This window comes from Macaca mulatta, chromosome 9 (assembly GCF_049350105.2).
Source record: "Macaca mulatta isolate MMU2019108-1 chromosome 9, T2T-MMU8v2.0, whole genome shotgun sequence".
Classification (NCBI taxonomy): domain Eukaryota; kingdom Metazoa; phylum Chordata; class Mammalia; order Primates; family Cercopithecidae; genus Macaca; species Macaca mulatta.
In genome coordinates, this window is record NC_133414.1 from 5,450,413 (window position 1) to 5,522,501 (window position 72,089).

General features: G+C 43.9%; 4 long non-coding RNA genes across 5 annotated transcripts; 3 read left to right on the forward strand and 1 right to left on the reverse strand.

The window, feature by feature from the left end:
* The first annotated feature begins 1,273 nt into the window (after positions 1 to 1,273).
* LOC144331060 (uncharacterized) lies at positions 1,274 to 44,541 on the forward strand. Of its 2 annotated transcripts, none has more exons than XR_013397899.1 (3): positions 1,274 to 1,613; positions 40,624 to 40,765; positions 42,660 to 44,541. It is a non-coding gene; the product is annotated as an uncharacterized LOC144331060 (long non-coding RNA). The 2 variants fall into 2 exon arrangements; XR_013397900.1 differs by lacking the exon at positions 42,660 to 44,541 and adding an exon at positions 42,093 to 42,572.
* On the forward strand, positions 28,745 to 32,209 carry LOC114670095 (uncharacterized). Its single transcript, XR_003719574.2, has 2 exons — positions 28,745 to 29,015; positions 29,624 to 32,209. It is a non-coding gene; the product is annotated as an uncharacterized LOC114670095 (long non-coding RNA).
* LOC144331058 (uncharacterized) lies at positions 41,141 to 46,168 on the reverse strand. The gene is made up of 3 exons (XR_013397897.1): positions 45,967 to 46,168; positions 45,756 to 45,855; positions 41,141 to 42,396 (listed from the first exon to the last, which is right to left on the reverse strand). It is a non-coding gene; the product is annotated as an uncharacterized LOC144331058 (long non-coding RNA).
* Positions 46,169 to 46,424: 256 nt separating this feature from the next.
* LOC144331059 (uncharacterized) lies at positions 46,425 to 50,854 on the forward strand. Its single transcript, XR_013397898.1, has 3 exons — positions 46,425 to 46,668; positions 47,978 to 48,092; positions 50,161 to 50,854. It is a non-coding gene; the product is annotated as an uncharacterized LOC144331059 (long non-coding RNA).
* Positions 50,855 to 72,089: the final 21,235 nt, after the last annotated feature.

Sequence of the window (72,089 nt, forward strand, 5' to 3'; positions counted from 1 at the left end):
CTGATAATTTCATCACGAGAACCGAATGTAATTAGTGCAGCATTTTAAAAGAAAGATTTCTTAGCATCTAGCTGCTCTCAACGTTAGTGTGGCCTAATTTTATTATCTTTATCAAACTAACATTTGTTTGCAATCTTTCTTAATTATTTCGCATTTAGCTTTTTAGGGGTAACCCTTTTTTCCCCCATGCAGACACAGAGCGGCATTTGAGTGACGTTGATGTTTGTAGTTCTAGTAAAGGAGGCTCCCAGGCCTGCAGGCAGGTTCCGACAGCCTCATCAGCGCGGCTACTCTATTCCCTGGAAGGTCCTTGAGCTGGATAATCTATAGTCAGAAATAAGTCACTTTTATGGGATTCGAATGCAGCTTGAAGTAATCCTGACTCCAAAATGCTTCCCTCTTTGCTTGTCTGTGACCAGCATTACATGGATGAGAAACGGGACTTACCGGCAAGGAGACTGCGTAGATGCTGGAGTTATTCCTCCCTACTTCTCCTCACTGAACTCATATCCACCCAGCAAAGCACTCTCCCTCAGACGCACAGTCAAAGCGGCAGCAAGCCCCATTTCCTAGACACTCAAGAGCTGTTCTCTGTGCTGCAGCCGGGGCTGGCTTCAGACCCCTTGGGCGGGCTCCCAGGTAACCTACAGTGCAATGAGAGCGTCCATCTCCCCCTCCCCGTCCCGTGCAGAAGGCCACGTTGCCATCTTGACCGTTTTTCGCATCATCAATGCTAACCTCCTTACCAACCTTTCTAGCCCATAGACCAAAGCTGCACCCCTTCGTTAAAACACAGTTAAACTCCGACTAACCTAAAAAGAGGATTCTATTTGTTTAACATCAGGGAGCACTAATATAGCAAATATTTCTGGTAGCCATACACCCAAGGTCTGGGGGCTCCTGGGATTTTCACCCCCACTGAACAAGAACAGAGCCTGATCTTTTCCAGGGGCTGATATTAAGCATTACTCCTTCATTATTATTATTATTATTATTATTATTATTATTATTATTATTATTGTAAAGGAGGTTGTGGGAGCTCCACTTCAGCTGCTCAGGAAGAAGGACGCGATGCTGACTTGATCTTCTGCAGCCGTGGAGGGGGGATGGATGCTGTCCTCGTGCTGGAGGGTGCCTGGAAGCCCCATCCCATGGATCTGAAGAGCCCTCCTCCCCTCCCCTCCCCTCCCCTCCCCTCCCCTCCCCTCCTCTCCCCTCCCCTCCCCTCCTCTCCCCTCCCCTCCCCTCCCCTCCGGAGCTGTTTACGCAGCTTCTGGGAGAGATAGAGAAGTAATCGGTTTCATTATCTTCTGCATATCAACTTTTTTATTTTCTGAAATGCTTACGAATTTTTTCCTTTAATATTTATCACCTTATACTTTGGTAGCAGTATTTTGGAAAACTGTTAACGCCTGTCATCGTTTGGAAATTTCAAATAACTCTGACGTTGCCTTCTTGTATTGGTAACAGCAGTGCGGCCCCAAGCTGCCTGGCTTTGGGAGACCGAGGAGCCACGCTTGGAAATGCTTTGAAAGTGAGAAACTTCCAGAAACCTAGAAAAAGGATTTCTGGCCTCAGTATCTGAACGGGTCCTGGAGTTCTTTGCAGATGAGGTAATGTTTTGGTTAACTCACAGGTCAGACCTGCTGTCCTTAGGTAACTTGCCTGAGAGGTTTTTAACTGAAGGCCTGTGTTAGCACAAATAATATTTCCTGATGACAAGCGAGACCTTGATCTGGTCTTAAAGAACGCATTTTCTAACTTTCCCTGGGACTTTTTTGAATTGGCCGGCCACATATACCAGGGTTCTCAGAGGATCTTTTTCCCCTTTCTCTCTGTCTCTTTCTGGGTTTTTCCTATTACTAATTATACAGGCAAGAACGTAATGATTTCTGGTGTTCTTTCCTTTAAACCTCTACTTGGAGATCAGCAGCCCAGAAGCATAGATAAATAGGTCAGTTATTACTGACGTCACAGGGAACTCCTGGCTCAGATTAACCACCCGGAGATGGAAGCCTGAGCATATGCAACGGGGTTATTAAACGTAAAGTGCGGTCAGTTCATTTAACAACAAATTCCAGCAACAGATGATAGATAAAAATAGATCCTGAAGGATCTATATAGATCTAAATAGATGATCCATGAATCACGTAGTTAGGGAATAAAAGGACTCCAGTGTTTACCAGCGAATATAATTGGGTAGGCAGATTCAGACCCTGCACTTATCGGTGGATCCCAGCCCTAATTCCAGGAGGCCTCACCTCACCATGGGGCCTTCTGTTTCCGTAACCTAACTGGTTAAGCCAGGAAAGCTGTGAAATACCTTAGTTACTTGGTGAAAAGCCATGATTACCAGATTATTATCACATTCTCAAAAAGCCTTGCTGTGGGCTGGGCAGGTGCAGTGGCTCACGCTTGTAATCCCAGCACTTTGGGAAGCCAACGTGGGCTTGGGGCCAGGAGTTCAAGACCAGCCCAGCCAACATGTGGAAACCCCATCTCTACTAAAAATACAAAAAATTAGCAGAGCATGGTGGTGCATGCTTTGTAGTCCCAGCTACTTGGGAGGCTGAAGCACAAGAATGGCTTGAACCTGGGAGATGGAGGCTGCAGTGAGGGGAGATGGGGCCACCGCACCCCAGCCTGGGCGACAGAGCGAGACTCTGTCTCAAAACAAAGGACAAAAAAAAAAGAAAAAACTTTGCTGTGTTTCATGTTTTAAAAATTTTATTTTCCATAGTCTCCAATTCCCAGACATTTCCTGAGACTCCTCTTCATTCAAGAAATGTGGCGAAAGTCATAAATGAGAACAAACCCGTCCTTCTCACTCAGGGAAATTTCCTGGCAAAATGGAGCCTGGCACGTCAGTGCCTGGGGTTAGTTACTATCACTGCTGTTCGGGGACTGAGTCACAGCTTCCTCCAAGGCTTAGGGTGCCCCAGACACAAGCTAGTTTTCTAAAACTTTTCAAGGCATTCCAGCCCTCCTTCACTCCAGCCCCTGGTGTTATTCACTCACCTAATTCATCACATGCGTATTGTGTACAAAGGCACTCCCAGGACTCACAGAGGATACACATTGTTGTTAACCTCAAGGGACATTCCTCAAGGAATTAACCAAATTAGGAGATAGTTACCTGCGGGGGTCAGACAGGGAGCTGAGGACAGCGCCCGCCCGCCCAGAGGACAAGGTCCTGAAGTCCTGGTGTGTAGCTTCTGTGCTGTGCTTATCATTGTGCCTGGCACGTTAATCTCTCCATAAACTCGCGTCACTTAAATGAATGATTGAGTCAGAGCACAGGGCAGAGAGCTGTTTTGGAGGCCACTTATCTTCATGGCATAGTTACCCAGACATGAGACCAAAGGTGTTACCCAGACATGAGACCAAAGGTGGGTCCCAAAGACCCAGACATGAGACCAAAGGTCTCATATATGCATATATTTATTGTATTTTTCCCCAAAATTATTCCTTTATATTATTTTTACAATTATAAACGTATATTTGCAATCTGAAATGCTGAGTTTCTTTTTCACAGCAGGAGTAAATATCCAAATTTTCTTTTCTTTGTTTCTTTGTTTTTTTGTTTTTTTTTTTTCTGAGACAGGGTCCTCACTCTGTCACCCTACTGAGGTGCAGTGGTGAGATCACGGCTCACTGTAGCCTTGAACTCCCCAGGCTCGAGTGATCCTCCTACCTCAGCCTACCAAGTAGCTGGGACCACAGACACCCACCACCATGTGTGGCTAATATTTATTTTATTTATTTGTTTTTGAGATGGAGTCTTGCTCTGCCACCCAGGCTGGAGTACAGTGGCAAGATCTCGGTTCACCACAACCTCTACCTCCTGGGTTCAAGCGATTCTCCTGCCTCAGTCTGCTGAGTAGCTGGGACTATAGGTGCACACCACCATGCCTGGCTAATTTTTTGTATTTTTAGTAGAGATGGGGCTTCACTATGTTGGCCAGGCTGGTCTCGAACTTCTGAATGCCTGATCCACCCACCACAGCCTACCAGAGTGCTGGGATTACAGGGGTGAGCCACCACACCCGGCCAACTAGCTTTATTTCTTTCTTTTTCTTGTAGAGATAGTGTTTCGCTATGTTGCCCAGGTTGGAACTCCTGGGCTCAATTGGTTCTCCCACTTTGGCTTCCCAAAGCCTCACAAAGTCCTGGGATTATAGGTGTGAGCCACTGTGCCCAGAAAAAATTTCCTTTTTACTTCTGTACCCAGAGCTGACCTTACTTAAGCTGTAGAAGATAAAAAAACAAAATCACTACAGTATTAGTGGCCTCAATTGGAGCAGTTATTTCGAACTAATTGAAATCAGAAAAAAATTTTCTTTTTAATTCTGTACCCAGAGATGGCCTTACTGGGGCTGTGGAAGATTAAAGAAAATCACTAAAGTATTAGTAGTCTCCATTGAAGTAGTTATTTTGAACTAATTGATATGTATGTATTTTATTTGTAATTTAGAAAAATACTAATAATTCTGTCTCTTAATATACATTGGGAGTAGTAACTCTTAATGAATTGTTAGTAACACCCTTCACCCCCATCCCCTACACCCCTGTCTTACGTACAAGTTAAATTAAAGGGGTTGATAAATTCACTTTTCTGTCATTTTATTCAGCTCTAAATGCTCTGGTTATTTCAGAGCTCCCGGCTTAAGGAATTAGGATTCTCATCAAATACATAAACAAATGAGTATTTCTTTCCAAGATCAAAGCCAACCTTTGTTTTGACGATTGCTTTATATAAAAAAAAATGGTGGTGTTGATTTTTGTACACATTGTCCCTTTTGTTTATTGTCTAACATCATAAAAATATTGCTGCAAAAACAGCAGACATGGGTGGAGCTCTGTTGTCTTCACATTTCTCCAGGAAGTTTTTTTCTGAATGTGCTGTGCACTGTCCCAGGCTCAGCTGATACAATTAGAAAGAACTGCCCCCACCCACTCTCCCTGCACCCATCCATCCCCCACCCACTCTCCCTGCACCCACCCATCCCCCACCCACTCTCCCTGCACCCACCCATCCCTCACCCACTCTCCCTGCACCCACCCATCCCCCACCCACTCTCCCTGCACCCATCCATCCCTCACCCACTCTCCTTGCACCCACCCATCCCCCACCCACTCTCCCTGCACCCATCCATCCCTCACCCACTCTCCCTGCACCCATCCATCCCCCACCCACTCTCCCTGCACCCATCCATCCCCCACCCACTCTCCCTGCACCCATCCATCCCTCACCCACTCTCCCTGCACCCATCCATCCCCCACCCACTCTCCCTGCACCCATCCATCCCCCACCCACTCTCCCTGCACCCATCCATTCCTCAATCCCTTTTTATCACAGACTCTGGCCAGCGAGGAATGTTTTGCTTTCATCCTGATGCACGCTGTCCTCAGGAATGTTTAGCAAGAGGAGGGGGAAAAAAAAGTTTCATTCAAGGCCAGATGATCTCAGAGGTCATTTCCTACAAATGACCAGACCTTGACTTTAGCTTTCTCTTTCCTTATGCTGGTCTTCTTTGATAGCCTCTGAATGTCCTCACGAGCTAATGAACCATTTTAGTGAATTTTGACATCAATAAGACAACCTCTCAACTTCTAAGCCTTCCTCTCTTAGCCTGTTGTCCTCTTGCCTCAGGAGGAGGCTACTGACAAATGGAACTGATTGCACCTGTGTTTTCTGGACACAGTATCAATCTACATGGTGCTTTTTATGGGGGGTTGGCTGGGGTTCATAATATGAGTCAAGGTTCAAAAACAGAGGATTTTACATACACGTCTAGATTTCTATATTTTCTTGAAAACCCTGGAAATCTAGGAAGACTAGATCAAAATTTACTTGATTGGAGCAACTGGCCAGAGTTGAGTTCTCACTACACTTTGCCACAGTCTCCAGCACTCCCTACAGCCCTGCACTGAGGCAGATTACCACTTGCCAGCCACTGGGACGCTTCTGCACCTGTGTTTATCACTCCCAAGCATCACTTCTCAGAACATAACCTTCTTGGCCCATGTCAGCATTTGAGTTTGCAACCTCAACTCAACATCATATTTTCTTCATAAAACGGTAGCTTTGTCAGAGACATTTGAACTGGAGCAACTCCATCTTAAACAGGGGCTGGATAAAATAAGGCTGAGACCTACTGGGTTGCATTCCAGCAGGTTATGCATTCTAAGTCACAGGATGAGATAGGAGGTCAGCACAAGATACAGGTCACAATAAACCTGATAAAATCTGATAAAACAGGTTGCAGTAAAGAAGCTGGCCCAAACCCACCAAAACCATAATGGCGGTGAGCGTGACCTCTGGTCATCCTCACGGCTCATTGTATGCTAATTATAATGTATTAGCATACTAAAAGACACTCCCATCAGCACCATGACAGTTTACAAATGCCATGGCAATGTCAGAAAGTTACTGTGCATGGTCTAAAAAGGGGAGGAGCCCTCAGTTCGGGAATTGCCCACCCCTTCCCTGGAAAATGCATGAATAATCCACCTCTCGTTTAGCATATGAGCAAGTAATAGCAAGTATCCTTAGACAGGCACCCCATGCTGCTGCTCCGCCTTTTATTCCTTGATTTTCTTAATAAACTTGCTTTCACTTTACTCTGTAGACTTGTCCTGAATTCTTTCTTGTGCAAGATCCAAGAACCTTCTCTTGGGGTCTGGATCACGACCCCTTTCATGTAACAGCTTTGAGGGTTTTTGTAGAGATAATCCAACTAAATTGCATTACCGTTTCTTAACCTGTGCCACAGTAAGATAAGATTCTTTGCCCTGTCTTTTACCAGTAGCCACCTGGTATCACTGGCGTCACCTTTAACACCTAACAGGGGACCTTACCCATAAACATCATTCCGTCTACATTTTATAAAGCATTCTTCAAATGCATGAACTTATTTAGATCTCAGAACTTATTTAGACAATTCAGAAAGGCAAGTTTCATCATCTCTAGTTTATAGATGGGAAACTCAAGTTTAACGACAGTAAGTTGCCCGAAGTCACACAGTGAGCGAGAGATTTGAGAGGAGGAGATCTGAACCCAGAAGACCTGGGACTGAGCGCCCCAAACTCGATCCCAGGTCTTCTGGCTTCAAACCTCACCCTCTTTCTACAATAAGATGTTGACTCTTTGATACATTCTGGTCCAACAGTTTAAAATCTGTATGTATTACTGTCAAGAAAAATAGGCACTGGCCGGGTTTTATGGCTCAAGCCTGTAATCCAGCACATTGGGAGGCCAAGGTAGGTGGATCACATGAGGCCAAGAGTTCAAGAGCAGCCTGGCCAACATGGTGAAACCCTGTCTCTACTAAAAATATAAAATGTAGCCGGACACGGTGGTGCATGTCTGTAATCCCAGCTACTTGGGAGGCTGAGGCATGAAAATTGCTTGAACCCGTGAGACAGAGGTAGGTTGCAGTGAGCTGAGATTGAGATTGCACCAGTGCTCTTCAGCCTAGGCAACAGAGCGAGACCTTGTCTCAAAAAAAAAAAAAAAAAAAAGAAAAAAAGAAAAAGAAAAAGAAAAGAAGACTAGGTACCTAACCAGCCTTCTAGAAGTATCCAGCTAGATGTTTTTAAAGACAAAGATTATGAGTATTTAATAATAAGGCGAAAAGAAAAATGACTATAGAGAGTGGCTTCTGGGTTTAGAGGATCTTTGCAATCATTCATCAGAGAACCGACAGCATTCATTCCACTGTTACCATATATACTTCTGACTTTGTGCATATTTTCATGGTAACAGAGTTGTATGAATGCTGTCACTTCCTTGATAAATCATCACATGGCAAGTCATGATTTGATGGTGAGAGATAAGGAGTGTGCTGACTTTTTGATGTTCATGTTGGTATTACAATAGAAATTTTCCTTTCCATATAGATTTCTGGATAGCTCTATATTTGGTTGCTAACTGGTGGTGAAAGCAAACTGATGATGGTGTTACTACCTTTCTTTAGCCAGTTTAAAATGATGACAAAAAGCTAGACTTGGGAGGGCTTAACCTGCATGTGTATTCAGCTGAGACCTGTTTTGGTTACCCGCATCTTTATATCTGTGTGAAGGTGTGAGGTTTCCAAGCAAAAGGTGGCTGCAGTTAATTTGCTCTCAACTGCCCGTCACCTTCTGTGCCTCCGTGGCCTGTCAGGGTCCTAAGGAGAAGGAGGGCTGCTTTTCCCGAGTGGAGGGCTCTGATTTCCAGCCCTCCAGCAGCCTGCCCTCCACCACTCCCCGCATGGGAGCAGATATGATGTGCGTCCACCCCGCCGTCTCGGGCATGGCTTCAGCTGTTTCTGTGTCAACGATTTCCTCCCAGGACCTCTGCTGCGCGGCATTACTTCTCAATTACATGTGGCCGAGACATTTTCCCTTCTTTTTGACATTTCTGAAATGCCATTTGATACGTTAACTGACGCTGTTCTTTTGGCTGGAGCAATTTATAAAAGGTGTGTTTCTTTCCACCTCTGCTTTCTCCCAGGACTACCGCTTACACACTGGAGAGCTTTCTCTGGTCATGTGAGACTGCTGTCTGTGACACCGTGAAAAAGCAATGGTGATATTCTCAAGGCTGTTCTGTAGAATAGGATATATAAATATATTGATGAGTTTCAAATATTTTAAAAAAACATATTTTGTAAAATCATGTACCATAAAGGAGAAAAAAGCAATTCATGTGATGTCCCGAAACCACCAAATGCATGATCTAATTCATTTCTGGACAATGGTTTTGAATAGAATCATGAGGAAGGAATAGCTTGATCAATGCTTTCATATGTCCTCCAGAAACTGAATTTATATCAACCCATTCTCTTGCAGGAGAGAGCAAGTCGTCTTTGAACTTTCTTTTTGATTTCCAGCTCAATACGAAAAAAAAAAAACTTTTTGCAAGAATCCTTTCTTGACTTGAAGACACTTGGGTGTATTCAATCGGATCATGAGCCTCTGTCCACAGGGAAACGTGTTCTTATGACCCATATTCCAGCCCTTACCCCCCTGTTTTCTATGGGAACATCACAGCCCCTAAAAAAGTCAAATTGTGTAAGGAACCGCAGTAAGAAATTTGAAAATGAAGGGAAGAGTTAGTTGAAAGCCACGTCCACAAGTATTTGCATCGAGGTTCAATGTTAAGAAATTCCCTCACTGGGACTTTTTATAATTGCAGTGAATTAGACGAAAATAGATTTCAGTTTAAAAAATGGACGGTTGACTTTCTTTATCAGTGAAACTACATTTAACATGATGGACTAGAAGAGAAAATCCTAAAGGGGGAAATATAAATTGGCTGATTTGTGGTTGTAACCTGACATTCTAAAGACAGAGGAAAATGAAGTCAACTTGCCTGTAAACAGCTGGGCGTGTGGTTTTCAGCTGTTGTTTAACCTTCTCAAGGTTTATCACTGTATGTGGACTGTTTACCCTTTCCTCTCTTTCTGCTTTTCTCTTAGGCATTTATCTGATTTCTTACTTTCCTATCAGCCCCTCCCTGCCTTTTCTCTCACTTAGCCCTTCCCCTCAAAGCCCTCAGTATTGATGTTGGATTGAGGAGACGGGATCAGAGATAGTATCAGAGAAGGGTGGAATCTGTTTCTGGTGGAGGGAAGGTTGCATCAGCCACTCCCCTCTGCTCCCGTAGGCCATTCCTAGCGAAGCGTGTCTGTCTCACTGTGAATCCAAAACAGAGGTGTCCAGAGGAGATTTACTCCTTCAGTAATATATCCACTAAAAGATTCAGCCATATACCAGGTAGAGCAAGTTAAAAAAAAAAAATGTTGACTGGCCTAGCCTCTGCAGTTGTGATATGTACAGATATTATTGACGGATTCATATATAAACCTCTGAGTTCCCCTGTAGAAAAAGCTACTTTGGGCTGGGTGCAGTGGCTCATGCCTGTAGTCCCAGCACTTTGGGAGGCCGAGGCAGGTGGATCACTTGAGGCCAGGAGTTTGAAGTCAGCCTGACCAACATGGTGAAACCCCGTCACTACTGAAAAAATAAAAATTAGCCGGGCATGGTGGCATGTACCTATAGTCCCAGCTATGTGGGAGGCTGAGGCAGGAGAATTGCTGGAACCCAGGAGGTGGAGGTTGCAGTGAGTCGAGATCACGCCATTGCACTCCAGCCTGGGCAACAAGAGTGAAACTCCGTCTCAAAAAAAAAAAAAAAAAAGAAAAAGAAAAAAAATGTTGGCGTGTGCGGTCTAGGAAGGAACGTGCTATTCCACCTCCTGTTTGCCTCACTCCTTGCTTATCTCAGCTCTACTACTACTTTTCTGTCATTATTATTGTTACCGTTAATTTTGGGAGGTAGTAAGATAGCTCTCCAGCCAACCTGTCTTGCTCCTATCCTGGCTGCATCCTTTCCTGGCATGTGATGTTGGGTGAATCACCTGGTAAATCTGTTATTTCATAAATGCTGATTGTTAGCACTGGTTCCTCCTCTAAGTTCTCTATTAGTCTCCCTTTCCTGCCCCTGCTTATCATTCTTGTGCTACATTGTCTTATCTTCCTGCTGGTGGCTAAGGCATCTTATCCTTTGACTAACTGTCCTGGGGTGGGCCCCCCCACAAGCTGACTGCGTGGCCAGAGCTTTGCTTATTTCCTTAAGGGCACTGACGTCCACGCGCTGCTGTCCTCTTCTGAGTTTCCTGTCACCCTGGCTGGAGCGTGACTCCTCAGGGGATAGAGCATCTCCCACGTTTGTCTCCATTGCCAGTATCTAGGGCCTAATGCAGAGTATTACAAAGAAGGGAAAAACTGGATGAATCAGTGAATGAGTAAATTATACATTTGCTTTAAGCCACAAATAATACACATTTAGAAAGTGTTTGAGGCAAAATGTTTCTGAAGCTGCTTATGTGTCTCATAAATTATCTTTTTCCGATGACTAATATGGCAGTTTACTTGACTGGCCATAGATATTACTTTATTTTATTTTACTATTTTTTTTTTCCTTTTTTTTCTTTATTGAGACGGAGTCTCGTTCTGTCGCCCAGGTTGCAGTGCAGTGGCGCGATCTCAGCTCACTGCAACCTCCACCTCCTGGGTTTGAGCAATTCTCCTGCCTCAGCCTCCTGAGTAGCTGGGACTACAGGCACCTGCCACCTTGCCCAGCTAAGTTTTTGTATTTTTAGTAGAGATGGAGTTTTGCCATGTTGGCCTGGCTGGTGTCGAACTACTGACCACAGGTGATCCACCTGCCTCAATCTCTCAAAGTGCTGGGATTACAGAGGTGAGCCACCATGCCTGGCTGACTGGCCATAGATTTTTAAAAAGAAGTTGCAGAGGTCTAGAGTCCCAATGGGAAGATTGGTGGCATTTTTCTAACCTTCTTCATCTCGAGATAGCAGAATCTGATAATTGCAATTTATATGTTCCTGTGTTTTGTGGAAGGCAACCTACGCATTTAATCAGAAGTGGATTTTCCATGGAACTAAAGCAGCTGTGGGGCCTCCCTCAAGAGTTCACATGGTCATACGTTGTATGTATTTCTCAAAAGTGATGTAACCACACTGGTTAAGGTCGCCGTTTCTTTTCGCTTTGACTTATCCACACTGCAGCTGGTGGTGGAAGCTACAGGGAACTTTTGGGGCCTCAGAGGAAGTTAAGTTGGGATTATGCCATTTTAGTAGCAATTGAGAAAGTCATTTGGGAATGTTTCAGTAAAGTGAGAAATTCCAGACTTCTAAATTTGTGACTTTAGATGATACCATTTTTAGGCATCCTTAAAGTTACATGCAGGCCAGGTGTGGAGGCTTATGCCTATAATATCAGAACTTCGATGGGAGGCCAAGGTGGGAGGATTACTTTAGCCCAGGAGTTCGAGACCACCCTGGGCAATGTAGGGAGACTCTATCTCTACAAATTAATTAAAAAATTAGCTGGGTGTGGTGGCATACGCCTGTGGTCCCAGCTACTACGGAGACAGACAGGAGGATCGCCTGAGTGCAGGAGGCTGAGGCTGCAATGAGCTGTGATCATGCCACTGCATTCCAGCCTGGGCAACAGAGTAAGACTCAGTCTCAAAAATAAAATAAAATAAAATAAAATAAAATAAAATAAAATAAAATGAAATAAAATAAAATAAAATAAAAGTTATTTACAAAAGAACTGAGAGAAAAATCAGATAAAAATCAATAAAACATGAAACAGAAGCAATAGGAATAATGACATCTGTAGAAGTTATTCTCAGGCTGAGAAGTAAATTGTACAAGAATGTTTAGGATCATACTGAAAGTAGCAATTTACTGAAAAAAAAGATAAGTTTCAAATAGGAAGATTAAACAGTAATTTACAACTAGTTATTCCACACAAATAATGAGATGTCCTGACATTTTTAAAGTTAATGTGTGAAAGAAGTTGATGGCGGTTTTCCCAAATTCGACCAGGAACCTCAAAAATTTATCTGATATTATCAACAAGGAGTTGCAAAACTGAAAGTCACTTCTCTAAGCTATGAAAAACTAGTTTTGGATGACAGCTACTGTGGGAAAAACGGAATAATCTCTCTGCTATCTCTACAAAAGGATGTTACAAAATCATTGACACAAAGAAGCACTCAAAGAACAGGTCACTAAAAAATATAGGAAAGTTGTGTTTGAAATATGCCAGGCAGTGACTCAATCAAGTATTATGTAATTCTTCTGGAATGTGTGATGCTTATGGTAGTTGTCATCTTTATAAGATTCATATTTATTGTGATTTCTCTTTCCCCAAAAATGAGGACTTTAATATTTGTATTTTGGATTCTTGTTAATAAAATGAGATCCTTAAGGTATGTGAGCATCAGACTCCACAAACCCTAGATCTCCTCCTGGAATCAGTTTACATGCTCTCTCGTTCAGAATTTTTTTTTTTTTTTTTGTTTTTTTGATGGAGTCTTTCTCAGTCACCTGGGCTGGAGTGCAGTGGCACCATTTTGGCTCACTGTCACCTCTGCCCCCAGAGTTCAAGTGATTCTCCTGCCTCAGTGTCCTGAGTAGCTGGGGCTACAGGAGCACACCACCGTGCCCAGCTAATTTTTTGTACTTTTAGTAGAGATGGGGTTTTGTCATGTTGGCCAGGCTGGTCTCAAGCTTCTCACCTCATGATCTGCCCACCTTGGCCTCCCAAAGTGCTGGGATTACAGGCATGAGCCTCCGCACCCAGCTTCTATTTCAGATTTCTGATGGCTGTACTCTCATTGCACTAATATCCATGAACTGAGAGACTTTATATCACTCCTCCACAGTCTCTAGTTAGTCAGCTGTTGATTAGTTTTGTAAGCCTGTGTGAAAAACTTCCATTTCTTTTTTAAAGAAGATTTCCATTTGTATTAATGTTGACTAAACTTCTTTTGGAAGACTGCAGTGATCAAGGCGAGAAACGCTGAGGTAACATATGAAAATTGGGTTGGCACATATTTAAAACAATGCATCTAAATTATGGGAACTCGAATATTGACTCATCTGGGTAGCAAATAACACTGTCAAAGAATTCAAGTCACAGAATAGGCTACCATTCCAACTATCTGCCTACTTTGCAGAAAGGAGTCCTAGATTAGAAGGACTTCGAAGATTTTTGTAAACAGCAATTTGCATTGGCAAGGGATATAAATTTGGGTGGAAGTGTCCAGCTTTAAAATTATTTTATAGGCAATTATCTCTCCTGGTAGGGTTAGAGTACAGACTCCTAAAGAATGTGGTGGCAGTTGTTATGAAAGTTTAGTTCTAATTTTTGAAGGAAACAAACCAATACCCTCTGTATGACCAATACTGCTTTAGCAGTGAAAGTAGTTTGTTTCCAAAGAGGAGAATGTTTGCTCAGGCATTTGCTTAATGCATAGTTAAGTAATATATATATTGTTTCTATTCAGAAGGACAACTTGAGCTAGACTCGCCTACAACTTTTTTCCCCATCATTCCCAAATTTCTGTGGTGTGCCCCGTATTGTTCTTTCCTGTTCTTGAATTACTTTCTTTACTTGTCATCCAGAAAAAACTCTGTCTTCTGATTTTCCTTCTACCTACCTTTCTTTGCATTTTCAACATCTAAACATTAAACATTAGCACACTTGGGGCCTTTTGACTCTTCAGAGTTCTAAATACCATATAATAATAATCTCTCACTTTTTGTCTCTATCCAAGTCTTACACAGTGAACTCCAGATTTGTACGTACAGTTACCGTCTCATCGTTTCCACCATATGGATGTTTTAACTTCACACATCAAAAGCCAAACTCCTGACTTAATCTTTTCTGACCTGCTCCTCTGGCAGGTGTATCCGCCTGTGTCAGTCATCTCCATCACCCCAGTGGCTCAGGCAAACATCTTGGATGCATTCTTGACTCTCCAACTTCTTTAGATTCCATATCTTATTTAAGTGTAAACCCAACTGATTTCACTCTCAACATCCCATCATTTTCCCTGCTACTACTACCCTGGTCTAAGATGTGACCATCTTTGCCTGCATAATTGCAACAGCCTCTTGCCCTTCAGCTTTCAACCATTGCGTTGTGAATTAGCTACCTGTTACCATGTAACAAATTGCTCCAACCTTAGTGATTTCCAGAGTAATATAAATGCTGAGAACAACAAACATTTATTATCTCACAGTTTCTGTGGGTCAGGAGTCTTAAGTTCACATTAGCTGAGTACCTGTAGCTCAGGGTCCCCCAGGAGGTCACAGCGAGGTTGTCCTCCAGGGCCGCAGTCTCATCTGAAGGTGCGACTGGGAGAATTTGCTTCAAAGCCCACTCACATGGTTGTTGCTGGACTCTGGGCCTCACAGGTTGACGGACTGAGGGTCTCTGTTTCTCACTGGCTGTTGGTCAGAGGCCACCCTAGTTCCACGACAGCTGTCTGCCCTCAGAATGAATAAGCAAGAGAGTGGGAAACTGCACCCAAGTTGGAAGCCACAGTCTTCATGTACCCTAATCCCAGAAGTGACCTTCCAGCACTTCTGCAGTATTATATGTATTAAGAACAAGTCCATAAGTCTAGTGCACACTTAAGGAAAGGGTATTACACCTGGGCATGAGCACCAAGACATGGGGGCTCTGGGGGTCGTCTTGGAGGCTAAGGTGTGTTCTCCACAGTTCAGCCATTACATCACAGTAAAGTGGGAAGGTTGCTTCTAGCTCCAAATCCTTCAAGGATGTCCCATTTTGCTCAGAGCTTGTATTGCCTAGGACCCCTGCACAATCTGTCCCCACCCTATGCACCCTCATTACTTCTCTGATTTGATCTCCTATTACACACCCCTTTTTAAATATTTTATATATATATACACACACATATATATGTATATGTATGCTTATTCTATAACCTTTTTCTTTTTTTTTTGAAACGGTCTCCTTCTGTCGCCCAGGCTGGAGTGTAGTGGTGTGATCTTCTTGGCTTACTGCAACCTCCACCTCCTGGGTTCAAGTGATTCTTCTGCCTCAGCCTCCCAAGTAGCTGGGATTATGGGTGCTCACCACCATGCATGGCTAATTTTTGCATTTTTAGTAGAGATGGGGTTTCAGCATGTTGGCTGGGCTGATCTTGAACTCCTGACCTCAAGTAATCCACCCACCTCAGCCTCCCAAAGTGCTGGGATAACAGGCTTGAGCCATCCGCCCGGCCCTCTTTAAATATTTCTTCCTCAGGGTCTTTGCCTCTACCTGGAATGTTCTCCCCTTGAAGACCCCTCCAGGTCTTTGTAGGCATCCCCTTCCCCTGTCTGGCCCTGCTATCCAGCTCTGTGCTTTATCTAGAGCCATGGCATAGGAGGCGGCCTGAGACATGACACGGCTGCATCATGCCCAGCTTGTTGAGCACCATGTGACCTCCCTGCAGGTGAGGACATTTGTCTGCATTGTTTTCTGCTTGCTCAGGACCTGGCATGAAAGAGGCACTCGACACATCTTTGCTCTTCTTGCATTTTTTCATGATTAGGCATATTCTGTTTTGGCTCCTTGTAGAGATCTTCAATTAGGTTCAATTTGCTAAATATGTAAACCTATAAATTTTAGGATGCTTTTATCCAGAGCTGTTTCATTTCATCATCTTTCCAACCCTGGGAAGTAATGGTTTTTATTATTATTATGATTATTATTATTCCTTCTTTACCTTTGAGGAAGCTCAGGCCCAGACAGCTTCACAGTCAGGACCCAGCAAAGCCAAGCTGATGCTTGGATCTTTGATTGAAACAGTGCTCATTCACCTTTTTATACTGCCCTTTAGAAAGGGTCAGTGATGGCCGGGCCTGGCAGCTTATGCCTGCAATATAAGCACTTTGGGAGGCCGAGGCGGGAGGATTGCTTGAGCCCAGGAGTTTGAGACCAGTCTGGGCAAGATGGCGAAACCCTGTCTTTATAAAACAATACAAAAAGCAGCCAGTCATCATGGTGCACATGCCTGTGGTCCCAGCTACTCTGGAGGCTGAGGCAGGAGGATTGCTTGAGCCTGGGAGATTGAGACTGCAGTGAGCCGTGACCACACTCTGCACTCCAGCCTGGGCAACGGTGAGATACCTTGTGAAAGAAAAGAAAAGAGGAGAAGAGAAGAGAAGAGAAGAGAAGAGAAGAGAAGAGAAGAGAAGAGAAGAGAAGAGAAGAGAAGAGAAGAGAAGGGAAGGGAAGGGAAGAGAAAAGAAAGAAGAAAAAAAGAGAGGATCAATGAGATGGTAGCACTTTGACACACTTTTTCCATGCACTGTTTTAACTGAAGATAATTATCTAGGAAACTAGGAAGAAACAGCAAAATTAGATAAAATGATTGCAAAATTGAATGAGAGTTAGCTTATGAAGAATCAAAAGCACTAACCAAGACACAGCGTAAAGATGACTGAAGTAGGCCCGGCACGGTGGCTCATGCCTGTTATCCCAGCATTTTGGAAGGCTGAGGTGGGTGTATCATTTGAGGTCAGGAGTTCAAGACCAGCCTGTCCGACATGATGAAACCCCGTCCCTACTAAAAATATAAAAATTAGCTGGGTGTGGTGGTGGGCGCCTGTAGTCCCAGGTACTGAGGAGGCTGCGGCAGGAGAATCCCTGGAACCTGAGAAGGGGAGGCTGCAGTTAGCTGAGATCACACCACTGAACTCCAGCCTCGGTGACAGAGTGAGACTCCATCTCAAACAAATAAACTAAAAAACCCACTGAACTAAAAGTCAGGATACGTGGTTTAAGGGCTAACTGTTCTTATATAAAATATACAACTTTGGAAATTATATTCACACTTGCTGAGCTTTGGGTTTCTTATCTATAAAATGGGGCTAAAAATATCTACTTCAATGGCAGGGCATGGTGGCTCACGCCTGTAATCTCAGCACTTTGGGAGGTCCAGGTGGGATGACCGATTGAAGCTAGGTGTTTGAAATCAGCCTGGGCAACATTGCAAGACCTCATCTCTACTGAAAGTAAAAACATGAGCTGAGTGTGGAGGCCCATGTCTGTAGTCAGCTATTCTAGAGGCTGAGGCAGGAGGATTGCTTGGGCCCAGGATTTGGAGGCTGTAGTGAGCTATGATAGCAGCACTGCATTCCAGCCTGGGCCACAGATTGAGACCCTGACTCAAAAAAAAAACAAACAAACAAAACCACACACACAAAATGTGTTCTATGCTCGTTCCGTGGGTGATGGGATTTTTTGTGCCCCAAACCTCAGTATTGTGTAATATAACCGTGTAACAAATCGGCACATGTTCCCCTGTATCTAAAATAAAAGTTGACGAAAAAACAAAAAAAATCTACTTTATAAAAGTGATTATGTGAGAACATACTGTGGAAAAAAACATTTCAAATTATATCCCTATATGAGGGTAAGGCATCACTGCCATAACTTTGAAAAATAGTGTGTTTTAACTAGAAATGCTGAGCCTCCAAACAATCTAAACATTTAAATGAATGTATTTTAAATTCATCTATGTGAAATGTATAAAATTTATAATAGTCATGTAATGACCAAGTTATATAGAGACTTATTAGATCAACCAGTACGTATTGAGTTCTCATAACATTCTTAACAATATGTCAGTTTCTATGTTGAGAATCAAAGGAATATACACTCCCAGTCTGGGTGTAGTGGCTCACAGGTGTAACCCCAGCACTTTGGGAGGCCAACATGGGTGGATCACCTGAGCCCAGGAGTTTGGGACCAGTCTGGGCAACACAGTGAGACCCATTTCTACAAAAACTACAAAAAATTAGCCAGGCATGGCGGCACAGGCCTGTGGTATACAGGTGTACCTATGTAGCTGGGGCTACATAGGAAGCTGAGGTGGGAAGATCTCTTGAATCTGGGAAGTTGAGGCTGCAGGGGGCCACGATTATGCCACTGCACTCCAGCCTGAGTGTGACAGATCAAGATCCTGTCTCAAAACAAAACAAAACAAAAGGTACCCTACCAGATTCTTTCCATAAGAAAATTAACAAATGACTACACATGTACTTATACATTCAAAATAATTTAAGTAATGAAACATGATATGAGAAAGTATACATTTTCCCCTTGATTTATTAATGCTGTCAACATTGAATGCATGTGTGTTATAATTAGTCTCAATTTCTAAAATGGGATCATTAGCTCTTGGGTGTGCTCTTACATTTGTGAGCCCAGCACCACACTTTCAGTTCGATGTACTGCTGGGACACAGGATTCAGGTGCATTGCTACCAAGCGGGATCTTGATTTAGACGTCATGACTTAGCAGTCAACTCCCTTTATCCCTTTAACAGGACAGAGTAAAAGTTCAGTCTGTTTCAACTCTATTAGATTTCCTCTTAATTAGTTTATTTTTACACACAAAAAATAGTTATGAAGGATAGTGCACAGTTTGGATAACTTTAAAAGTTATGTATCAGGTTTGGTGCAAAGGTACCAAAAATTGTGGTTGGTTTTAACCTCAATTACTTTTGCACCAACCCAATGAAATGTTTGCTCCCATGACCCAATGAAGAGTTAGGGCATCATCTTATTAGGACATCACTCAGAAGGCTGGCCACTCTCTGGGCATCATAATCCTGAAAGAAATGGTCATGCAACATCTATTGTTTTGGAATTAATTGACAGCAATGCATAAAGGTGTGTGGTTGATTTGTTCTATTGTTTTTCATTTGAGAATGTATTAAGCCATCCGAGGAATATGTTGAACAGACTGGACTTTTTGTTTGTTTGTTTGGCAACCTATATTGTCAATCATTATAAGCACAAGTACATTCAAGATACCATCAATACCTTCTGTGGGGTTCTCCACACACTTTCCAGGGGATGTTGGCTCAGGGATGGGCCGTTTGGGGTCCTTCATCGAGAACAAGGGTGATCTCACAGAACCTTTTCTAAAAATTCTCTCATGGAAAGTCCCTTTTCTGTTTACGCCTCTTGATTCCTCTTTAACCTTTTTTTGTTTCACAGCAAAACAGAAGTAGAAAGAAGTGCTCTCACGACGGCAGTGCCACGTCGCTTCACAGGCCTTTTGTGATGACAGCTCCCTGGCCACTAGTTAGCTTCTAAGTATTTAGGTTGGTGCAAAAGTCATTGAAAGTAATTGTGGTTTTTGCCATTTAAAGTAATTGTTGCCATTTAAAGTAATGGCAAAAACCACAATTACTTTTGCACCAACTTAATATTTAAAAGGCAGAACACAAGTTTCTGGTAGTGTTAAATAATTAATAACACTTCACAGTAAATATTTTTTTCCTGTATTTCCTAGCACTGGATGAGTGTCCAGTCTCTGAGTCAGCTTTTACTGACAGTTCAAGCTTAGTAGAAAATAACTTGTAAAGAACATGGAAACCAAATAGCATATGATTCCTAAGCAGAAATGAAGGGATTTTAATACAGAGTAGTTGATGTTCAGAGATCATTGGGGCACAGTGTGATCCAGAATGGAAGAGGAGTTGGAGTCGTGTATGTAAGGATGGGAGAGAAAGCGAGGATCTAGAGAGAAGGGGAGACAGTGAAGGATGGCAGAACAAGTGCATGCCAGGGAGGGTGAGCATCCTGAGATACTCAGGGCAAGGGGGCTTTAGGGGTGCAGTAGCTGCCAGGCTAGTACGGGGACTTGATGGGAAGCAGGAACACCAGTTGGGGGTCCCTACTGCAGTGTGCCACATAAGAGGTGATGAAGGCTTGTTCTCAGGTGGCACAGATGGGGCCATGAGAAGCTGTTAGATTGAAGATATATTGATATATTCTATATCTCTTTCTATTGATGTGTATATATATACACACATATCAATATCAATATATGTATCTTATTCTGTTGATATAGATACAGAACAATATCTCTATATATCTCATTCTATTGATATATATCAATAGAATATATCTATAATATCTAATATAGAATATATCTCATTCTATTGATATATATTGATATATTAATATACTGATATATATAGATATACTCTGATGACTGTTTGTATTGTTGTTGTTGTTTGTTTGTTTGAGGCATGGTATCACTCTGTGGCTTAGGCTGGAGTGCAGTGGCACAATCTTGGCTCACTGCAACCTCTGCCTCCCAGGCTCAAGGGATTCTCCCACCTCAGCCTCCAGAGTAGCTGGGGTTACAGGCGCCCGCCACGGTGCCTGGCTAATTTTTGTAATTTTAGTAGAGATGGGGTTTTACCATGTTGGTTGGGCTGGTTTCGAATTCTTAGCCTCAGGTGATCTGCCTGCCTTGGCCTCCCAAAGTGTTGGGATTACAGGCGTGAACCACCACACCCTGCCTGTGATGACTGTTGGTAGGACATGCTAATGAAGGTAAGTGAAGGAGAAGAAAAATAGATGACTTTATTTTCTGACCTGAGTAATGAGGTAAAAGGCTTAGCTATTTCCTGAGATGGGAAAGGCTGAAGATGTGGCAGCATTTGGGCAGGATGTCAAAAGTTAAATGAGGACCAGGTGACGCTTTAACTCTATTAGATATCCAAGAAAAGGTGACTTGAGGGCATTTGGATATAAGTAGGTAAGACATGTGGAGTGTTGGCTGAAATAAGGCTTCATGTGACAATGGACCCAAACTCAGACCAAATATTGGGGTTAGGAGTAATATATTCAGTCCTCAGATTATGTACAAGAATTATTAATCTCTTGCCATGTCCGAAACACTGTCTTAAGCACCATGGGAGTAAATTAGGCAGCCCTAGAAATCAGCCTGGAGGAAGACACAGATAGAAACAATTCTGATACCAGGTATGCTAAGATATGTCTATAACAATAAACCAGCTCTATTGGTTTCGGGGGACAGAGAGAGTGAGGTCTTTTGATTTGAAAACACCCCTTGAGGTAAGATTAGGAATAAACCTAAAGGATTGCATAGGCTAAAGGATAAGGCTTTTTAAACAAACAAATTCCTTTAGCAACAGTGCACTTGAGGAGGTGCTTGTGGAACGACAGGCAGGCTGATCGGGCAAGGATGTCGGGTGCAGAAGGTTTGCAGTGGCAGAGAGGGCGGGAGAGGCAGACCAGAGGTCTGATAAGGACTTTGGCTTTAATTCTGAAATAATGAGGAACCCACGAAGCCTTATCACTGGGGGATTTCCATGCTCAGGTTGTTGTTTTAGGAAACTGAAGAGAAAAGATGGACCACCATGAGGAAGACGCTAGAAATACTGGCCTCTTCTTTCCACCTGGATAGTTACTAGCAAACAGTGTGGTTCAGAAACTGATTCTAAATTTGTATGTGATTCTTGATGGCCCAGAAAGAGGAAAAATAGAAAATAGTAGAGGAGTTTCTGACTGAGTTATTATACAACAAAGCCTAGGAGGTTGAGGGGATTGAAAGGAAGAAGTGGCCGACTCTGCCATGTTGGGGTTAGGGAGATAGGGAAGAAATCTCCCCAAAGAGGAGACTGCAGTTATCTGAGTCAGGTAGTCTGGAGGGAGGATATTTTCAAGAGTCCAGGAGAACACAAGTCAAAGTTGTAATCATCCATCTCTCCTATATTGGGTTCATACCAGTAGATAAAGTATGATAATATCATAACAATTTAGGTCAGAGGTTCTCTGAAATGAACCATTCCCCAGAGGACTTAAAAAAAAAGGAATGGCCGGGCGTGGTTTCTCACGCCTGTAATCCCAGCACTTTGGGAGGCTGAGGTGGGTGGATCATGAGGTCAAGAGATCAAGACCATCCTGGCCAACATGGTGAAACCCCGTCTCTACTAAAACTACAAAAATTAGCTGGGTGTGGTGGCGGGCGCCTGTAATCCTGGCTACTCAGGAGGCTGAGGCAGAAGAATTCCTTGAACCTGGGAGGCAGAGGTTGCAGTGAGTCGAGACCACGCCACTGCACTCCAGCCTGGAGACAGACTGAGACTCCATCTCACCAAAAAAAAAAAAAAAAAAAAAAAGGAATAGAATAAAAGAAACATAATTTTCTCAATTTTTTAAGTTTATTGACAAAAATGTATTAGCCCTGACACTCACTTATCTTTGCAATGACTTTGTAGTTTTCTGCTCTCTTTTCTTTTTCTTTCTTTTATTATTTGAGCCCAAGCATTGAATACACAGTTACTTTTAGACACAAATAGATTCAGCTTTGTAGTGACAGCTGTGTTTCTAAATTGCCAGTCTTCGTTTCTCTTCAGATTCTTTATCTGTAAAATTAGCAAAGTGGCAATCTTCTGTTATGGACCCTGTGGGGATTGAAGTGATTAGGTGACCACATACCTTTAAAATAGAAATTGTTTTGAGAACATTAGAGCCTCGGAGCCTTATAGCTTTGGCCAAAATGGCCACAATAGGGTAATTTCCTTATTACTATTCTTTAATGAACCTAATTCTCTTAGGCAAGATTAGGAGGGAAAAAAAGGGGGAGAAAAGTGAGAACAGGCAACAGGCTGCAGTGATTTCTTCTCTGACTTAGTATTTACAAAAAGCCCATGAAGAAAACACCACTAGAATTTAGAGAAGGAACAGATGCTCACAGAGTGGTCAGGAATGCCTGCAAGTCACACAGCTAATTAGTGATGCGGGGACGGGGCGGGAGGGAGAGGGGGAGGCGGTGGAAGGCGGAGGAGGAAGGGGGACTCTGAAATCAATTCAAATCACGGTTAAAAACACCATCTCTACATAGGTTTTCTAGAACCAAGCCAGTCCTATCATCAACATGAGGCATCCCTTAGATCCTTTTACAAAAATCGGTATTAGTTTAAATATCTCTCTCATATCTGAAGATAAATATGATTTACCTTGAAATTCAGATATCTAACAAGATTTCACCTATTGGGAGTTCCACAACGACTTCTGAACATGCGAGTCGCAGGTAAATTATTCTTCTGGGTTCAGGCTGACTTTCTCGCTATCTCTTAAAATCTGTGTTGTTACGAACAAACAATCATCTAAGGAATTTATGAGTCGTGAGCTATGATGTCGTTAAAACTGAATCACAGAGAAAGCATGGAAGAATCAGGCCCTGTGAGCAGTAGATGGAGTCTTAGGTACCCAAAGGGGGCTCGCCTGCCAAGGCATAGTGTTTGTATACGAATACATTCCTATGGTAAGGGATGGAGTAAACATGAGAAAACAATCCAGCCGCATGTTATCCTTGAAGCTCTTCACTTCCAGAGGGAGGGTTTAGACTATCTATTTCTCCACCACTTTTGATCACCAAAATGTGTATTCAGCTTTCTCAATTTTGCTTGGAAAGAAATGAATGAACCACAGCGGAAGCAACATTGGAGGAAATACTTGCCAGTGTACCGAGCAATTCCTTTGGCTTGTTTTTAACCAAATACAGCAGAGGGGCAGAAACACCATGACCTCTACACACTCAACCTCTTCAGGAAATCTTGGAGCCAGTGACGCAGCATCAGCCTCACTGCACATCTTCATTCTTTTTGGTGTTTTCTAAACTATGAGTTCCTTAAAAACAAAACAAAAACAAACAAAAAAACACAACGTTTTCAAATTCTATGCATTGTTTTTATCAATGAGGGTTCCTGAAGGAAGCAAAATTCATGCAGGGTGACTCAAATGAGAAGCTCTTGGTGGAGACAACTCAGAGTTAACTCTCAGCAGAGTGAGGCCTCAGCAACTTGAAAACATAGTTGCCATGTGCTGTCTGGGTCTAAAAGACGCTTCATAATTGTACATTTTAAGTATTTTTAAAGTTTTTTCTACAGATAGTTTATAGGCATGAGAATAAAGGCATAATGAAAAGTAAACTTTTCATTAGAGAAAAGGTTCCTGGTGGTCCTCAGAGATATATTTGTGGTGGGCAGACTTCTAAACAGCTGCCGATAACACCCGTCCCCTGATATTCACACCACCCTTGGGTGCCCTGGCTTCTGGAGAGGGGGTTGGACTTAGTGGCTTGGTTCTCCCTGGCAGAACTCAGAAGAAGTGAGGGGGTCTCATTTCAATGATTAGGTTACAAAACGTGACTGCTGAGGTAGCAGGCTCCACCGCCCTCCAGAGTTTTGGTGCTTCATGAAGCAAGCTGCCATGGTGGAGAAAGCCCCTGTGGAGAGGCAGGGACCTGAGGGCGGCCTCCAACCGACAGCCTGTGAGCAGCTATGTCTGGCCAACAACCCTGTGGCTTGGAAGTGACCCCTTCCTGGCTGAGCTATGTGGTGACCACAGCCCAGCTGCTGCTGGCTGCAGCCTGTGGAAGGTTCTGGCCGAGCTGTGCCAGATCCCAGACCCAAAGAAGCTGAGATCGTAAATGTATGCTGTTCTAAGCCACTATGTTCTGGGGTAGTTTGTTATACAGTGATGGATAATCAATAATTTCAGTCTTACTGAGGCATGCTTCACATACAACAAAGTTCAAACATTCCATGTATATAATTTTTTTCAAAGGTATAGGTAGAATAAAAAATGTTAAGAATCAACTCATAAAACACTTCCATCACCCTCCAAAATTTCCTCCTACTTCTTTTCTTGGCCCCTGGTAACTATCACTCAACGATTCTTGGGCTGAAGAAAATTAATCTAGAGTATCATCTCCTGAAAGTGCACTATCTGTGATTTCACTTACACTTCCATTCTGACTTCACTGGAGTCTAGAGAACTCATCTCCATCTCTTTGCTTCCATCTTCTGATTAGTATGTGTGGATGGTTTTCCTCTGTCAGTTTTCTGATTTGTCATTAATAAAAAATAGAAAATAAAAAGTTCTGATTTCTCAACGCTGGTCAGTGAGAACTACAACATTTCACAAAGATGCTGCTGCCAGTCTTTTTCCGAACCTTCTCGGAAGATTGTGCAATCCTTTGGAAACTGGAAGAAGAAAACTGGAAACTATTACTCGTTTGGCATTTGCATCGCCTCCTAGGCCTTCCATATCGCATCCATCTCTTATTATTTTAATATTTTTTAGCATTATTAGGAATAATCACTGAGTAAGGGTGAGTAATAATGATATAATCCCTCAGATTAAAAAATAATGAAACATTTTAAGACGGGAAAAGTAAGACCTCAAAGATTCCGTAATGTATCTTGATTTTATAACAGAATTCAATGGACTTATATGACCATTAGAAGATTAAATAAGTTTTAAAAATTGGTTATAAAAATGGTGATTTTTAATAACAGAATCCAATGGACTTATATGACAATGAAAAGATTAAATGTTTTATTGTGCTACAAAAACGGCAATTTTTTTTTTTTTTGAAACACGGTCTCACCCTGTTGCCCAGGTTGGAGTGCAATGGCACGATCATGGCTCACTGCAGTCCTGACCACTGGGTTTAAGTGATCCTTTCACCTCCACTTCTTGAGTAGCTGGGACCACTGGTGAGTGCCACCAGGCCTGGTTCGTGTTTAAAGTATTTATAGAGACAGGGTTTCACTCTGTGGCCCAAGTGGGTCTTGAACTCCTGGGCTCAAACGATGTGCTTGTCTTGGCCTCCCAAAGTGCTAGGATTATAGGCATGAGCCACTGCACCTGGCCAAAATAAAAAAAAGTGTATTCTTTTTCTTTGCCTTTTGGAAGACCTCTAAGAACAAATAAAAATCATGAGATATCATTCAAACTACTTAAAAACAGTCTCAACACGCTGGACCTGGCTCCAGTGTCTCCTGCTGGTGGATGTGATAAGGACACAATCAGACCCCAGAGACCAGGAAGTGGGGAGCCACAGCACCCCAGGACTGAGGGCAACATAAAGACACGCGTTAGTGAAGGAGCCCAGCCAGAGGCAGCACCCTGAAAAAGGCCACCGGGATCAAGGAACCCAGGAAAAACCCCGTTATCGCCGTGAGGTGGTGCCCAAGTAGGGAGGGCACAGGGGAGGAAAACCTGAAGTCGCTCCTCCCTCCCAGACATGTCTGCTGTCTTCACTCAGCCAAACTCAATCAGCCGCCACCTTCCAGGGCTAAGCAGGCAGAGAAAGGGGCTGCAAGGTGATGGTGGAGAATAACCTGCACGTGCTTCTGCCCATTTCCTTTCAATGTCATGTAGCTCAAGCGTTTCCATTTTAGCACATGTGGACACACGTCATTCTTTTAAGCTGCTCTAAACAATGAACCATGGATGTCCCACATCGGGGAAGAGCTCATGCAGCAGCTGATATTCCCTCTGTGCCTGGAAGGATTTTAGCACGTGTTGCTGCCTGTGAAGCAGAAATCGCACCCGAAAATGTAATGGACCAAATAAGGGTAGAAGTTGAGACAAGGTGGGCTGTGTGGGCAGAGGCAGGCTGCCTAACCGGGCAGAGGACGCGAGGCTTAAAGAGTGATGTGGGCTCAGTCTCTCCGGCTCACGCCTGCAATCCCAGCATGTTGGGAGGCCAGGGCAGATGGATCATTTGAAGTCAGGAGTTCAAGACCAGCCTGGACAACATGGTGAAACCCCGTCTCTATAAAAAATACAAATATCAGCCAGGCATGGTGGCACACGCCTGTAGTCCCAGCTACTTGGGAGGCTGGCACGGCAGAATCGCTTGTAGTCCCAGCTACTCGGGAGGGAGGTGGAGGCTCAGTGAGCAGAGATTGCTCCATTGCACTCCAGCCGGGGCGACAGAGTGAGATTCCATCTCAAAAAAAAAAGAGAAGGCCGGGCGCGGTGGCTCACGCCTGTAATCCCAGCACTTTGGGAGGCCGAGACGGGCGGATCACGAGGTCAGGAGATCGAGACCATCCTGGCTAACACGGTGAAACCCCGTCTCTACTAAAAATACAAAAACTAGCCGGGCGAGGTGGCGGGCGCCTGTGGTCCCAGCTACTCGGGAGGCTGAGGCAGGAGAATGACGTAAACCCGGGGGGCGGAGCTTGCAGTGAGCTGAGATCCGGCCACTGCACTCCAGCCTGGGCGACAGAGCGAGACTCCCTCTCAAAAAAAATTAAAAAAAATAAAATAAAAAATGAAAAATTGTGACGTGATGTGGCCCAGGCTGCAGAAAACATGGTCTGCCTCTTCCGAAATCTTAATGTTTTTAATCAGGAGAAAGGCTCATTACCACAAGCTTCCTTTTAGCACAAAATAGGTGTTTAATAAATGACCTTGTTGATGAAGAGGATTAGTGAACCAAATCTGCATTTGTTTTGCTTAATTAGGTATATTTATTTAGGCATGTATTAATAGCAAAGCATGTTGGAGATCTGAGGCACTGATCTGGACAATTTTAAGACAGAAAGCCTGATATTTAACAAGCAGTTATTTTAGGTGTAAATAATCAATGATGTTAAGTAGATTCAATTAAATAATTGTTCAAATCTATTTTGCCTCCTTAGACAAAGGGTAGACATAAACTATACCACGTGGCATATTCTTTTTGTTCAAAATGGTAATCAGTCTGTCTTTGAAAGATCGACTTGACCTAAAATTGTAATTCAATGTGTCTTCATATAAAATTATTAATTTTTTAATCCACAGAATTATTTTCAACAGCATTGATTGCAATAGTTTTGCAATTATGCTTTTCTTTAGATAATAACCCAATGACTTCTTCTGTCTTTGACTTTATGCATAATGGGAGAATTGTTATAGGAGAATTAAACCTGAGAGTACTTCCATTATTGGAAGAATTTTTCTCCTGTCAGTTTTTTGTCAACTACTTATAAAACTGTAGAAGAAAAATTATTCTTCAATCTACAGTTTTCATTATGCATTAGATGCCTTTAATATTCCTTACTAAGTGCCATAATTTCACATATGCCATGTGTCACCTGGTATATATAAACATGAAATTACTTGGAGATTATTGCATAGTTATATCAAAATGCCGAGCAGAAAAAAAAATGACATCCAATATTCACCCAGGGTTTAGACAAGACATTTTTGTTTGATGTGAAAGCATTCATAATTTCATCACAGAAGAGCATTTTCCAGTGGTGCTCACAGATTGCCTGTAAAAAATAATTCCTCCCTTGTAGACAGGCTTCTATCTCATGCCCTCGGCTTGCCGCTGGTTTATCTGTGCAGGGAGAGACACCCAAAGGTGACCGTGAGCCCACTGTGTCTTTCAGAACCCAGAGTGAGTTACTGCAAACCTCAGGCCATTGAAGTGACTATTGGCTAGCTCAAAAGGCTGTGAAGATGACCACCGTATCTATCCGAATAAGTTTTTTCTTCTTTCTCAGTCTTGAAATCAGGCATGGTTATTTTTATTTTTGGTGTATGCAGACTTAACCTATGTGCCTATATTCACAATGAACTCTTGAATCGGGTCCTCCGTGTTTTGCTGGGGGGGGCATTGATTCCCCACTTGACCTGCTTTGTTGCTCAAAACTTTGTCGCTCATCATTGCTTTCCTGTCTGTTTATTCTTGGTGTGGGGTTGTCAGGGAGAAATGTTGGAAGGGAGAGAAGGGAGCAGGCATCATAGATGGTATTACGGGCTGCTGGTCTCTCCTCTCTCAGCCAACTATGAGATCTATTTGGGATTGAAGGAGATAAGCCACAGCAAGTCGTTACTCGTCCTGAATGCACAACCTTCTTTCTTTGAGCAAGAGGACAAACCTGGGTAGGGATCTCTGTGATCTTTTCTGCGTTGCCTGAGGACGTTCATCTTTCTGATTTGTTAGCTGAAGATGAGGATCTGGAGCAGGAGTTCGGAGTGCCATTGTTCCACGGGCAGAAGTTCGGCAGAGACTGTGAGTGGGGTCTGTCGGGGCGGGCAGAGGGCCCTCCTGGGCTGGCCTCTCCTGCCTGGGGCTTCACGGTGCTTGCCCTGAGTCCAGCGTTTTCACTGGACAGAGCTACAGCTGGGAAGTGCTGTTTTTTTTCTAGGTGCTCTCAGCTGCTATTACCTCATCTATCTCTTTCCCTCTGGAAAATATTATTTGGGGACTTTTTGTCTTAATAGAAGAAGTAGATTCATTCACTCATATATATATATATTTTGTTTTGTTTTGTTTTGTTTTGTTTTGTTTTTTGAGACAGTCTCGCTCTGTTGCCCAGGCTGGAGTGCAGTGGCACAATCTTGGCTCACCACAACCTCCACCTCCTTCCCGGGGTTCAAGTGATTTTCCTGCTTCAGACTCCTGAGTAGCTGGGATTACAGGCTGCACCATCACGTGTGGCAAATTTTTGTATTTTTAGTAGAGATGGATTTCACCATGTTGGCCAGGCTGGTCTCCAACTCCTGACCTCAGGTGACTCACCAGCCTCGGTCTCCCAAAGTGCTGGGATTACAGGCGTGGGCCGCCGCACCTGGCCAATATTCATTCATTCTTTCTCACCTCTTCCTCCGCTCTTTAAGGTTAAGCTTGCCTGGCCCAAGCCACAGAGTCCTGGGAAGGATGGAAGAGAGAGGAAGGGAGAGCACCGACGTCATGGACCACCTTTCACATCAGTGGCAGCAGCAGTAAAATCCCCAGAAAGCCTGGAGTGGGCATGAGGGTCTCTTTAGATCAGCCCTGGAGGCAGCCGCCCATGTCCCTCCTGGACATTTGTTCACCTTCACAGAACCCACTTCTTTCCCGTGGTCTGTTCGGATGTCTGTTTCCTGCACCAGGCAGGTAGCACAGCACACTCAGGGGTTTCTCTGACTCACCTTGGTAGCCCCAGCCCTCAGCACACTGCCTACCACTTAGTATTTAGAGGACGTATGCTCTTTGAAAAAAGTAGGTAAATGGTAAAATATTATTTTTACCATTGGAACAAACACAAATATATGCTTGATGACATTCAAACAGTACAAATGCAAGAAAAAAAGGCTTGTTAGGTGCAAATATTGGAAGAAAAGAGCTTGGGGTCAGAAGTGACCCCAGACAGATGCGCTGGGAAAGAAGGGCTTTGCAGGGACCTCAGTGGCACATAGGACCTAGACCCAGAGATGGGGCCTTCTTGACAGGACGCCTCTGTCCGAGGGCATTGGTTTTGCTCATGTCTCTGTAACATATTTTAAAAAGGATGCAAAGAAACCCCAACTTTTCTGGAAAAAGTGGAAAAATAATGAAGAGTGGTTGACCAGAAGGCTTAGGGCACTGGGCTGTGTTGCTGGAGAGTAAGAACCACTTGCCCTGCTACAAACCAAACTGGCTTTGATCGTCTGCCCTTCTCTGTAGAGGACTGAGGAAGAGGAAATAAGAATTACATGAAGAGCTTCCTAGCGAGCTTCCGGAAGAAAATCTTAGTCCCCTACCCTGGGGAATTTCGCCAAACAAGGGCAGAAAGTGGATAAACAACAGGACGGTAGAGTATCCCTTATTCATGGTGCTCGGGACCAGAAGAGTTTTGGATTATGGATTTTTGGGAACATTTCAGATTTTCACAGCTTCAGGTACAGGGACGGGTTGATGACAACCCCGCTCTGTCCCGTGATTTGTGACAGACATCTGTTTTCTTCCTTATTCCAATTGTATCATCTTGGATTTTGGAATATTTGGATTATACTTATCAGTTGAGCATCACAAATTCGAAAATCCAAAATCTGAAATGCTCCAAATAAGGATTTCCTTTCAGCATCATGCTGGTGTTCAACAAGTTTGAAATTTTGGAGCATTTCAGATGTCAGATTTTCAGACTTGGGGTGCTCAACCTGTACAGGTTATTCAGGCTCCTGAATTCTGTGATTGCTTTTTTTTTTTCTAGAGCAAAGTTCCATAAAGAGCAGATGGAGAAGTGTTGATTAGCGATCAATTTCTTAGTTGATATTTATCAGACACTTAACTCTGTGTCAGGTATTGTTCTAAGGGCTTGTAAAAGCATCAACTCAATTTATCCAGGCCTCATACTGCCTACTCCAGCACGCACTGTTATATTATTAGCTCATTTTATAGATGAGGAGCCTGAGGAATAGCAGTGTTGAATCACTTGCCTGACATTGTGTTTCTTGGGTACAATTGTAGGTATTAGACAGGGTTCTGAAACAGGGCAAGGATGCAGTTGAAATAAAGAAAGAAACAGATGCCCGTCACAAGTCACTGGATAGAGCTGAGCTTCTGTCAACACAACTTAAGTGTGTGCATCTGGTACCTGTCAAGTTAGAGAGATTGGTTGTTGTGCAACACGACCCTATAATCAAAATATTGTATCAGAGTCCCTACTGGTAGCAGATATACAAACTTCTCTTGTCTCTTGTTCAAGATGAATTGTCTCCTAGCTTATTCGATTCAGTTTAGAGATCATGTGGTTCCATGGACAGTCTCTGTTGGTGTTTCTTCTGGGGAAGTGCCTGCCTTGGTCCTGGACTTGATACCACTAAAGCTGATAATGAGAACTGAGTAGGGTTCTATTAGGTGAGAGCAAGGGTTCAGATGGGAGCATGCTAGGAAGCCCCCATCTCTTCCAACACTTGCCTCATCCAGCCTCAGCTGGAGTTGCAGATGCACCTGCTGATGCCACTCAAGCACCACCAGGTGTGGCCTGCAAGGCCCTGTCAGGGTTGGCTCTCGTTCCTGTCTTGCCATCATCGTCACACAACCATGCCCTGTGTTCATCTGGCAGTGGCAGGCTGGCTGCATTTCCAGGCTCAGCTATGTCTCCTTTTGCCTCATAGCCTCTGCGTGCATGTGCTCCTGCCTGGAATTTTCTTGCCCTGGTTATTCCTGTGGCTGGCTCCCTGCCATCCTCCGCTCTATTCAGGTGTCACCTTCCTAGAGGTGCCTTTCCTTACAGCCCCTGAGTGATGGCCTCTCCTCCCCAAGTCACACTCTGCATTTGCTTTATTTTCTTCTTACCTTTTATTGCAATTTGAAATTGTCAAGTTCACTGATTTACTTGTTTATGGTTTGTCACCTTTCACTAAAATGTAGGCTTCATGAAGGCAGAGCCTTACCTCTCCTATTTACTGGTCTATCTTCAAGCCCAGGAATGGTATTTTATCAATAAATATTTAATGAATTGACAGATGAATTGGTGATGAAGGTTCTAGTTAAAAAACAAAAAAGGAAAGTGGTATTTTGGTTAAAAAAAAAAAAAAACCTCTGATTTGTAGCGTTGGCCAATTTCCATGGTGTAAATATTCTTATCATAGCCATTAGTAGTTTCAAATTTACACCACAGAAATCAGACAACCCTAGAGTATGCATTATTTTCTCTTTGTATTAACAGTTGGGGCCTATTAAACTAGCAGATTTAGGCAAAATGGTGATGTGAGTTTATCCAGGCTGGTGAGGAGTTAGAAGTTAAAGATCAATAGCCAGATATGATGGAACATGCTTGTCATCCCAGCTACTTGGGAGGCTGAGGCACGAGAATCGCTTGAGCCTGGGGGTAGAGGTTGCAGTGAGCTGAGATGGTGCCACTGCACTCCAGCCTGGGTGACAGAGCAAGACTCCTTTCCAAAAAATAAATGAAATGAAATAAATAAATAGAATAAAAAATAAGTTAAAGATCAAGAATCGTCAAGAAAAACCAGTGTAAAGCATTTCCTGTCAGGCTTTCTGTAAGCATTTCATGTAGATGATGTCTTCCAATCTTCCCAAGACTCTAGGAGTGAGATATTATCATGCTCATCTTACAGGTGAGTTACTGAGATTCACAGAGGCTAGTAACATGCATATCTTCACATGGTTGGTTAGGAATGATACTGGGATCTCTTTGGAAGCCTTGATACTGGTCCAGTTGATGAAATACTCCCGGGTCTACCCATATTTATAACATTTTTATGAGACCTAGAGGCTACAGGAGGCCTTCCTCCAACCTCCCTGGTAAAGCTATGTGATTTCATTCCATGCTCCAATTCCAGGGTCCATGAAATTTCAGGTGGGAGGCAAAGTTCATCCTGTTAGGCCACAGAGCGTGGTGGGATGGTGGGTAGGTTTGGAAATGCTGGGGTTGTGCTGTCTAGGTTTTAAGGTGATTTCCCATTTACAAGCTGGGTGGTGTTAGGTGAGATTCTCAATGGCTTGGCAGCCTCAGTTTTCTCATTAGTTATATTAAGATCATATTGGCTTCTCCCTCCTAGGATTGGTGTGAGGATGACAGATGTGATTGCGTATAAAGTGAATAGCAGTGCCTGTCCTAGACTAACTGCTCAATACATCTAAGCTATTATTTTTTTTAGAGAACATGCTTTATAGCTTTATTGTGTTTTGGGGCTTTCATCCTAACTGTATTCTTTCTTCAAAACAAAAAAGTTGCCAAATAATTTTTTTTTTCATTTTTTTGTTTTGCATCAATAAACCTCAAGTGAACCTCTTTTCTTTTCATATAAACCAAGACCAATCTCAGAGACAAACACCACTGTGGGATACGCGTCACCATCCAAAAGGATTTAGATCATTTGGAAACTCTTTGGAAAGCTCTGTTGGAAATACTGAGATGTTGTGGGGCTGTCACTTTAACCCCTGATTCTCAAGAGAATCCGTGTGGGGAGTGTCCCTTCTATGGATTTGCAGTGGGTAGGGCCATTACGTGGTCAGCATATCCGTTCTTCCTACATTGCAAAACACAAGATGCTCCTGTTATCTCCGTCCTACCAGTGAAGAAGCAGAGGCTTGGTGAAGCAATTTGCTCAAGATTTCATGACTGCACAGTAAAGGAAGAGCTGTGATGTGAGATCACGTGAAGCCCATGCTTAGACCCAAGGCCCACGGTACAGAGCCTCTCTGTGAGATAAATGCTTGCTAGGTGCTTAAAAAGCTGAGGGATTCATGTGTTTGCCATATCTCTCTTTAGGTCCCATGTCCAATCCCAGAAATATGCATTACTCTCTAGTGATACCTTTTGTTGTTTGTTTTTAGTGGGTAAAGGATTTTTTTTTAAATAAACTTTAGGCCAGCCACAGTGGCTTGCACGTATAATCCCAGCACTTTGGGAGGCCGAGGCAGGCGGATCACCTGAGGTCAGGAGTTCGAGACCAGCCTGGCCAATATGGTGAAATCCTGTCTCTACTAAAAATACAAAAATTAGCTGGGTGTGGTAGCAGGCACCTGTAATCCCAGCTACTCAGGAGGCCGAGGCAAGAGAATTGCTTGAACCTGGGAGGTAGAGGTTTCAGTGAGCCAAGATTGTGCCATTACACTCCAGCCTGGGGGACAAGAGTGAGACTTTGTGTAAAAGCAACAACAACAACAACAAAACTTTATCGTGTATATCTGAGGTTTACAACATGATATTATGGGATACATACAGGTAGTAAAATGATTACCATAGTGAAGCAGATTAACACATCTATCATCTTACATAGTCACTTTTTCTGTGTGATGAGAACAGCTAAAATCTACTTACTTAACAAAAACTAATACGATCCAATCTTATTAGCTTTGGTCTTCATGTTGTACATTAGATATCTAGACTCATTTTTCATCCTACATACTTGCTTGCTATTTTGTATTCTTTGACCTACATTTCACCACTTCCTCTCCCAACCCCACCCAGTCCATGGTCATCTCAGTTTTACTCTCTATCCTTCTGTGCTTTTTATCCTTGTATTCCATATATAAGTGAGATTATGCAGCATTTGTCTTTCCGTGTTTGACTTACTTCACTTAGCATAATGTCCTTCAGGTTCATTCATGTTGTGGCAAATGACAAGATATCCTTATTTTTTAAGAGTGAATAATATTCTTGTACATATATACTTACACCATGTTTTCTTTATCCATTTGTCCATTGATGGATACTTGGGTGGATTTCATATATTGGCCATTGTGAATAATGCTGTAATGAACAAGAGAGTGTAGATGTCTTTATGAAGTGATGAGTTCAACTGCTTTGGCTGTATTCCCAGAAGAGGAGCTGATGTTCGTTTGTTAATTCTATTCTTAAGTTTTTCAGGTAACTCCATACTGTTTACCACAGTGGTTGTACCAATCTGCATTCCCACCAAAAGTGTAATAGGGTTCTCTTTTCTCCACACCCTTGCCAACATTTATTATCACTTGTCTTTTCATAATAGCCATCTCATAGTCATTTTAATTTGCATTTCCTTGATGATTAGTGATGTTTTGCACCCTTTCACATACCTTTTGGCCATTCTTAAGTCTTTTTTGAAGAAATGTTGATTCAGCTCCCTTGTCTGTTTCTGAATTGAGTTATTCATTTTTCTGCTATTGAATTATAAGAATTCTTTATAAATTTTGGATATTAGTCCTTTATCAAATATATAATTTGCAATTTTTTTCAGTGTGAATGTTGTCCTTTCATTTTGATGAATGCTTTCTTTGCTGTGCAGAAGCTTTTCAGTTTAATGTAGTCCCACTTATTTATTTTTGCTTTTTCTTGTAGCCTGAGCTTTTATGGGATATTTAAAAATCATTTCCAGGATCAACATTGAGAAGTTTTCCCTATGTTCTTTTCTGGAAGTTTTATGATTTCCAGTCATATATTTAGCTACTTTATTATTTTGAATTTATTTTCTGTATGGTGTAAGATAAGGGTCCAATTTCATTCTTTTGCATTTAGAGATTCAGTTTTTCCAGGACTATTTATTAAAGACACCATCCTTTCCCCACTGTGTGTTTTTGGCGCCCTTGTCAAAAATTAGTTGACCACATATATTTGGATTTATTTCTGGGTTCTCTCCTTTGTTTCACTCAGCTATGTGTCTGTTTTTATGTCAGTGTCATACTGTTTTGATTACTATTGCCTTGTAATGTATTTATTTATTTATTTATTTATTTTTGAGATAGCATCTTACTCTCTTGCCCAGGTTGGAGTGCAGCAGTGCACTGCAACCTCTACTTCCTGGGCTCAAGCACTCAAGCAGTCTTCCACCTTAGCCTCCTAAGTAACTGGGACCACCGGCACATACCTCATTCAGCTAATTTTTGTATTTTGTTTTTGGTAGAGATGGCATTTCACCATGTTGCCCAGGCTGGTCTTGAACTCCTGGACTCAAGCAATCTGTCTGCCTTGGCCTCCTAAAGTGCTGGGATTACAGGCATTAGCCACAGCGCCCAGCCTTGTCACAGAATTTTAAATCAGGAATTGTGATGCCTCCAGCTTTGTTGTTTAGTGATACTTTGTTAAGAAGATATATTGCTTTGTTTTCTTTGACAAGTTTTAAACACCAAAATTAAATTAAACTGCAATAACACATTTTCAAGAATTTGAGGAAAACTTGTTTTATTTTCATACATGATGGTCTTTGGAAAAGGACCAAGTCAATGCCTAGCTTCAAATTTGAAGACGATAAGCAGGATGTTTGGTGAGCTATAAAAAAGGGCTTGGAACCAGCTGAGTTACAAGCATGTTTGTCTTCTAAGTAGCTTTGGTTAGCTCACAGAGGTGTAAACTCAGTCCTTACAATGGCTGTTGGTTGCCCCTTTGAAATAGTACCATTTCTCCTGACCTCTGCACATTTGGCTTCATCTTCAAGGAGAGAAAATCCTGGAAATCCCAGCATTGTCTGGCTTCCTTTCTCACTAACCTATCCAGGCTTTTCAGAAATCCCTCTGCCTCGTTCTAAACAGGAAGTTTTGGCAGCCAGTTGTACAAATGGCCCTGTATTATGCAGGATGTCACCTATTGTTATTGGAACAAAGATATTCTGAAATACGGACAAAGGCTTCCAATCCGCCAGGGTCCTGGACCCTTCAGTAGCCTCTCATTGTATCTGGGAAGTGATTGAGTGAATTGGGTCACTCCAAGAATATACCTAAGCTTCAGAAACTCTGCTATTATTAGGATGCCAGAGTGGAGCTACACACAGCACATGCAGTTCACATTTATAGTATCCCTGTTTCCCAGTTTCTCTGTCTAAATGCAACACAGCCACTTTCCAAATAAATGGGGTTACCTACATCTGTATACATAAATGAAAAAAAATGACTGGGGATGATCCATATCTCTGTTCTACTGTTAAAGTGTTAGGGAAAAACAAAGCATTTATGAATCAAAAGTGCTATTAAAGTTTCTCTTTTGAAAGACTATGCATAAATCATGCACTTCTCAAACTTTTAGGACCTACATCTGCAAGAGCATATATATATATAATATTATGTTAAAAAGAAATACTGTCTTATAATAGACTAACTGGCATAGTCAGAAGCTGATTGAGGGCTTTAATTTAGCTGCAAGCAAATTTCACTGATGGCTTCTCATTACCAAGTGCAGGAATTTCAGAGTGCAGAATATAGAACAATACACTCTGTTTATAAAGTAAAGCTTACACCCACCGAAACAGAATTGCATTTAGCAGTAGTTTACTTTATCTTAAAAGTAAAATTACTAAAATTGTTTTTCAAATGTTATTTGAGATTATGGGTAAAAGAAAATGTTGTCATCGTAAGTTCTCTTCCTCTTCTTTCTCAATGTTGCAGTCCACTGTACACATCAACTATTTTACACAGAAACATTTTTCTCCCTCAATCCACCTTTCCCATTTGACATTTGGATCATAGCTATAGTATGTGTGCTAAATTATTTGTTGGGGTGATTGGATTATGCCTTGATGGACAAAATGATTCAAGTAAATTCATAGAGGAAATCTACTTTAAATATTTATTTATTTATTTATTTAGGGACAGAGTCTTTCTCTGTCTCCTAGGCTGGAGTGCAGTGGTACAATCTCAACTCACTGCAACCTCCGCCTCCCGGGTTCAAGCGATTGTCCTGCCTCAGCCTCCTGAGTAGCTGGGACCATAGGCACCCACCACCACGCTTGGTTAATTTTTGTATTTTTAGTAGAGACGGGGTTTCGCTATGTTGGTCAGTCTGGTCTCGAAGTCCTGACCTCAGGTGATCCACCTGCCTTGGCCTCCCAAAGTGCTGGGATTACTGGGGTGAGCCACCGATTCTGGCCTCTTTTTAATTTTATTTTTAAATAGCAGTGAAAAATATTTACTCCCTCTTTCTTTTCCTCTCACCTAGATAAGAGCTTCTTTGTCTCCGTCACGTAACACATGCCCTGTGCTTCGGCGCCTGCACATCTCCATTTCTTTGGCTGCCTTAGGAGACAAGTTCCATCCTCGTCCATTAACCCCTCCCTGCTGAAAGGATGTTTCCCAGCAGCCTCCACTTTGATATGATCTTCTGGTGCTGCTGTAGACAAGGATACACTTGGAATAGGTTAGAAATGTTCCTTTCTGGCTGGGCTCGGTGACTCATGCCTGTAATCCCAGCACTTTGGGAGGCCGAGGTGGGTGGATCACCTGCGGTCAGAAGCTTGAGACATGGTGAAACTCTGTGTCTACTGAAAATACAAAAATTAGTTAGGCATGGTGGCGTGTGCTTGTTGTCCCGGCTACTTGGGAGGCGGAGGCTGAGGCTGAGACTGAGGCTGGGGCACTTGTACCTGGGAGGTGGAGATTGCAGTGAGCCAAGATCGTGCCAATGCACTCCAACTTGGGTAACCAGAGTGAAACTCCATTTCAAAAAAAAAGACAAAAAGAAAAAGAAAAGAAAAAAGGAAAAGAAATGTTTCTTTCTCTGAACAACCTTCTCCCTCTCTGTATGTAGATGAAACCCCCCCTTGAACTAGGCACCTCATATTCTCTAAGTCATTGTGTCTGTGTGGATTGACGCCAGCTAGAACTGATGGCCAATACGGCAATTTCATCTTGTTAGTACAGAGATCTCACCTGCTATTTTTGCTTAAAGAGAAAACTACCCAGCGTATCAGCCTGAGTAAAAAAAAAAATTAATGTGCTATAAAAATGCACATTGACTACTTGTCAAATCAATGTGTTTCTGGTATTTCAATTAAATTGCATAAGGATTTAATTAGAAGACCCTTACAAGAACTAAAAGTTATTTCAAAAATAAGGTATTAATTTTCTGTGTCATGAAATTAAGAAGTGATAAACGGATGAGGCAGTTTGCATGATTGATACTGACCCTTTATGAATATAGCCTGCAGTTTCTGTTTTTATATGATCCCTTCAATATGCTGTTTCAAAAAATCGTTGAGGAGTAGTCAGGAATCTTACAAAGATAAGTAGCAAAAATGTGCCTTTTTTTTTTTTTTTTTTTTTCAGATGGAGTCTATTGCTCAGGCTGGAGTGCAGTGGCACAATCTTGGCTCACTGCAACCTCCACCTCCTGGGTTCAAGTGATTCTCCTGCTCAGCCTTTTGAGTAGCTGAGACTACAGGTGCTCACAACCATGCCTGGTTAATTTTTTTTTTTTTTTTAATAGAAATGGGGTTTTGTCACATTGACCAGACTGGTCTCAAACTCCTGACCTCAAGTGTTCCACCCACCTTGTCCTTGCAAAGTGCTGGGATTACAGGCGTGAGCCACCACACCCGGTCATCATGTTAGAATAATCCAAAGGGGCTCAGGTAAGGTAGAAGCTCCAGGAGTGGGCTGTCCTTAGGTACTGCCAAACCCAGGAGCTCGACAATATTACTGGAATTCTGTTTTTCAGTGTGTGTCTTGCAATTCTGCTTCACGTAATGCTGGCTTCATCTTCAGACATGCTTTCTCCGTGTGGTAGAAAAGGTGGCCCCTGCAAAATTCCTGGATCTCAAGAAGAGATGATTTCCTGCTTTCTTTTCCCCGCCCGTTTTAGGGCATATATCTGTCCACAGTGGGTCACTGGCTGACCTGTAGGTATGGAAGTGCACCTGCCAAGGTGAAGCACTAGTGCTTGGCTGCTGGAATAACAGGCTGATGTCTAAGGCTGAGGAATTCTGCCCCTTGCATCGTAGGGAAGAGGGAAGCCGCCATGCCCCACAGCTGGTTGTTGCTTGTAACAACCGTGGAAACTCAGTATTCATCTTAGTTCTGCTGTGTGTTTGTGGGACAGTCTTGGAATGGTTATTCTGAACTATTCCACGGCATAGACTTGGGATGTCCAGACCTTGGCTGCCCTGCCCTGTACACTTCTATGTATTTATTAAGAATTTTCCAAGGAGTACTGCCACGTTGTGATCTTTTAGTCTCATCTAAGGCAGAAAGCAAGAAGCTGAGAGGGCGGGCTTGGATGCAGAACCCCCAACTTGATCATGTGCTGTGGGTTCTTGAGGGATGCATGCAGAGAGGCCACTCCAGAAATGGTGTCTTTTTGTTTCTTTCTTTGTTTTTTTTTGTTTGTTTGTTTGTTTTTTTGAGACACAGTCTCACTCTGTCACCCAGGGTGGAGTGCAGTGGCACGATCTCAGGTCACTGCAATCTCTGCCTCCCAGGTTTAAGTGATTCTCCTGCTTCAGTCTCCTGAGTAGTTGGGATTACAGGTGTGCGCCATCACGCTCAGCTAATTTTTTTTTGTATTTTTAGTAGAGATGGGATTTCACCACGTTGGCCAGGCTGGTCTCAAACCCCTGACCTCTGACAACCTGCCCACCTCAACCTCTCAAAGTGTTGGAATTACAGGTTTGAGCCACCGTGCCCAGCTGATTTCTTTCTTTCTTTTTTTCTTTATTTTCAGATGGAGTCTTGCTCTCGTCACCCAAGCTGGATTGCAGCAGTGCCATCTCGGCTTACTGCAACCTCTGCCTCCTGGGTTCAAGCTATTCTCCTGTCTCAGCCTCCTGAGTAGCTGGGATTACAGGTGCCCGCCACTACGCCAGGTTAATTTTTGTACTTTTAGTAGAGATGGGGTTTCTTCTGTTAAGAGCTTTGGGCTCAAACCCACATGTGCTCCCTTGATAAGCTGGGTGGGGCTCGCGTCAACATTTCCAACCCTTTTTTCCTACCTGCTTGGCACCTCCTCCTAGACCCCTATTCTATTCTTGGTCTTGCAGGTATTAACGACCTCACATTGATAAGAATTCCTCAAGGAAGGAAAGGGAAGGGCCCTGCTCAAATGGCTTGTTCCTCCCCCCGGCCCAAGCTTCTGTCTCTAATATCATGGAATCACCAAATACGGTCTCCACATAGTTATTCTTGACTATCCCATGTCACAATAGAGCAGGATGACTCAATTTGGTCTAGAGTTTGGACTGAGCCACTAATAGAATCCAACACAGGCAAGGCAAAGGTTGTGGTAATTAACGTGGAGTGTGGTGACCACAGAAAGAATTGATGGAAGCATGTGAGGAAATGTGTCATCCGGAAACGCAACAGCTCAGCTCCTGGGGCCCAGTGTGGACTTGCCTTCAGGAGGTGATGATGCTGCTTGTGACCTGTGGGTCAAAGTAAAAATTGCGTAAAATCAGTTCCCAGTGTACAAACTGATGGATGTTAAAGGTTAATTTGTAAATACCTTTATGTTTCTATGGGGAAAAAGCTTCCCAAGTTCCATGTAGGTTCTTGGGCCACTGTTTATGATAGAATTATAATACTACATATTCAAAATGTCAAATGTCAGACAAAAATATTATGAATATACAGTATTTTCTTCTTCTTCTTCTTCTTCTTCTTCTTCTTCTTCTTCTTCTTCTTCTTCTTCTTCTTCCTCTTCCTCTTCCTCTTCTTCCTCTTCTTTTTTGGATATGGAGTCTTGCTCTGTCACCCAGGCTGGAGTGCAGTGGTATGATCTTGGTTCACTGCACCTCCACCTCTCAGGTTTAAGTGATCCTCCCACCTCAGGCTCCTGAGTAGCTGGGATTACAAATGTGTGCCACCACACCTGGATAGTTTTGTATTTTTATTAGAGACAGGGCTTCACCATGTTGACCAGGCTGGTCTCGAACTCCTGACCTCAAGAGATCCACCCGCCTCGGTCTCCCAAGGTGCTGGGATTACAGACGTGAGCCACTGCACCCAGCATGTAAAGTATTTTCTCTAAGGTATAATTTAAATACCAAATAAAGGCATGCTATGTGTTTCATTTAATGTCCAATTAAATGGAGTCAAATGTCACCCTCATGTCAAACTATCCTTCAGCCTATATACTGGGACAAAGGTTTTCATGACTGTAATCACCACAAGAGCTTTCCTGTGTTGTACTTGCAGATGGCCACAGCCTCTTGGTCTGGTAGAAAAGTCTACCCGAAGCCTCTGAGAGGCCCAACATAATCAGGGACCACAGGAAACAGTACAGCAGTAACAATGAGAAGGGGATGGGGTGCTGTGGGACTCAGCAAGTGAAAGTGAAGAAACGTCAGGTCCTGGAATGTGGAATCCAGGTGGGCCGCAGGCTTGAAGTCAGAGTTCCAGAGCTAGGCCGACTGAGAACTGGAGAGGCTGGGATTCACCGGGACGCATGGGATGGAAGGGGTCGTCGCCACGCAGGAGCCAGCGACCCGGAAACAGGCAGCTGCAATGCAGAAAGAGGAAAAGAGATCTTTGAGGAAGCAAGGGAAAAATAATTCTGAATTAGTTTATACTGGTCCAGAGGTTTGTTTTAGTGTCAGCAATGGAGATATCAGTAAAAACCGAATCCTAGTTGTAATAGTATTTTTAATGGAATAAATGCATTTTATCGACTTGAATTAATTACTTATCTCCTTATTTTATCTTATTATATATTACAAATATATTACATGATTTTTATATATCTTTTTTTTTTTTTAATTTTAGATGGAGTCTTGCTCTGTCACCCAGGCTGGAGTGCACTGGTGTGGTCTCAGCTCACTGAAACCTCTGCCTGCTGAGTTCAAGTGATTCTCCTGCCTGAGTCTCCCGAGTAGCTGTGACTACAGGTGCATGCCACCATGCCTGGCTAATTTTTTTTTTTTTTTGTATTTTTAGTGGAGACAGGGTTTCACCATGTTAGCCAGGATGGTCTCGATCTCCTGACCTCGTGATCTGCCTGCCTTGGCTATATATATCTTATTATATATGTATATATGCTCTTCAGGCCGAGTTCTTCTCCTTCCTTTATAATTCTTTTTTTTTTTTTTTTTTTTTTTTTGAGACAGAGGCTCGCTCTGTCGCCCAGGCTGGAGTGTAGTGGTGCAATCTTGGCTCACTGCAAGCTCTGCCTCCCAGGTTCATGCCATTCTCCTGCCTCAGCCTCCTGTGTAGCTGGGACTACAAGCGCCCACCACCGCACCAGGCCAATTTTTTGTATTTTTAGTGGAGACGGGGTTTCACCGTGTTAGCCAGGATGGTCTCGATCTCCTGACCTCGTGATCCGCCCGTCTCAGCCTCCCAAAGTGCTGGGATTACAGGCATGAGCCACCGCGCCCGGCCCTTTATAATTCTTATATACGTGGGGTACATTCCAGAGACCTTCATGAATGAAAACCATCTGAAATGTGTCACGGAATAATTATAAATGTGGATACATGGAGAAGAATGTGGTAGAGCAAGACACTTTGAATCGTCCACAGTTCTCTCCACAACTGTCTTTTTTCCCAAGCTCTTTCAAATCTCAGATTATACCACTAAGAGATTGTTACTGTCAGTGTTGTTCTTTGTTGTAGACAAAGAGCTGTTGGCCACCCGCAGTTCTGTGCACTTTGCATGAATTCTTTGATTTTAATGCCATCATCACGAGGAGGTGGATATGACCCCTACTGTGAGGAGAGGAGACATTGGGGCTGTATTACATCACTCCTTTTATCCCAAAACTTTGCGGTTTTGGAAATGAGATAGGATGGCTTACCTTCCTTTTAACAAAGAAGGAGATCTCCAGAATTAATATGTCTGAGGCACCACTGGCAAATTTAGGTTGAAAGAGATTTGAAATAGTAATACATTGCCAGAATTGCCTGAAACATCACATCATCTTTTCCAAAGAAATAACAGGTTTCCAAAACCGTTACCCTCCCAACCTCGCCCCACTCCCACTGCATTATATTCTAAATTATTCCCACGGTGGGCCTTCATTTTGAGAATGGACGTGATGCAATATGCTACATTCTAGGAACTGGCAGCAGAAGAAAACTCTCAGAGTTTTCAGTGCTGGGATCATAGATAAGGTGGCCAGTAGACACGGGTTTCCCAACACGATTCATTCCTCATGAAAACCCTGAGTGCATGTCAACAAGTTCTTTTTCTAGATGTAGGCGTCTCTGTCTTTGCTTTTTAAAATTCTTATGGGTGAGAAGAAAATCCACCCAGCAAAGCTGCAGCTGGGCCCTCGGACGGCAGTCAGCAACGATGCTTCCGTGACCGGGCGGTGCGTCTGAACTCGTGTTTTCCTTCACGCATCTGTAAAGTGGTAGGTGACTGTAAAAATGATTACAAGCTTCGAAGCAGTGAGCACACTAACTGTAAAATTCCTGGGTGATGAAGATGCCAGCAACCAAAGCAGGTGATTTTTGTCTCCTGGGATTCCCTTCAGCAGCAGGGCTGGCTCAATTATGCTGGGCGCTTAGAGCACTTGGTGGCCTGCCCACTGCCTCCACCTGGTGAAGAATCTAGAGCATCTGGCACCAGCATACAAGATCTGCAAAGAAACTCTCTACTTCATGCTACAGAATATTCAGCAAGTCAGTGGAAATAGCGATACCAACCTACAAAGTACAGGAAAGGTGTTAAAAGAATGTGTAAGATTTAAGTAAATTCTCTACATTCATATTTTATCTATTAATCAAAGTCCCAAATAGGTCATAACTTACTTACTTTAAAACAACTTGTTTTTAGGGCCTGGTGTGGTGGCTCACTCCTGAAATCCCAGCACTTTGGGAGAACAAGGCAAAAGGATCACTTGAGGTTAGGAGTTCGAGATCAGCCTGGCCAACATGGCAAAACCCCATCTCTACTAAAAATACAAAAATTAGCCAAGTGTAGTGGTGCTCGCTTGTAGTCCCAGCTACTCAGGAGGCTGAGGGAGGAGAATCATTTGAACCCAGGAGGTAGAAGCTGCAATGAGCCAAGATCGTGCCACTGCACTCCAGCCTGGGAGACAGAGCAAGACTCTGTCTCAAAACAACCCCCCCCCCCCCGCCACAAAACACCATTGATTTTAGTTGATTTTAAAATACAGAGGCATATAAAAAAATGTGATTTTGATTGCACCAAGATAACTTGTACTGATTTTTTTCATGGTTAACAAGTTACCTTCACATAGAGCATTTAAGTAGACTAGACAGCTATAAAATAAACTTTTCCCTTCATTACATTCTTCCCCCCAAATTGCTACTTTTTCTTATTTTTCCAGAAAAAATAAACACATACCTCAGCATGTATGTGCACATTTAAACACACACACACACACACACACACACAAAATACTACTTTAAATCCAGCAATATCTGGTGATAACCGCCCATCTTCATAAAGCTGGCCCAGTACCTGGCAGTTCTACGTCCTGTGCAAGCATCATTAACTGTGCACATAACAGCATGTAAAGTGCATTTTGGTCTGGATTTACATTTTCTACTTATTTGCATTTCAAAAGAAAAAGTTTTGTCTTGCTTTTGCCCTGATTCCTTTCTGTCTTCACTCAGTTTACAAGGAAAATAATAAAAATATATAAATAAATATGTAACACTCATGCTCAGAGACTAAAGCAGTTATTAAGATAATTCTAAGAGAAACTACCGAAATACACAGCAGCAAAATAAAGGACTAGTAAATATATATTTATAACTTTTAATACTTAAATTGTCCCCATGAGAGACTGTCAACTTGACTGTAACTAGATTCCATATGTATTTTATATATGATTACACATATTGAAAAGATATATCACAATGACATTTAAAATTGATGAATGCAATTTACCCGTCCATTGACTTCGCAGTCACTCCACGTGGTGCTCTGGACGACACAAAGATAACACACTGGAGTTCTGAAGGATGCTACTCTACATGGAGAATAGTACCTGCAGAAAAATGGCAATCAGGCGTTATAAACACAGCAAATGCCTTGCTAGCCGTCAAAATAAAGGGCTTTTTATAGTCTGTAGATTCCCAAGTAACTATAGAAATCTTGCCTCCTTTCAAGTGACAGATTGTTTGATAGAAAGTCAACTCGTTGGGTGGAATGAGCTGGGACCAGGAGAAGGAGAAAGGGAGGAGTGAGAAACAGGCAAAGGCTCATTTTAAAAACTATGTCTGCATGTATTCCCTCCAGACCATTTGCCTTTCCTTAGGTTGCAGCACACTGGTGTCAACTGTGCCCTGCTACGTTAAAAGAAATGAGACTTTGATTTGATTTGATCTATCTGGGAAGAGCTACATAAACCATGAATCATGATTGATTAATTCATGTTGAAATAGTTTTGCAAACATGTTTCTTTCTTGGGGTAGGAAAGACATATGTGCTTAGTCCTGAAGAGAATGAACTCTTCCCCTATTTCATGTCATATTTTCTCAACTAACTTTTATTGAACTCAGTTATGCACTAAATATCATCCAAGGTGCCATAAGGAACCAAATGAGGCCTGTTTTTGTGCACAGGAGATTTACAAGCCGGCAGAAGGAAATGTGTAAACATGACCTATAGCCACAGTGCAGGAGGAAGCTGTTGTAGAAGGAAATTCCATGACTGAAATGAAGTCTTTGAGTACTTGGGATGGGAAGAGCCTTTGGCAGCTTGGGGATGGCATCCATGAGCGCTAGGCTTGGCATCAAGCCTCGCTTTTCCTGACACCATGTGCTAGGAAGGCCTGCACAATCAGGGTGACTGAGGAACGGTGAGAATCATTTGAGGGCCAGAATCCAAGGGCAGCAACACCCTTGGGGGCTAAAGGGAGGCTAATGTCTCCATTCCAGGGGAGGCTCAGGAAAGACGTCCTTGCCCCTGTGACATTTGGCAAGAGCTCTGGAGGCTGAGCAGGAAGGGGGTGGCATCAGAGCTCAGAAGAAACAGCCTGAAGAAACTGAGCCGTGAGTTATGAGCCTGATACACCTGCCAAGGAATGGCTGGTGGGAGAAGAAGCAGGAAGGTGCTGTAACTTGAATATTTGTCCCTTCCAAAACTCATGCTCACATTCAATCCCCAGGGCCGCAATATTTAGAAGTGGGGCCTTTGAGGGATGAGGTCAAGAGGGCTCTGTTCTCATGAGTGGATTAACACTCTTCCTTCCTTCCTTCCTTCCTTCCTTCCTTCCTTCCTTCCTTCCTTCCTTCCTTCCTTCCTTTTTCCCTTCCTTTTCCCTCCTTCCTTCCTTCGTTCCTTCCTTCCTTTTCTTCCTTCCTTCCTTTCTCTCTCTCTTTTCTTTCTTTCTTTCTTTCTTTCTTTCTTTCTTTCTTTCTTTCTTTCTTTCTTTCTTTCTTTCCTTCCTTCCTTCTTTCTTTCTTTCTTTCTTTCTTTCTTTCTTTCTTTCTTTCTTTCTTTCTTTCTTTCTTCCTTCCTTCCTTCCTTCCTTTTCCCTTCCTTTTCCCTCCTTCCTTCCTTCTTTCCTTCTTTCCTTCCTTCCTTCCTTTTCTTCCTTCCTTCCCTTCCTTCCTTCCTTCCTTCCTTCCTTCCTTCCTTCCTTCCTTCCTTCCTTCCTTCCTTCCTTCCTTTCTTTCTTTCTTTCTTTTCTTTCTTTCTTTCTTTCTTTCTTTCTTTCTTTCTTTCTTTCTTTCTTTCTTTCTCTCTCTCTCTCTCTCTCTCTTTTCTTTTTGATGGGGTCTTGCTCTATCACCCAGGTTGGAGTACAGTGATGTGATTTTTGGCTCACTGTAATCTCCACCTTCCAGTTTCAAGCAGTTATCCTGCCTCAGCCTCCAGAATAGCCGGGACTACAGGCATGAACCACCACATTTAGCTAATGTTTGTGCTTTTAGTAGACAAGGGGTTTCACCATGTTGGCCAGACTGGTCTCGAACTCCTGATCTCAGGCAATCTGCCCACCTTGGCCTCCCAAAGTGCTGGGATTACAGGCATGAGCCACTGCACCTGTCCAGTGGATTAACACTTTCATGGGCTAATGGATTAATGGGCTTTCATGAGTGGGGAACTGGTGGCTGTGTAAGAAGAGGGAGAGAGACCAGAGCTAACACATTAACACTCTCAAGCCCCTCCCCATGTGATGTACCGTGCCATCCTGGGACTCTGCAGAGAGGCCCCACCAAGAAGAAGGCCCTCAACAGATGTGGCCCTGCAACCTTGGACTTCTCAGCCTCCATAACCGTAAGAAATACATTTTATTTCTTCTCAATTCTAAGCAACACAAAAGAGATGAGGAGAGTAGGTTTTCGGTTCACTTGTGGAGACCCCCAGCGGCATGCCTGGCCCTTTTCTCCAAGCACTCAGAGTCATGCCCCTCCACTTACTCACTCCTGCTGGGCTGCCTGGCTCAGATGAGAGGGAAGATGAACGTCTGTCTTAGCTTTGCCAGGTGGCGATCCTTGGGCTCTTCTTGTGAGTATTAACTCACACAAAATCTTATCATGCATCCCAGAGGGCCGTGACTGGCTTCTCCAGGAAACGTGGTGTTTACAGGTGTCCTGAGGCACCGTGCCAGACCTGTGGGGACAGGACTGTCGTGTGGGAGATGCCTGCTACCAGGGGCTGCATGACTGTTGTGTGGGAGATGCCTGCTCCCCGGGGCTGCATGGACAATGGACTTTAATCAGACACCATTGCTTTCTGATGCTGTGATCTGGGACTTGGTGAGCCCCAGTTTCCTTACCTGTAAAATAGGGAAAACAGTAGTGATGCAGGGCAGGGAAGCCATTTCCACACTGCTGATAAAGACGTAATCGAGACTGAGTAATTTATACAGAAAAAGAGGTTTAATAGACTCACAGTTTCACAGTTTAATAGACTCATAGTTTCCCAGTGGCTGGGGAGGCCTCACAATCATGGTGGAAAGCAAAAGGTACATTTTACATGGTGGCAGGCAAGAGAGAATGAGAGCCATGAGAAAGGCGGAACCCCTTATAAAACCATCAGATCTCATGAGAGTTATTACTAAGACAAAAATATTATGGGGGAAACTGGCCCCATGATTTAATTATCTCCCGACAGGTCCTTCTCACAACATTATGGGAGCTACAATTCAAGATGACATTTGGGTGAAGACATGGCCAAACTGTATCAAGTCCCCAGTTGAGGGTTAGCCCGGGAAGGTTGTTGGTTTTGCTCTGAGGAGAATACCAGGTGAGCTGGTGGCGGAAGAAAGCAGCTTTACTGAGGGGCCACTGCTGCGTCTCCACAATGCCCCCACAGAGCAGGCTACCCACTAGGTAGAGCACTGAGAGGAGCAGCTCAGGACAGTTCTGCAGTCATAGTTTTACCCAGTCTCACTCTGTCTCTCAGTCTGGAGTGCAGTGGCGCGATCTCAGCTCACTGTAACCTCCGCCTCAGCCTCCTGAGTAGCTGGAATTACAGGCACATGCTGCCAAGCCCAGGTAATTTTTGTGTTTTTAGTAGAGATGGGGTTTTGCCATGTTGGTCAGGCTGGTCTCGAACTTCTGGCCTCAAGTGATCCACCTGCTTCGGGCTCCCAGATTGCTGGGATTACAGGCATGAGCCACCGTGCCCGGCCATTTTTACTCATCTTAATTACAAGCATATTAAAAGGCAACTGTGAGGCCAGGCATGGTGGCTCACGCCTGTAATCCCAGCACTTTGGGAGGCCAAGGCAGGCGGATCACAAGGTCAGGAGACGGAGACCATCCTGGCTAACATGGTGAAATCCCGTCTCTACTAAAAGTACAAAAAAATTAGCCAGGCATGGTGGGGGGCGCCTGTAGTTCCAGCTACTCGGGAGGCTGAGGCAGGAGAATTGTGTGAACCCGGGAGGCAGAGCTTGCAGTGAGCCGAGATCATGCCACTGCACTCCAGCCTGGGCGACAGAGCGAGACATCTTCTCAAAAATAAATACATACATAAATAAATAAAAAATAAAAGGCAACTATGCAGAAATTTCTAGAAAAGGAATGGTAACTTTTGGGTTATCAAGTTGCTGCCATGGAATGGGGTGTTTAACTCCCAGGCGTTGCCATAGCAATGGTAAACTGACATGGCACTGGTGGGAGTGTCTTATGGAGAGTTGCTTTCACCTCTTCCTTGTTATAGCAGGTCTTCAATCTCGTCCAGAGCCCGAGTCCCCACCTCCGGAGTTGAGTCCCACCTTTCACCTTAATAGTGCCCACCTCAGGACTGCTGCTTCTCCAGTTCATGTACCATGTTTATAACCAGTGTGCATACATGTTCATTGTCCTTTTCACCACCTCCATCATCTTCTTCACAGATAACTACAGGCTTGGGTTTGAGTCTTGACATCGCCATCCACCAGCTGTTCTTGGGTGGGCTGCCTCATGATCTGAGCTGGAGTTCTCCTACCTATTCAGGGAACACAATACCTTGTAGACTACTGGGAGGGTTAACATGGACATGTATGAAACACCTGGTCAGATGGCCAGTACACGGTGCACAGCAGATACTCAATAATTCAAGTGCGACACTTTGCCAAGAAATAAGACTGAAGCATTCTACATTTAACAGATTGGACCCCTTGGAAACTGTGCCACCCAAAGCCAGCTTTCTCCTCCTTTATTTTGTGATACGGAAAACTGTGTCATGTCCTGAGAGTTATTCCTGCATCCCCAGCTGGACTTGATCCTGCCCACAACTCTCTCATCCTGTCTGGCATTGCTGCAGAGTGTCTCAAGGCTGAGATTCCACATGTGTGTCTTCACCCTCTGTTCACAGGCCGCACACCCAGTAAGGGAAAGTGAGGCAGACAGGCTGTGAACCTGGGGATGCCACCAAAACCAGGTCACAGACCAAGTCACCCTTCAGACAGGCAGTAAAGAGTTGGCTCCCCTGTGTGCCTTTCCTGCTGTGGGGCGCAAATCCCATGACCTTTGGAAATACCCAACTTTGCAAATTCAACCGTAATAGATAATTTCCCTCTAAAATGCAGTAAAGTATGACTGAAAATGTAACTGGCCTCCGCGCATCATTAATGCTATTACGCAAAAGGAATTAGGAAATTTACAAGCTCTGAAAATACAGTCCAACCAGAGCACTTGCCAGAGGTGTTCACAATTCACTATTGCTTGTTTGTGTGCACATCTTGCCATGAGACCACCCAAGCCATATGCTGGAATCATCTTAGGAGCTCATTGTTCAGCTTTTCTGGATGCTCTTCATTCTGTCTAAACTGGAATATTACTATAAGTTTATAGTAGAAAAATGTGATTATTTTATAATAATGAGCTCAATCGTCTAATCGTTGTCCAGTGGCTTCATGGCCCCGGGAGCGGCACAGGGATGGGATGCAGGAGAAGCACTGCCGGCTGTCACACCTCCCATGCAGGTGGGCTTCACGGTTCTCCAAGAACCTCTTCTCTCCCAGACTTTCGGGAAAAAGCACCTTCTGGGCTCATGTAGGGCCCTGCACTTTCACTCTGGGGGCACTGACAAATACAAACAGAATTCAGGTGAGTGATACAAAGGAAACAGATAAAGCGTTTGGTGGGGAGAGAGGTGTGGAGGCTCCTTTGGTTTGAAAGATCGAGGCTCAATCTCACGTCTCTAAAGAGGAGAGATTTTACCTGAGAAGTAAACATTGGGAGCACCAGGCATGGGAGGTCTATGGCAAGGGCTGGGGGCAGGGGAAGCTGGGGCCAGAGGGGGCCAGAGGACATCTGGTGTGTTTCAGGGAGGTTGAAGGGGTAAGGCCAGGATGGGTGGGGCCTGGGCAGAGGGGAGGGGTGAGGGAGGCCAGAACCGGGCAGGGCCCAGGCTCTGCTTGGGTGTTCATGGGTTCTTTTGTCTGCAGAGCGTTAGGAAGCCAAGTAGGGCCTTCAGTAGGCATAAGGTGATGAGGTTCACGCTGTTGGATCCCACGCATGCCCCGGGGAAGGGATGGTTGGGAAGTCTGAGAGGAAGCAGGAGAGCGTTAGGAGCACATGGATGCCATCCAGAATGGAGATGGCTGTGGCTTGGAAGGAAAAGAAATCACACAGCTCGGGGTCAGGATACATTTGGAGGTCCGGTCCACCGAGCTTGCTGGTGGGGAAGATATGCACCAGAAAAGAAAGAGGACATCCAGGACAATTTTTTCTGCCCCCTCCCCGCCCAGCCAATCCATACATTGTCCAGAAGTAGGAAGCAGTAGCTTCATTTTATGGTCAGGATTCTTGGGGCTCAGATGGGTTAAGTAATTGGTCAAAGTCTTGCACAAACCCTGAGAGTACAGAGGTAGAAAATGAATCCAGGTCTTCCATTCTGAAACATAAGCTGTTTCGCTGTGTCACTTCTCCTCTTCATTTTCATGCCAGTTCCAAGAATTAACACTGCAGTTAGCTTTCTGTTTCATTTCCCAAGATACTATGTAACAACGAAGAAACCTTAAGAAAAGAATAGGAATGTCTCACATGGATGCAGGGCCAGCCTGATTCTCTGTCAAAGCCACTAGTTCCTACACTCTGGGTTCCAATACAAAGAATGCACATTTATGCAGCCGGAATGGGCCAAGGACTACGCGTCGCACAGCTCTGGGGAGCAGAGTAGAAAGCTGCGCCAGGCCTGTCTGGTCTGTCTGAATGGAACGAGTCGCAGACCCCATTCGGCTTGGAGATTCTGACGAACTTTCTTTTCTTTGGGTTGGATTTAACATGTAATACTTTCCCCCAGTTGTAAGTTGAAGACTAAAAGATGGGAAGTTTTTTACCAGCTACACTTCTTCCCACCCTTACTTCCCCTGCAGTTGTCATCACTAATCATCCGACTGCCCCATCAACCCCCGAAACCCAAGGCCTGTTGGTGGTAGAATATTAAGCTGAAGGGCAGAGTGCTGTAGAAGTCATCAGTTCTCTCTGATCACAGTGTCCAGACAGTCCCTCTTCACCAGGCACCTGCTCCCTATAGATACGGCATTTCAGATCTACCATGTGGTAATTCCAGACAACTCACTCATTTATGCTGATCGGTGCAAATTTTATTTTAGCCTCCAAACAGTTTTCTTCCCCAGTCTGTTAAAAGAAAACAAAACCAGAACACCTGTCTCTCTCTCTAGTTACAGATAGGAACACTTACCCATATCATGGCATCAGTATTTGACCGAAGCCCTGGAGAGTGTCCGGCACCGTGTTAGGAACTGAATACAAAAATAAGATGTAAACCAGTCCCTCAAGGAATCTATGGACTGGTGAAATCAGCTAACTGTGCACCTGGAAGGAATATACTTAGAAATAACTGCGAATTCTGCAGAAATGCTAAGGGGTTCCCAGTCTCGTTTCTATGAGGCCTGTTAATTGCTGAGTTGTTTTGTCTCTGGGCTATGGAACCCCGATAGTGTGCCCTAGGTCTTTAATTTCTTCATCTCTACAGAATAATCTCAATGGAGTCATTGCATGTGTTTATTCATACTTCTCAATGTGGAAGTGAACTCTCTATGGTGTAAAAACCTATCCAGGAAGCACCTGACAAGCTGGAATCCTCAATGACCTGGGATTGCTATAGTTGCTAATAGGAACAATCTTTTTTTTTTTTTTCTTCTGTTTTTGAAATGGGGTCTCGCTCTGTCATCCAGGCTGGGGCGATCTTGGCTCACTTCAGCCTCTGCCTCCTGGGATCAAGCGATTCTCCGGTCACAGCCTCCTGGGTAGCTGGGATTACAGGCGGGCGCCACCATGCCCAGCTAATTTTTGTATTTTTAGTAGAGACCTGGTTTCGCCGTGTTACCCAGGCTACTCTCGAACTCCTGGCCTCGTGTAATCTGCCCGTCTCAGCCTCCCAAAGTGCTGGGATTACAGGTGTGAGCCACCACGCCCGGCTGGAACAATCTTGATATTAGGGTGAACAAGTGATTTCATAGCTTCTCCAAAGGAGGAAACACTGGGAGCGTCCACCTGAGAATCAACACCGTGGATCATTCTGGGGAGTTAATAGTTTTGAGATGTGTCCCAAGATAACTGTTAGCTTGAATCACCACGTGGTGATCAAACCATGCTGATCCTAAGAGCCAGGTAAGGACCAAAGGGTGTCCTTCGGGTGAAATCCCCAGGTGGAAGATCCTTCCACTTCTGATGATAGAATTCTATTACTCTGCCTATAGTTTGGGGAAACAACACTTTACAAATAGAGGACAAGATCCATTTTGCCAAGAAAAACCATATGGATTTAGCTGCTGCTAACAACGGTTAGGAAGGAACATCAATAAAAAGCAAGCCTATGGAACGACTCCTTCCCCAAACGGTGCTTGTTACAGAACGCAGGCCCCAGCAGGCCTGGTCCATCCTCCACATTCTTTCCTCTCTGACTTATTTTTACTTTCTGTTTGAATTGGCTTGGTTTTATTTTGCCCTAAACTGTCTCTGTAGTCATCCCCCGACAGAGTTTCGAGAGTGAAAGTCCGATCCGCCCACGCTTCACAGAACTCAAGCGGAGCCTTCTCAGGAGTCACTTGACGTCAAGGCTGACTTTTAAATTTGCCAAAAAGGCATTCTTTGGGGAGCGGTCGGCACCGTCACTTTCCCTCTTTACAGAGCTGCTACTGGCTGCTGGAATGCAAAACCCACAAACTGCATTTCTAAACTTAATTCGATGCATAGATGAGAGGAAAGGGGCTTCAGGCATCGATGCTATTGTTTTTAACCAACATGTTTTAATATATCATTTATATTTTATTTTTTTTCTTCCCCTAATTTTTAAACTTTTTGTTTGTTTGTTTTACAGGCCAAGCCTACTGCTGTTAGAAAACATATTTAGAAATCACTTGGATCTTCCCTGCCTGAACATCATATATTTAGTTACCTTGTGTGTTTAGATGAAGAGTGCTTCACATCTCAAAAAAAAAGTATTTTATTTGAAAGCTTGTTTTCTGCTTATTTACACTATTAATTTAGAGTCCAAGGGAATCTCTAAATTTGCCTCTAGAAACCACATAATCACCTAATAATACCTTTCCTGACTCTACTTTCTGACACAAGTGACTTTTGAAACACTTCCATCTTCCCTTTCTATTTCATGTGCTGCACTCCACTCTTTCTTCCTTACTTTTTTTTTACAGTCCGTCATGGAGTATTTGTTTACCAAATGTTACTTTTCTTGGATCCAATCTATTTTTGAAGAGTGCAAAAGCAAACAACTGTTTGAAGATGTCAAGCTTCATTTTATTTATGCATGAATAACACAAATAACTTGAAAATGACCTAGTCTGTTTTTCTCAGATTTAGATAGAAAAACTGCTTCCGGCCAATGTTTATGCCAATTTGTTCATGCCAAGTTTCCAGTTTCGGTGCCAACTGGTTTTTACGGCCAAGTTGTAAACCTTCGGTAAACATGGCTTATAATGAAAAGTGCAACACAGCCTGAACCCTGGCACCAGGGGACGGATGTAAATTTATTCTAAGAACAAAATTCTAACAGGAACAGGAGGGGAGCTAGGCTGGCTACAAAGTGTTCCCACCATAATATGGAAAGCATACAGATGATGATAGATTTGATTACTCAGAGCCCATTAGGCCCACTTAGGCACTTTATGTATTTTCTTTGCTCTGGATGCTGAGTCGTTTCATGCTCAATTTGAAGTGACTGGCTCATTGTCTCAGGGTGGTTCTAGAACTTTGCCTTCAGGTGGGGCTGGGAAGGGAGCCCTGGCATTTCAAGACAGGTGGAGGTGATATGGTTGGGCTCTGTGTCCCCACCCAAATCTCATGTTGAAATGTAATCCCCAATGCTGGAGGTGGGCCTGGTGGGAGGTGACGGGGCCATTGGGTGGCTTCTTACGGTCTAATACTACCCGCTGGGTGCTGTCGTCCCTGTTGTGAGTTCTTATGGGGGTGGCTTCTCGTGGTTTAACACCATCCCCCTTGGTGCTGTCATCCCTGTTGTGAGTTCTTGTGAGATCCGGTTGTTTAAAAATGTGTAGTACCTCCCCCGTTGCTCTCTCTTCCTCCTGCTCCAACCACGTGAGATATGCAGCCTCTCCTTCGCCTTCTGCCGTGATTGTAAGTTTCCTGAGGCCTCCCTAGAAGCAGAAGCCGCTATGCTTCCTGCACAGCCTGTGGAACCATGAGCCAATAAAACCTTTTTCTTTGTAAGTTACCCAGTCCCAGGTATTTTTTTATATCAATATGAGAATGAACTAATACAGTGGGTATGTTCATCTGCATGCATCAAGGTACAGAAAAAGGAATCAAATGTTTTATTTTAACATCAGTTCAAAAATGTCCATCCATGTCAACTTCTTCTCTCCTAATACATTGCATTCAGTATGTCCTTTGCAAAAGCTAAAAAAATTATATCCCTCCCATTTATCACCCTCCACAGCTTCCCATTTTCTTCAAGTAAGCCCCACACTTCTTTCTGGACCCTCAAGATCTCCCCTGCACCTCTGAGAAGGCAGGGGTGAAGCTTTCTGTCTATAAACTCATCTCTCTCTCTCTCTCCACTCCCCAACTGAGCTCTCAAGGGACACTGACATCCTTTCTGTTTCTGGAACACCCCAAGCTAATACTGTCTCAGAGTTTCTAGCGCCCCCTCTGCAGGAAAACCCTTTCTTATGTCCGACTTGGCTGGCTCCTTCTCTCTGCACACATCTCACTCAGACTCTGAGAAACATACCCCCAAATATTCCATCAAAAACAGCTCTCACCCACCCCCTCCATCCCCATCTATCATGTTGTTGGTTTTTCTTCATAATGTATTTGAAATTGTTTGCTTGCTTATTAATTTACTTACTGATTAGAATGCAAATGAGATTCAAATGTCAATTTACAAGTGCCTGGATGCTTTTTTACCATTTTTCAGCCATATTCCTAGGACTGGGGTACACAGAGATTACTCAATACAAACTTGTTAAATGAAATCAATGCTTATTAAACCTATGTCTCCTGTTTACAGGGCAGAATGCCCAGTGTCACAGGTGCAGCGATGGATGAGCCGCAGTCCAAGAGCTCACGGAACGGCTGCGTGGGCTACACACCTGTGTGTGCAGTCACAGAGAGCTTGTGTTGGGGTTGCCACAAACCCTCCAGGGCCACGGGGATCCAGGCCTGGACTCCTGGGGGAACTTCTCTGCAGGCACTAAAGGGTGGGTGGGTGTCCAGCAGGGAGACAGGGAAGAGGGTGACCCACGCCATACTCATGGTGCTTGTGGCCAACGTAGTCATGGTTATGTACACACGGGACCTGCCATCCCGGGCAGCTTTCATGGTGTTGCTGTGGTGAGAGTGAGGCCCTGCTGCAGTGTCTTGTTGTGTCCAGGTAGAACTTACTTTTGAGAAGGGAGCCAGAAGTTTCCTTTTGCATAAAAAGTGAGACAGTCCAGACTGGTAGTGAGCTGGGAGAGTGTCACGGACTTTGAGGGACCTTCATCATCAGAAGGAAAACTTTTAAAAGTACTCACTTCTTATCAGTAGGATGAAGTCCAGGGCTTCCTGTGTGGTGGATTTCCTTGGATAGTCCTGACTAAGTCAGAGCCAAAGGACTTAGAGGTATCCAGGTATCAAAAGAAAGCCAATTTCAGTTCAGGCCTTGCTGAGCCTCCTTGCTGTCCTGAATCTAGGAACCCCAGTTCCACACCACCGGTCATGATCTGAATGTTTGTGTTCCCCCAAAATGCATAGGTCAAAATCCTCACCTCCAAGGTGATGGTATCAGGAGGTCAGGCCTTGGGAGGTGATGAGGCCATGAGGGTGGGGCCCTCACAAATGGAATTGGTGCCCTTATAAGAGAGACCCATGAGAGCTCCCTCACCCCTTCCTCCCTGTGAGGACACCACAGGAAGGCAGGGCTGTGTATGATGCAGAAAGCAGGTCCTCGCCAGACACCTTGATCTCCAACTTCCAGGCTCCACAGTGGCAAGAAATAAATGTGTGTTGTTTAAGCTGAGACGTGCAGTCTATAGTATTTTGTTCAAGCAGCCCACATGGCTAAGACACCAGCCTACCAGTCCTTGATATCAGAGCATCACAGCACAGGCTATGGCCCATACAGGCTCACTTACTGAGGCAGTCTTAAGAAAGAACTAATGTGGTAGGTAGAAGCAAGCCCCTTTCATCATGGACAGATATCTGCACCCTGTTATGTGTTTGCAGGTTCGGAGTCTGTATGCCATAGTGACAGACTCTGGAAGACACATACCTGGAAATGATTTAGGGAAGAACCAAGGGGTACTGGGGACTGGGCAGAACTGGTGAACTAACCAGGAGAAATGGTGTACGAGGTCCCCTAAATCAAGAGCTTCCCCCACTGTAGAGGTGCAGGTACACAGGGCTCTGCACTCCCAACAGGGGCCCCTTTTCCCATCTGTCCAACCAGGAGGTCTGTAAGGCAGCTTTGTTTTTCTGTTTTTGTTTTTATTTGTGGAGATGGGGTCTCACTAGACTGTCTCCTGGGTTCAAGCAATCCTCCAGCCTTTCAAAGCGTTGTGATGACAGGTGTGAGCTCTTTTGATTCCTCTCTCTTGGCATCTCTGAATTTGGTTAGGGATGTAGCTCAACTGTACAGAGAATTTCATAGGAGCCCTAATATCTTGTCCATTGACAGCAAGTGTCCATGTACAGAACAAAATATTCTGTCAAACCTCCACTCAGGATGATCTACAAACAAAATTTAATAGTTTCATCACTGTTCTCCAACCTTTCAACAAAACACAAAACCTGTTTCTTAAATATATAACTGTGGAAAATATTAGAAAACACTCTGTCCTGTTTTTCTGCTGACACAAAAATCGTCCTTGTTGGCTGGTGCAGTGGCTCACGTCTATAATCCCAGCACTTTGGGAGGACGAGGCAGGAGGATCACCTGAGGCTGGGAGTTCAAGACCAGCCTGACCAACATGGTGAAACCTCATTTCTACTAAAAATACAAAAATTAACCAGATGTGGTGGTGCATGCCTGTAGTTCCAGCTACTTAAGAGGCTGAGGCAGGAGAATCACTTTAGTTCAGAAGGCGGAGGCTACAGTGAGCTGAGATTGCACCATTGCACTCCAGCCTGGGTGAAAGAGCGAGACTGCATCTGAAAAAGAAAATTGTTCTTGTTGTGATATATGCATGCATACACACACACACACACACACACACACACACACACACACCATGAAATATTATTCAGCTTTAAAAAGGAAGAGGATCTTGCCCATTTGTGACAGTGTGGATGAACCTGGAGGACATTATATTAGGTGAAATAAGCCAGGTGCAGAGAGACAAACACCGCATGATCTCATTTACATGTGGAGTCTAGAAATGTTGATTCACAAAAGCAGAGAATAGAACAGAGGTTGCCAGAGTCCAGCGGATGGTTGGATGGGGAGCTGCTGATCAAAGAGCATCAACTTTCTATTATAAGAGGAATGAATTCTAGATAACCAAGGTTCGGCGTGGTGACTATAGTTTACAATAAGGTCTTGTATACTTGGGATTTCCTGAGAAAGTAGATTTTAAGTGTTGTCACGACACACACACACACACACACACACACACACAAACGGAAGGTGGTGGACGTGTTAATTAGCTTGATTGTGGTAATCATTTTACAAAGTATATGTATCTCAAAGCATCACATTCTACACCTTGAATATATACTATTTTTATCTGTCAATTAATCTTCAGTTAAGCTGAAAAACATTAAAAACTAAAATAAATAAAAACAACTTCTTGGAATCCCAGGGGAAGAGGAAGAACGCTAGGATGTCCCACGACAGCACAGCTCCGAGAAAACATGGCTAAAAGATGCTGCTGTTCCTCCGCCAAGGACAATTTTGTCGTTCGTTTGTTCAACCAGGGATAAGTTCTCTGTTTCTCAAAGAGCGATTCTCCTCCCTCAGTCCCAGGTCGCTAAGACATCAGGGGAGCTAATGTGCATTCCAAGAACAAGGAGACAACAAAGGGAGCTGAGAGTCCACAGCAGCAGCAAAACAGATGCTGCTTCACACGCCCTTTGCTAAGAGTCCTGGAGTCTGAAGTCTCCGCGGCTGATTTAAAAGCAAGTACCTGAGGAAGGAGCCAGAAAGTTCTCTGAAACCAGTAGTGGAAGCTACTCTCTAATAAAGCAAAATGTTGCTTCTGGAAAGATTCCATACATCAAATACACATTGAATAAAAAGGACAATTTGATTAACTGAGGCCGACTTCTTTTCTCAAATTGACTTTGAAAAGGAATTCAGAACAATAAAAAGGCCGCACCCTGACTTGAAAGCTTTAGCTGCTCAAGAGAGAATTCACAAGGCATTTGCAAGGGGCTGCTGTGATCAACATGTTTGTAAAAATAGGATGAAGGACAGCCTGTAAATTTCAAATGACAAATGAGAAGAAAAGCACACAAAGGAGAAAATGATCAATTCAAGGCCCAAATGCCCACGTCGTGTAAAACGTAAAGCATTGAACACACATGCGGTTGGCCTGTGTTGAACATGTGTGACATGGCCGCGTGCAGTGGCTCGCACCTGTAATCCCAGCACTGTGGGAGCCTGAGGTGGGCAGATCACTTGAGCTCAGGGGTTCGAGACCTGCCTGGTCAACATGGTGAAACCACGTCTCTACTAAAAATACAAAAATTAAGCTGGTGTGGTGGCATGCACCTGTAACCCCAGCTACTCAGGAGGTTGAGGGATGAGAATTGCTTGAACCTGAGAGGTGTAGGTTGCAGTGAGCTGAGACCTTGCCACCACACTCCAGCCTGGGCGACACAGCAAGACTCTGTGGAAAGAAAGAAGGAAGGAAGGAAGGAAGGAAGGAAGGAAGGAAGGAAGGAAGGAAGGAAGGAAGGAAGGAAAGAAAGAAAAAAAGAAAGAAAGAAAGAAAGAAAGAAAGAAAGAAAGAAAGAAAGAAAGAAAGAAAGAAAGAAAGAAAAGAAAGAAAGAGGAAGGAGAGGGGAGGGGAGGGGAGAGGAGGGGAGAGGAGAGGAGAGAGGAGAGGAAAAGGAAGATACATGATAGGCCTCCTCTGCCCTTGTTTCTAGAGCTGCCTGCTGCTGCCTCTTCACGCTTTGCCCGAGGCCAGAGAATCCCACGGACGATGCTATTTCGTGGCATCACTTTGAACTACTGCAAGTTTCCTTGAGTAGCCCCCAAAACACAGGAATGGCTGCAGTTTAGCTGGGCCGGCTTCAAAACCAAGACACAGTTGATGCACTTTACAATGTACTAATCTATTTTTCACTCCATGAACAAAAACTGAGGCCTACTAGGTTCCCCAGAGCTGCTCAAGATGCCAGAGCCGTGGTGGGGGGTGAGGGGAAGGGCATGAAGGTGCCCATAGTGCTTATAATCTAGGAAAGCGGGACAGGGACAGGCAGACAGGAAAACAGCAGAAAAGGCAGAGAACAAGGTTGTGAAAAGTGCTCTGTAGCTGGAGCGAGAGAGATGTTGGTGACTCTGAGTAAGGCATGATATTAGCAATACAGGGAGGTGCTCTGACTTGGTGTGATCTCAAAGTTGATAGGATTGCTCAAAGATTAAGTATTCAGACTAAAAGAAAGAGGGAGGGACTAGGATAAATTAAATTATCAGCTGGTTTACTGAGAATAATCAGAGAAGAAGACATTCAGAGACACACCAAGACAGGGAGATGACAAGTACAGGGTAAGATCCGAGCACGCAGAATTTGGGGGAACAAGACTCTAGACAGCCTCTAGAGAGAGCCGTGTTGAAGGCCCTGTGACCCAGCACAGAGAAGGCAATGGTGCTCTAGGTCTCTGCCTCTAGAAGACAAGTCCAGGGAGAGAACCAGGAAACTGCGGAGTAGCCAGCCACACGCGAGAAAAATCTGAAGGCGATGAAAGTGTTTCAGGAGAACGGTATGGAGTAACCAAGGGGCTTAATTCTGCTAGGTCAAGCAGATTCAGAATTGAGATGCCACTGCTGGCTCTGGAATCGTGGTGTCCCGGGGGCTTGGCTGGTGAGAGCAGTTTCCCTGGGACATGGCCAGAGCAGACTTTTGGAGTGGGCGGGGAGCCGGAGAGGACAAGGAGAGGTGATTCTCCAAGGGGCGAGCGCACGAAGGTTGCCAGAGCCGTGGGACTATGGAGAGAGGTGTGTGTGCAGTGAGAGCGGGTCTTCCTCTGTTTTGTTTAAATGACAGAGGCTACTAAACCATGTCGGTTTGCAGATGGTGATGCTAGAGAAGAGAGACACTCATCCCGCGGAAGGGGAAGGAAAATTGTCAGTCGCATTCTTGAGAAGACAAGGAGGGCTTGGCTGGGCTGAAAACACAAGGGAAGGATTGGACCTTTGCCGAGGGCAGGACAGCTTCACAGTGATAAGAGGAAGGCATGAGTGTGGGTAGCCATGCAGTGTGCGGGCAGTCACTGTGTTGGAAAAACCAGGATGTTCCTAAACAAATCTTTCCATTTTCTTAATGGAGTATGAGGAAGGATTGTTAGCAGAGAGTGTGTACCTCTGTTGGGGAGGCCTGTGGAGTGAGGCAGAGATAGTAAAGGTGCAGGGAGCCGCAGCTGGGAGTGTGGGTGCACCTGAGATCCGGGCCTGAACAAAGTGAAGCTGTCATCACAGCGGCCGGAAGGTGTCATCACAGCGGCCGGAAGGGGCAGGCTACCTTCCCTTCCTGATTCCACTGCTGAGTTACAGGCATGGTTGGAAGCCTAATCCTAACCCAAATTCTAACAGTACCCCTTAACCCTAACCCTAACCCTAACCCTAACGCTAACCCTTAACACTAACCCAAGACCCTACCCCAACTCTAACAAACCTGACAGTAACCATAAGACTAACTTAACCATAACTCTAACCCTAACCCTAAACCCTGACCCTGACCATAACCCCTAAGCCTTACTATGACCCTAACCCTAACCCCAACCCTAACCCCAACTCCAACCCCTAAGCCTTAACCCTAACCCCTAACCCTAACCTCTAGCCCTAACCCCTAACCCTAACCTCTAACCCTAACCCCAACACTAACCCTAGGTGGGTGTTGATGACATTTTGACCGGGGTTGGAATTTGCCAGGGGAGTTCAGCCCGAGACGGTTGGGCAAGGATCAGGTTCTTCTCTGAGTAACAAAGTAACATTTCAGATAGGATCAGGTTCTTCTCTGAGTAACAAAGACCCAAACTAAAGGGTCTTGAAGACAATTGAAGGGTTTTTGTTATTATTCTTCTTTCTTTTTAGAGACAGAGTCTCACTCTGTCACCCAGGCTGGACTGCAATGGTGTGATCTTGGGTCACTGCAACCTCTCTCTCCTGGGTTCAAGCAATTCTCCTGCCTCACCCTCCTGAGCAGCTGGGATTATAGATGTGCATCACCACACCCAGCTTTTGTGTGTGTGTGTGTGTGTTTAGTAGAGACAGAGTTTTGCCATGTTGGCAAGGCTGATCTCAAACCCCTAATCTCAGGTGATCCACCCTCCCCAGCTTCCAAAAGTGTTGGGATTACAGGTGTGAGCCACTGCACCCAGCCTGTTGTTGTTTCTTTCACATTAAAATCAGGAGGCGGGTGACCAAGACACAGTAGGGCAGCCCAGGTATATGTGGTCCTGAGACACCCAGACTCTGCCATCCCTAGCCTTTACCCTCATGGCCCAAAGAGGTGCCCAGAGCACCAGTCATCACATCCACGTTCCAGGCAGCAGGATAAGAAGGGACATAACAATGAAGTGGAAAAGACACATTTTAAGGGATACTTCTGGAAACAGTCAAAGACACTTTCCTTCATGGTTAGTTTCAATATAGAGAATCTATTCTGCACAGTCATTTGTCAAGATAAACCTGGGAGCTCTGTTTCTATGGAACATCAGTAGGAAGGGTGGGGAGGGGCAACCACTCATCTTCTTAGGGAAGATAATAATGGGTGAGGAGAAAGAGTGAGGCTGATGGATTGAGGCGTCGGTGAGTTCAAAGATTTGCTCCAGCTGGAGTACAAGATTCCAGGAAGTAGAGATTGTGGTGGACAGGCCTGGGGCCTGCAAAGTTGACGTTCTGGTAGCAGCGTTTTGAGTCACAGAAGGGAAATTATTAGAGGTAAAGATGCCCATGGGCCCTGGCGGGACTCACGGAGAGCCCGGAAAGAAGTGAGTGTAGGAGGAATATTTTCTCAAAGCAGACTCTGGTGTTTAGAATGGAAGGAATTTTGGATTCCCCTCTGTCATCATCCAGCTAAAAATGTTGAAGACTTTTTTTTTTTTTTTTGAGATGGAGTCTTGCTCTTGTTGCCCAGGCTGGAGTGCAGTGGCGCAATCTCGGCTCACCACAACCTCCACCTCCCTGGTTCAAGCAATTCTCCTGCCTCAGCCTCCTGAGTAGCTGGGATTACAGGCGCCCACCACCACACCCAGCTAATTTTGTTTTTAGTAGAGGCGGTGTTTGTCTGTGTTGGTCAGGCTGGTCTCGAACTCCCGACCTCAGGCGATCTACCTGCCTCAGTCTTCCACAGTGCTGGGATTACAGGCATAAGCCACTGCGCCCGGCCCATTGAAGACGTTTTAATCGTGCCTTCATTCACTGAGCAGACCTTTATTGAGTTCTAAATATTCTGCTAAGCCTTAAAAATCCGTTAATGTGAGAGCCTTCACCTCTGGTTAACAGACATTGCCCGTTAAACAGACGCTATCAGCCTTGTCCCCCAGCCAGTAGTCAAAGCTGTTGTTAACAACAGTTGCCATCACAACTGATTTTAAAGTTAGACATTCCACCCATTTCTGTAGATACCAAAGGCACACTGTTATAAATGCATCTAGATGCTCATGTATGGACAGTCACTTTTGCTAACTGATTGAGTCACCCAGAAGCCCTTGTGTGCTACTGTCACAGCCTTGACTGGTAATTTGTGTGAATACCTGACTCTGAGTCACAGGACGGAGCGGATGGGTATGTGGTTTTCATCTGACAATTGATTTCTGTGGTGTTTCACTCACTGCAGGGCTTTTCAACTGGTGCATAACTTAGGTGAAAGTTTCTGGGCAGCTCTGGACTGCAAAAGGACCTCCCTTCAAGAGCAGATGTCTATGACCACGTGCTTCTCCAATTAACACGAAACTTCAGGGAAACTCCGAGAAAGGTTCCTTCTGTGTTTATTGATGAGAATGATGTTAAGCCTCTACAACCATTGTACTTCCTATCTCCAGAGAGGTAAAGGAATACTAACAAAACAAGTCACCGAAGAAGGGAGACACGGCCAGTGACAGTCAGGCTGCTCAGCTTCCACAGTGGCTGCAAACCAGTTTGAGCAGATTTCAGTTTGGCCCTGTCTGGGTAGGCTCTACCTCATGAACACCAACCTTACTGTTTGGCAGGCTCCTTTTTCAAAGGCGTGTCATAGTGGTAAAATCATTTAGTTGCAAAGCGGAGTTTTAAAACGGAATACAGTAGAATTTAATAGATTAAGACATTGTGGAATGTATTATAATTGAGTAGTAGGGCTAAAACAGAAACTATCGGAGACTATGTCTTGCAACATGAGTAAGAGGAGTTTGATGAAATTAGGTGGGAAATCAAAATTCTAGCCAGGTGAAGACCAGGATGGGGTTTCAAGGGAGCAGTCGCTGTCGATACAAATTTCTTATTCCTGTTTTATATGGATACTTGGAGATTTTTCCCCCTTTCTTCCTTTCTTCTATCTTTTCTTCCTTCATTTCTTTCATTTTTAAACTTTCATTCTTTTTTCTGTTCTTTCTTTTTATCCATCCCTCTCTCTCCTTCTCCTTCCTCCTTGCTTCTTTTTCTCTTTTCTTCTTTCCCTCTCTCCCCCCTCTCTTTCCCTCCCTCCCTCCCTCCCTCCCTCCTCCCTTCCTGACAGAGTCTCGCTCTGTTGCCCAGGCTGGAGTGCAGTGGCGAGATCTCGGCCCACTGCAAGCTCTGCCTCCTGGGTTCATGCCATTCTCCTGCCTCAGCCTCCCGAGTAGATGGGACTACAGGTGCCCGCCACCACGCTAGGCTAATTTTTTGTATTTTTAGTAGAGTAGCTGGGACTACAGGCACCTGGCTAATTTTTTGTATATTTAGTAGAGTGTTAGCCAGGATGGTCTTGATCTCCTGACCTCGTGATCCGCTCGCCTCAGCCTCCCAAAGTGCTGGGATTACAGGCGTGAGCCACCATGCCTGGCAAGATGTTAATTCTGTTGGCCTCCTCGTCTGGGAATTGAACCCCAGTCTCTCACGTGACAGGTGGAGATACTCACCACTGTACTAAGGAGGACAAACCATTTCTTTCCTCTCTCTTTCTTTCTTTCCTTCTTTCTTTCCTTCTTTCTTTCCTTCTTTCTTTCTTTCTTTCTTTCTTTCTTTCTTTCTTTCTTTCTTTCTTTCTTTCCTTTCTTTCTTTCTTCTCTTCCTCTCTCTCTCTTCCTCCACCTCCCTCTTTCTCTTTTAATGAGTCATAGAAAAAAAATCTTTTTAATCTTTTTTTTTTTCTTTTGTGCTGTGATGTTTAACACCCAACTCTAAAGAAGCTCTGTAATCTTTAGGAAGTAGGGATGCAGCTTCCAGTAAACTTTTTCATTTAGTTACAAAGAATACAATGATAAACCTCAAAGTTTCTTGTTTCTCCCTGTTAGACTCTACTACCTTTGCAGACCACAAAGCCTTTGTTTTAAAAGTAATTTTACAGCTATATCTCCTCTTCCAAAAATAAAATAAAAATTTATTTTCACACATCTAATAATAAGTGTTTGAATCTAATTCACTGACCTGCAAAGCAAACTAGAATAAGAACTGAATTTGAAATTCAAAGAAAAGAAGCAACGGGGTATCAGAGAAAAGGATAGAGATACATTAGAACAAAAGCAGACAGTCCTGATCCTTATGGAGTTTACAGTGAAGAAGGAAAAACACATGAAGCGAAGAACTGGAAAGATAAATGTGCTGGTACTGAGGGTGGGGGAGGCTGTACATAAACGGGGCAGGGAATGCGCGGGAACCCTCTGACTTTTCCGCTCAAGGTTGCGTCAACCTAAAACTTCTCTAAAGCATAAAATCAGCGAGGCCTGGTGGCTCATACCTATAATCTCAGCACTTTGGGAGGTCAAGGCAGGCGGATTACTCGAGCCCAGGAGTTCAAGACCAGCCTAAGCAACATGGTGAAACCCTGTGTCTACAAAAAATACAAAAATTAGCCAGGTGTGGTGCATGCACCTGCAGCCCCAGCTACTTGGGAGAGTGAGGCAGGATGATCGCTTGAGTGGTGGAGGTGGAAGTTGCAATGAGCTATGATCACATCACTTTACTCCAGCCTGGGGGCAGAGCCAGACACTGTCTTAAAACAAAATAAAGTAAATAAAGTAGAAAGAATAAAATCTATTAAAATGAAAACAAACAAAAAATAGCAACAGTAAAAAAAAAAAAAAAAAGGAAAACTATAATCATGAAAGAAACATAGAGAGGAGCCAGAAGGGGGTGTATTTTGGTGACCTGATCTAATTTTTTTCTGTGGAAGCTCAGATCTAAGTGAAGAGTTAGTACTGGCCAGGCAAACGGCAAATGGGTGAAGATTGAAAACCTGCCTCTCGGGTACTGTGCTAATTATGTGGGTGACACAATTATGTGTACACGAAACCCCCTCGATACACAAGGAACTCATATAACAAACTTGCACAGGTACCCCTTGAACCTAAAATAAAAGTTGGAAAGAAAAAGAAAATTCTTCTTCTGGACACAGGCAAGGACATGCCCAGAGCCCAGCGGTAGGAGAGGGTAGGGCTTGTAGCATTCGAGGATGACCAGGAGGCCGGTCTGGTGGGCTGTAGAGAGGGTGGAAGGGAGGCTGGGGGAGATGGCACTAAATCGGGGCTGACAGCGGTGGGCAATCATTAAAGATTTTTAAGAAGGTAAATGCTCTAATAAGATAGACTTTTAAAAAACAGTTTGCCCTACTGTGTTTTACTTACAGAGGTATAATTTGCAGTGAAATGCACAAATCAGTGAAATTTTACGTATGCAACCTTATCACTCACCACCCAAACCAGAGTGGTGTCTTCCCAACACCCCAGGGCTTCTGCTCCTTTTCCAGCTTTGCCTGAAGACACAAACCACTGATGGCTGCATCCACATGACAGATTTCAAACATAGCATGCTGCATGAAAAAAGCCAGATACGCGTGTGGAAAGCGGACGGCTCTGTCACCCTGCTGTTCAGGTTTTCTTTTTGAGAGTTCTTTTGGCTTTATTATGGAATAGAGGTTAGAGAAAGGCAAAAGGTTTGGCCATAGCAGGAGGGAAGATCTTCCTTATCCTGGAGGAGGAAGTAGGGTCTCCATAATGTGTGTGTGGTGCTCAGGGCTCCCTGCAGCCTGAAGCCAGAGCGTGTCCTCACCCTGCCCTGGGCCAGTCCCGTGACCTGGCGGGAGCAACCGAAACGCTCTGGGCCTCGGCTTCCTCATCTGTGAAATGGGGATGCTAACAGTGCTACCTCCTGTGGTTGGTGTGTGGCAAAGGATACGTGAGGCAATCTGTGTAAAATGCTTGGAGGGTGCAAGTGTGGTTACCATGGAGATTGACGGGTACCGTCTTCCACATCCTGTGTTGACTAAGCACACACACTACAATACAGTTCCAAACTGTTAACACACGTGAATACGATTCAGAAAATAAGCATGCAGCAAAACTTGCCATAAAGATTGCATGAAATTATCACTTTAAGAAAAATACATTAAAAATTACCTTGAATACTGAAAAGTACTTTTGCAGGTAAGGAACAGTCCAACAAATTTAACCTGTATTTGAATCACTGTAAAACAACTTGGTTTATGATTTTGTCTTCATCTAGTGGGGGTGACTTTTCTAGCTTCCATCACTGCTACCTGGAGTACAAAATTAAACACCTTTTTGCAGAAAAAGCCTCCAGCTGATTTTTTTTTTTTTTTTTTTTTTTTACTCTCAGATAATATGGGGTGATTTTTAAAAGACCTGAGACACACAAAATGCTACCTTTTGTAATGCTTTAGGAGGAGGTCTTCAGAAAGTATGAACCAAACGCAAAATAAAAGAATTTTTTTTTTTTTAACGTTATAAGCACTGCACACGGATGAACTCTGCCAGGCTGGTGGGATTCTTTCTGATTAGATGACTGAATTTTATTTTTGGATTTTCCCCTTTTACTGTATCCTTTTCATTTCTTAAAAAAGGAAAAAGGGTGAGCCGCCTGCTAGTGCACAGAGTTCTGCCTTTAACAGAGAAATTTGAAATCTAGGCCAGGGAGAAAAAGATGCTTTTATCCCTCCAGTGTTCGCAGCGCGAAGCATTTGGCGTTCACTCTGCAGCCCTCCTGAAACCAGATCTTCAGTGACCCGGGGCTCAGCCTGGGTGGTGCTGAACCCTGATGCTGGTGGTGGTGGGATCTCTCTGGGAGACCATGCTGTCTTCCACATGGACCTTTCAGTCTGCTCCTGCGGGGTCCTTTCTGCCTTTGCTTTTTAGCTCTGAGGAGAAGGGTCACCTGAAGCTTTAACAAATCCCAGAGGGGCTGCTGATTGGGTCTGAAACAAGATCAAGAAATTCGGGTAGCAAGAAAAGATCGGAGAGACAGCCAGGGAGAGGCGAAAGGTGGACACTTTTCCTTTCATTGACTTTGAAAGTAGCTTTGTGTGCTTATATTTTGAGAATAGACGAACCAAATAGAGAGTATAAACTTTTATAAATGAAAGGAATGAAATCACCGGTATCGCAGGTGAGCTATTAAATCTAGGTAGGGAGCACCCCAATATCTGACTCTATCTGAAACCCCAGGGTGACAGGCCCTGTACAAGAGGGGAGTGAGGCTATTTATTGGAAAATTCCCACTGAGGACACGTGAACAAAAGACGGGAACGATACCCACGGGGGTCTGTTCGAAGGTGGAGGCATGGGAGGGTGAAGATTGAAAACCTACCTCTCGGTTACTGTGCTAATTACGTGGGTGACACAATTGTGTGTACACGAAACCCCCTCGATACACAATGCACCCATGTAACAAACTTGCACAGGTACCCCTTGAACCTAAAATGAAAGTTGGAAAGAAAAAGAAGAAAGAAAACATCCAGCAGAGCATGTGAGGACGTCTAAAGCACCTGTTGCACGTCCTTCATTCAGTCTGGACTGTGTCACCCTTTCCAGGCAACATCTACAGTCTAGGGGTTTGGGGGGTCCTGGGCCCTCCCCACCATCCCTGCAGCAGCTCTGGCTCTGCTCCTGTGATGTGACTGTCTCTGTGGATCAGCAGAGACCCCACCCTCCTCCTCTCGGATGCCCCATGTGTTTTCACTTCAGTCCCGTGTCCCCTTTCCCTGAATCTCTTCGCTTTGTCCCCAGATATTTCTCTAACCACTGTGTCCCAGTTTGCTGGCTGCACCTTGGAGAGGCCTGCTGGGGTGGCTGGGGTAGGAAGGGGGTGGTCGATGTCCTTTGGGTGAGGCGGGTGCTCTTACCATATCCCAGGGAAGTTTGCTTTTGCTAAAAGAATTTCTTTCTCTTCACCAGCCTTGACTTCTATTGCAAATGCACCACCCTCCGCACCACCCCTCCCTGCCCACATCAACCCTTTAAAAAATGGCTCTGGGGTAGGTGCGTGCCAAGCCTCAAGAAAGGAAGCGGTGTTTGCCTGGCCCCCAAACAGGAGGCGAGGTGGTGCAGCGGTGAAGGTGCCGAGAAAACCCTCCACCACCACAGAGTTCAAAGGATGAGTTTGGAGATGACCGCCTCTGATGCCCACGTCACGCTATGAGTTATTATCCTATCTCATTTTTAAAAATTTTTAAATTTATTAAACATTGTAAGTATTTTGGGTACGATGCTACACACTCAATATACTAACTTTGAATAAGTCTCATTTCTGACACAGCTCACGTGTCAGTAAAGTAGAAACATAAGTAAGCAGAGATTTATAATGAATTGTGATAGATGCTAATAAAGACATTTATGAAACAATACAGCCACCAAGCAGGACTTAAACATCTATTTTTTTTTTATGTGAGAGGAGTTCCAAGCACTAAGATTAATTGTATTATTAACTTCAACTAGTAGTACCCGGTGAACACATTCAACGTCTCCTCTAGTATCTTGTGTTCTTAAATGGAATATTCTTAGCTTTTAGAGTATGTGGTTTAAAATCCTGGGTCAACCACCTACTGGTTTTTATAAACTTAGCCAAGTTACCTGAACTCTGTGCCTCAGTTTACTTTTCTGCAAAATGAAAAATTAAAAATAATTCTTAACTCATAGATTGTTCTGAGAATAAAATTGCTTAATACATAAAAAGTGATTAAATTAGTGCCTGGCCTTAATGAGAACTTTATAAACTTTAATTTTCTTTTTTTTTTTTTTTTTTGAGATGGAGTCTCACTCAGTCACCCAGGCTGGAGTGCAGTGGTATGATCTCAGCTCACTGCAGCCTCCACCTCCTGGGTTCAAGTCGTTCTGCCTCAGCCTCCCAAGTAGCTGGGACTACAGGGGTGCACCACCACACCCAGTTAATTTTTGTATTTTTAGTAGAAACAGGGTTTCACCATGTTGGCAGGCTGGTCTCGAACTCCTGACCTCAAGTAATCTGCCCGCCTCGGCCTCCTGAAGTGCTGGGATTACAGGTGTGAGCCACTGCTCCTGGCCTATAAACTTTGAATCTCTAACTCTACCACGGTGATGGTTGTTCTTGCTATCCTCGTCAACACTAATGAATTTCCCTCTCATTGTTCTCTGGTGTAAAAATAATGTTCAAGTCGAGTTGGACACACACGAGACTCTGACATGACCATGGCTAGACAAACTTGTATTACCATTTGGCACCGTTGGCCAGGCTGCCAGGCCTGGCTTCCTGATCACTGCCTGGTAAGAGCCAAGCTAGAACGATGGGTAGAAATCAAAGTCTTGATCAGAAGAGTTCCAAAACCATTCTTTTTTAAGATTCAAAAAATATTTACCAAGAAAAGTCAACTTTTAGCACTGACAAAGCCAAATTTCTCAGAAGGCAAACTCAAACACACAAGTAATATAAAAAAATTGGATCAAAATATTGACCTTGGAATCCACATTGATAATTCCAGGCTTAATGCCAGTCAATTCTAATTGGCTACAACATTGCTATTATTGTTGTAGGATCCTGTCCTTCTGTATGTTGTAAAGACTAGCTGCCATATGATAGATAGGTGTTAAATACACACTTTTGAGATGGAGTCAAGGGGAGGGAACATAAGACTCCAACTCTTGACTGGAGAAATGCTAAGAAGTTTGGGGGTTATGTTTCAAATCCAAGACCATCTTTAACAAACTTTAGAAGTCATGTTTATTAAATTTGAGAGCATCATAG